The sequence below is a fragment of the Nomascus leucogenys genome, unplaced genomic scaffold (genome assembly GCF_006542625.1).
Source record: "Nomascus leucogenys isolate Asia unplaced genomic scaffold, Asia_NLE_v1 Super-Scaffold_391, whole genome shotgun sequence".
NCBI classification, from domain to species: domain Eukaryota; kingdom Metazoa; phylum Chordata; class Mammalia; order Primates; family Hylobatidae; genus Nomascus; species Nomascus leucogenys.
In genome coordinates, this window is record NW_022097988.1 from 603,136 (window position 1) to 656,307 (window position 53,172).

Genomic DNA, 53,172 nt, shown 5'->3' on the forward strand with positions numbered 1-53,172 from the left:
ATTAACCACCATCCCTGCGGCGCGTGTACAGCAAAGTCCTTTCCACCTCCAGATTCCTTTCCTCCCTCCGCCCCTAGCTCCATCTCCTGCAGGAACACAGGGCTCAGCAATGGGCGCGAGCCCTGGCTCCCCCCAACAGCTTGTCAAAAAGACCTCGCAGAGAGAGGTTCAGAGCTGTAGCTTTCCAGCGAGGCTACCATGCAGACCCAGCTACGAAAAGTAAACCAAACCAGCAGAGAATTCATAGCCAAAACCAGCCCACAAAGGCCCTCTTCTTTTTCAGCGGGGCGGGAGCGGAAGTTCAGGTGGGTCATAGAGTTCTCTAGTTCTGGTTTCCGGACCGCATTCGGAACTAGAGCGCCTTTCTTCCGCCAGGCGTCCCTGAGGTCCTGGCAGTTTCATTTCCGGGTGCGGCTTCTGTCATAAAGCGGAGACCTCCCTTCAAACGTGGCGTCGTGGGTTCTTTGCGCCTCGCCTGGGGTCAGCGAGCAAGGACGGGCGCGGGCGGGGATACTCAAAGCCAACAGCTGGAGTCAGCCCTCGTGTCCTGGGCTCACGGTGGCACGACTGAATCCTCAGAGTCGGCTGGCTTTTGAGCTCTCACGATTGGAGAGGAGGGGGGGTTTCTGGTTCGCAGCTCCAGAGGATCGCTTTCCTTCCCCCATACCTGTCCCCCACAGTCACGCTCTGCCCTGACGTGCAGCATCTGACAAGTTACCCCCTCGCCACATACCACTTCCACCCACGTCCGAGTTAACTTTGTTCTTAACCTTCTTGAGACTCCCCTCCGCCTCCAGGTCTTTTTTTCCCAGTTCATTTTTGCCCATAAGATTAAGTTTCGAGTTTCAGGTATCATGCAGCAAGTTTACCTTTAAGACTGAGCACTCATCTGATACTCTTCCTCCCGAAAAAGTTCATGCTCACGAGAGAGTTTGTGGGAAAAGTGAAAGCCAATACACACAGGAAACTATGGCTGAGCACGGGGCTCACATCACAACTGCTTCTGTGGCCGATGACCAGCCATCCATCTTTGAGGTGGTAGCACAGGACAGTTTAATGACAGCAGTGAGACCCGCTCTTCAGCATGTGGTCAAGGTAAGGTATTAATTCTTGGAAAGGTTTCAGGGACAACTGGGTAAAAAACAAACGAATAATTTGTGCTTATTTGATAGCCTAGCGTTTGAAATAGCCAATTTGCAAATAACTTGTATCCCATGACTTGAGAGTTATTGAGTCTTTGTTATGTGTAGAGACCTGTACTGAATACCCAGCATTTCAGGGTCCAAAAGTGACTTATTTAAGACAAAATGTGTAGACTTTAGAGGAAAAGGGGGAATGTAAATAGGTGTAGAACTTGCGTAATGGAATGAATTTCACTTACTGCTTTATTTTGCTTTAGGTTCTTGCAGAATCAAATCCCACCCACTATGGCTTCTTGTGGAGGTGGTTTGATGAAATCTTTACTCTGCTAGATCTTCTGCTCCAGCAGCATTATCTGTCTAGAACCAGTGCCTCATTTTCTGAAAACTTTTATGGCTTAAAGAGAATTGTAATGGGGGACACTCACAAGTCTCAGAGATTGGCTAGTGCTGGTCTCCCAAAGCAGCAGCTTTGGAAATCAATTATGTTCCTGGTTCTTCTTCCCTATCTGAAAGTGAAGCTGGAGAAGCTGGTTTCTAGCCTGAGAGAAGAAGATGAATATTCTATTCATCCCCCTTCTTCCCGCTGGAAACGATTTTACAGAGCCTTCCTGGCAGCCTACCCATTTGTGAACATGGCCTGGGAAGGATGGTTTCTTGTACAACAACTTCGATACATCCTAGGAAAAGCTCAGCATCACTCACCACTGCTGAGGCTGGCTGGAGTTCGGCTAGGTCGACTAACAGTTCAGGATATACAAGCTCTGGAGCACAAACCAGCTAAGGCCAGCATGATGCAGCAACCAGCCAGGAGGTAAGGCCTTAACATTTCCAAAAGATCTTTAGTTAGTATTCTAAAATCTTATCCCAGTTTTGTGAAATTCACCTCCCTGTTAACTTTGTGGTATTTCATAGTCACAGAAAAGCTATTCCTTGTGTCCATAAAACAAGGACTGTCATCCTGGTAACCTTCACCATACTAGGTATACTTTAGTGCATACTTGCTATGTCCCAGGTCCTGGGCTAGGTGCTTGCTTTACGTACATTATCTCAATCCTCAACACAACCCAATGAAGTAAATGTATTAGCTTACAGTTGAGGAAACGAAACCCAAGCAGTTAAGTACCTTGCCAAGGTCACGTAGGTACATAGCTAGAAGGTGGCAGAGCTGGGATTCAAACCAAATCAATACAATTCTAAAGACTGTGCTCTGTGAGCCACTGCACCCAGCCTAAGACTGTGCTCTTAATCATGATGCTGTGCTCCTTCTAGTTCATATTTGTGTTCTCCTACAAGTTCAAATATATACATTCCTCAATACTGCTAAGTTTTATAAGTGAATTGGTTTTTTTTTTTTTCTGGGTCACTATCTTCCACTAAAAAAAGGGAGGAGGTCTATATAATCAAATTCTCTACTGATTTCTCTTTCAAAACACAAAACCAAACCCTAATCATGTTACTAAAAACAAAGCTTAGCTCCTATGCTCCTAAAATACTGTAAGTTAGAAAGAATCACTTAGAATAGATCCTTAAGGAAATAGTACCAGTCTACCAACCATTCAGTCCCCCAGTGATTCTGATGAAAAATGTAAGAACTGCATTTATGTCAGTCACTTTGTAATTATATCTAAATAAAGTTTGTCCCTTTACCTCCTTGTTCTTTTCTCCCAACAGTGTTAGTGAGAAGATAAAGTCAGCTCTGAAGAAAGCTGTTGGGGGTGTTGCCTTATCCCTGTCTACTGGCCTTTCTGTGGGTGTATTCTTCTTGCAGTTCCTTGACTGGTGGTACTCATCTGAAAATCAAGAAACCATCAAGTCATTGACTGCCCTGCCTACTCCACCACCACCTGTACACCTAGAGTATAACTCTGATTCTCCCCTCTTACCCAAAATGAAGACTGTGTGCCCACTGTGTCGTAAAACCCGGGTGAATGATACTGTTCTTGCCACCTCTGGCTATGTGTTTTGTTACCGCTGTGTGTTTCATTATGTGAGGAGTCACCAAGCTTGTCCCATCACAGGTTATCCAACAGAAGTACAACATCTGATTAAACTCTACTCCCCTGAGAACTGAAAGGGAATCATGTCTTATCCTCCAACAAAAGTATTGCACTGTAATGCCACAGAGCTGGTTTCAGCATGGTATTGAGTTGACACTTCTCAGCCTCAATTCATAACTACATGAACTTTAAATGACTATATGGATTTCTTTAAAAGGATATGCCCAGTTGATCCTAAACTTTTAGCCTGCTCTCTAGAACCCTACTTACAGTTGACCAAGCTGCTTAAAGTAGAAGAATCAGGACTGGCAGGGGATATGAGGGCCAGTGTAGAGATTAAACAAAATAATGAGTATACAAGTTTTTGCCTATCCCTTTCCTTAAAATATAAGAAATATAGAAGGTCTTAGGAAAAACCCAGGTTAGACCGCATAAAAAATAAAGTGAACAGTGAGGTGGTAGCAAGCCTTCTTTTTAGAAAAGAAAGCATTTACCTGCCTGTTTGTAAGGTGGAAATTTCATCAGTTTGCAAATGATAAGAAATGTAGACCTGCTCTTGATAGAAATGCTTAGAAACACTTTGGGGGAAAATAAAAAAGCTCCTTCCATATACTGTGAGACATTTGTTAAGTGACATCTGTCGTTTATCAGCTTTTAAGGATAAAAAAGGATATCTTAAAAGTTGGATATTTAGGATACTTAAGGATATTCCTTTATGAGCTCTCCACATCTTTCTTGAGAAACTGGTTAAAAAAGGAATAGGGGTTGAGTGTTACAGAGGGTAGTCTGAAGATTCCTGTGTAAAAGCAAAGCTAACAAGCAATGAAGAGATGAAGCAAAATACTAATCTAATTGTGTAAAGAAAGGATATTTTAATAAGTTCTTTCTGCTTGCTGCTAAGTTTGCTAAAGTGTCATGAATTATTCTGGTTATTACTAAAGTTTCTATGAAACACTTAAGTAGATTTTAAGAATAAATGTTTCTGGAAAAGAACTATGTTATGATTTTGTAGAAATGTAAAGATTACTTGAGGTGTTTAAAATAAATTTTTCATTCAGACTACCTTTGACTTTTTGAGGTGTTTTTATATTAACATTTTGCCAATTCAGTAGTTGGAACAAAAATCCTCTGCTCCAACAACAGGAATTCAGCCTCATGCAAAATACCTTGCATCAACTTAAGAAACACTTAAGTTGCCTGTGTAGGAGCATTTGTGCCATTGGATTGGCAGACTGGTGAAAACATGGGTTAAAAAAAAATCACTAGAAGAGGAAGGATGAAAATGATTTTTAAGAGCTTCTGCTGACGTAGATGTTTTCCAATATTTAACTCATTTTACCAGTTCAAAGCACATTCTCTGATAGCATAAAGGTGATAAAGCTAAAATTTTAAATAGAATATCCCATGGATTTTAACATTAAGACATTTATGATGTTAGTTGAGACAATAAAAAAATAAAATATTAAAACTTTTATATGCCATAAGAAAAGTATAATGGATTTTAAAATTCTCATTAAACCTCAAAGATTATACCAAAGCAAATATCATGGTTAATTAAACTTTTTTTATTTTTTATTTTTTTACTGAGACAGAGTCTCACTCTGATGCCAAGGCTTGAGTGCAGTGGCGTGATCTCGGCTCACTGCAACCTCCACCTCCTGGGTTCAAACAGTTCTCCCACCTCAGCCTCCCAAGTAGCTGTGATTACAGGCGCGTGCCACCACGCCTGGCTAATTTTTGTATTTTTAGTAGAGGCGGGGTTTTGCCATGTTGGCCAGGCTGGTGTCGAACTTCTGACCTCAAGTGATCTGCCTGCCTTGGCCTCCCAAAGTGCTGGGACTACAGGCGTGAACCATTGTGCCCGGCCAATTAAACGTTTTTAATACAATAATAAGTGAATAATAGAATTGAGCCAGATTCAGGATTGAAATGATGTAGTCCTCCATGAAGAATTCAAAGCAAGAGTTTTCATCTCAACCTAAGAAGGAAAACATGAGAATATCAGTAATTCAAAAGAATATAAAAGAAACATCTTAAACATAATAAAACCAGTGTCCAAACAGGATACAACACACCTGTGTGGAAAAACCACAACCAGAATCAGCTCAGAGAGAAGATTAAGAGATCATACCCTGGTCAAAGCCAACAGTGAAGCAATGGCAATACCAGGTCAGACTACTTCACTCATCATTGCATCGCTGCATTTCATCTCCTCGTATTACCTAAGAGCAAACCCAGTGCCCTAGTTTCACATCCAAGAAAACATAGGCTTACCTATGAAAAACATAAAGCCTTCTATTCAGGTAAGTTTCAACCACGGGTTTCTAATTAATATTTCTTTCTTTCTTTTTTAAGACAGGGTCTTACTCTGTCACCCAGGCTGGAGTGCAATGGCCTGATGATGGCTCACTGCAGTCTCAACCTCCCCAGGCTCAGGTGATCATCCCACCTCAGCCTCCCAAGTAGCTGGGACTACAGTCACAGGCCACCACACCTGGCTAATTTTTGTACTTTTTGTAGAGACAGGGTTTTACCATGTTGTCCAGGCTGTTCTCAAACTCCTGGACTCAAGCAATCCACTTTCTTCAGCCTCCCAAAGTGCGTGGATTACAGGCGTGAGCCACCATGCCTGGCCTGTTTTCAATTAATATATATCTATTTTTATTTTGAGACAAGGTTTCACTCTTGTCAATCAGGCTGGAGTGCAGTGGTGTGATCGTGGCTCACTGTAGCCTCAAACTCCTGGGCTCAGGCGATCCTCCCAGGTAGCTAGGACTACAGGTGCACGTCACCACCCCTGGCTAATTCTTTTTAAATTTTTGTAGAGACAGAGTCTCGGTATGTTTCCCAGGCTGGTCTCAAACTCCTGGCTTCAAGTGATCTTCCTGCCTTGGCCTCCCAAAACCCTGGGATCACAGGCTTGAGCCCATAAGCCTGCCCTTAGCCTAGTTCAAAAGCAAAATCTTTAGAAAATGTATTTTCTTTTTTAAAATTTCTTTCTTTTTTCTGGAGACAGGGTCTTGGCCTGTCACCTAGCCTGGAGTGCAGTGGCACGATCATGGCTCACTGTGGCCTCAAACTGCTGGGCTCAAGCAATCCTCCCACCCCAGCCTTCTGAGTAGCTGACATCTCAGGTGAGCACCACCATGCCCAGGGTCTTGCCATGTTGCCCAGGCTGGTCTCAAACTGCTGGGCTCAAGTGATCCTCCCTCTTTGGCCTTGCAAAGTGCTGGATTACAGGTGTGAGCCACTGTACCTGGCCTAGAAAAGATTTTTTTTTTTTGAAACGGAGTCTCACTGTGTCGCCCAGGCTGGAGTGCAGTGGCGCAATCTCGGCTCACTGCAGCCTCTGTCTCCTGGGCTCAAGCAATTCTCCTGCCTCAGCCTCCCGAATAGCTGGGACTACAGGCATGTGCCACCACACCCAGCTAATATTTGTATTTTTTTTTTGAGACGGAGTCTCGCTCTGTCTCCCAGGCTGGAGTGCAATGGCGCAATCTCGGCTCACTGCAAGCTCCCCCTCCCGGGTTCACACCATTTTCCTGCCTCAGCCTCTCCGAGTAGCTGGGACTACAGGCGCCTGCCACCACGCCCGGCTAATTTTTTGTATTTTTAGTAGAGATGGGGTTTCACCATGTTGGCCAGGCTGGTCTTGAACTCCTGACCTCAAGTGATCTGCCAGCCTTGGCCTCCCAAAGTGCTGGGATTACAGGCGTGAGCCACCACGCCGGGCCTAGAAAAGATTTTCTACTAAATTTCTTTATAAACTCCAGTTCATTTAATATGCAATTTGATTTATAATTCTTCTGCCAACATAGATTAAAATTATATTCATAAAAGTTTTTAAACCAGAATCTTTTATCTGAAGAGTCCAAGAACCCAGAGAGGCTATGATTTGCTGAAGATCCATAGGAAATTAACTGCAGAGCTGGAAAGAGAACTTGAGGTATGATTACCAGATTTATATATTTTTTCAGTAACAACTAAATAAAAGGTTCAATTTCATTTTTCTCTAGGGTCCTACCTTTAGATTTGCTAATGAGGAAGGACATGGAAAATAAAGAAAGCAAGGCAAAGCATGGGTAATTCACAATCTGAAAAATCAATTTGTGAATGAGAAACCTGACCTCCACTCCACTCCACTCTCTCACTCTGTCGCCCAGGCTAGAGTGCAGTAGCACAGTCTCGGCTCACTGCAACCTCTGCCTCCCGGGTTCAAGTGATTCTCCTGCCTCAGCCTCCCGAGTAGCTGAGACTACAGGCACGCACCACCACGCCCAGCTAATTTTTGTATTTTTTAGTAGAGATGGGCTTTCACCATATTGGCCAGGCTGGTCTTGAACTCCTGACCTTGTGATCCGCCCGCCTCAACCTCCCAAAGTGCTGGGATTATGGGCGTGAGCCACCGCGCCTGGCCTCTTTATTTTTTGAGACGGATTCTCACTCTGTCACCCAGGCTGGAGTGCAGTGGCACTACCTCAGCTCACTTTAGCCTCTGCCTCCTGGATTCAAGCAGTCCTCCCACCTCAGCCTCCCAGGTAGCTGGGATTACAGGCATGCACAACCAGGCCTAGCTAATTTTTGCATTTTCAGTAGAAATGGGGTTTTGCCATGTTGGCCAGGCTGGTCTTGAACTCCTGACGTCAAGTATCTGCCCACCTCGGCCTCCAAAAGTGCTGGGATTACAGGCGTGAGCCACCGCACCTGGCCTCTTCAGACTTTCAAAATGATATTGTCAGTATCTAAAATTCTGGGGCCACCATATACTGCCTTCAGCCATCTATAAACATCAATAGACTGATATTCCCTAGTTAAAACCGACAGCTGTTGGTCTGTGTTCACTAATCAGCAACTAAGCTCCATAAAGAGGAAAACTAGGTTGGGCGCAGTGGTTTGCACCTGTAATCCCAGCACTTTGGGAGGCCGAGGCAAGCAGGTCACCTGAGGCCAGGAGTTCCAGACCAGCCTGGCCAACGTGGCAAAACCCCGTCTCTATTAAAAATACAAAAATTAGCTGGGCGTGGTGGTGGGTGCCTGTAATCACAGCTACTTGGGAGACTGAGGCACAAGAATCCCTTGAACCAGGGAGGCAGAGGTTGCAGTGCGCTGAGACTGCGCCACTGCACTCCATCCTGGGCGACAGACTGATCTCTGTCTCAAAAGAGGGAAAGTAACTTATGAAGCGCCTGTTACACAAGGGTTATGCTTGACCTTTTAGCTCATCATCTATGGGTGAAATGGGTACACATTAGAAATAAGAGCTTGGGCACAGTGGCTCATGACTGTAATCCCAGCACTTTGGGAGGCCAAGGCGGGCAGATAACCTGAGGTCAGGAGTTCGAGACCAGCCTGGCCAACATGACGAAACCCCGTCTCTATTAAAAGTACAAAAATTAGCTGGGCGTGGTGGCAGGCTCCTGTAATGCCAGCTACTCAAGAGGCTGAGGCAGGACAATAGCTTGAACCTGGGAGGCGGAGGTTGCAGTGAGCTGAGATTGCACCACTGCACTCCAGCCTGGGCGACAAGAGCAAGATCCTGTCTCAAAAAAAAAAAAAAAAAAAAAAAAAGAAAGAAAACAGAGGCCTCAGCCTCTGTTTAAGCCTTCAAGCATAACCCTTGTGTAACAGGCACTTCATAAGTTACTTTCCCTCTTTTGAGACAGAGATTAGAGCTTAATAATTTAAATAAATCTGCCAAAAATAATGAAACTTGTTAACAAAGCCAAGCTCTGAACCAATGAGTGCTTGGCTCTAAACCCCACGTTCCTTCTGGCAGACAATACTGCTATCTCAATGGGCCTCCTGCCTCCAGTTTCTCTCCCATCCAATGTACTTTGAATCTTACATACATACTAACCCTTATATATGGGTGTGTGATGACTCACAAGCATTCAATTGCTCCCCATAGTCTAGGAAATAAAGTCCTAACGACTTTGTTTAGCAATCAAGATATTTCAAAACAGACCCAAATTTATCCTTAAATACACCATAAATAACTCAAACATGTCTTTTGTTTGTTTGTTTGTTTGAGATAGTCTCGCTCTGTCGCCCAGGCTGCAGTGCAGTGGTGCAATCTCAGCCCACTGCAACCTCAGCCTCCTGGGTTCAAGCAATTCTCCTGCCTCAGCTTCCTAAGTAGGTGGGATTACAGGCATGAGCCACCATGCCCAACTAATTTTTGTATTTTTAGTAGAGACAGGGTTTCACCATGTTGGCCAGGCTGGTCTTAAACTCGTGACCTCAAGTGATCCACCTGCCTTGGCCTCCCAGGTGCTGGGATTATAGGCCTGAGCCACAGTGCCTGGCCCCCAAACATATCTTGCAGTCTAATCAACCCAGATTATTCCTTAATCCTCATATTGGCTCTATTTGACCTTATGCCCTCCATCTAGAAAGTCTTTCCCCCCTGCAGAAATCCTTCCTGTACTTCAAAATCGTATCCCTGCAGTTTGTAACCCTTCAAAATGCCATCTTTTGCATGAAGCCTTTTTTCATCAATCCAACAGGAAATATCTGTCCTCCTTCTGAATTATGAAAGCACATTAATACCTGTTTTGTGGTACCTATTTCACTTTGTATTTTAAGATCCAGACAGCCAGCCTACCATGTAATTCAAGATCTTTACAAGTCGAATCCCTCCCTATCTGCTTCATTGTCAGCTGGGCAAACCTCCCATGTGCTCCAGCCACATGCGGCAGGTACGCTTTCCTAGTTCCTGGAGTCCTTCTCCACCCCTTTCGATGGGGAGAAAACCTATGTATACTTTTTTTTTTAAAGATTTTTAACATTATTTGGATTCTTAGTTTGTGGGAAAAGAGTAAGATAGTCACATCTAGATTGTTATATAGCTCAGGCTTTTTAAGGGGGATATGTAAACATAGAGTATATAACTTTAAAATGCCCAGGTGTGAGGAGATTTGCCTTATCACTCAAAAAAAGGGTCAAGAGTAATCATCCCAAGTTTAGGTTGAAGTGGGTAAGATTACAGCCAGAGATTAAAAGCTCACACATCCATAAGCAAGGTCCCAGTCAGGCATCTGGAAGGGCAAAGGGATGGCTCTGTGCTGGCTGAGTAAAAGGCGCTTTCATGGAGGGATAAATACCCACTCTAAGTATACTTTTTAAACTTTACTCAAGGCCGGGCGCGGTGGCTTTGGCCTGTAATCCCAGCACTTTGGGAGGCCGAGGCGGGTGGATCACGAGGTCAGGAGTTCAAGACCAGCCTGGCCAACATGGTGAAACCCCATCTCTACTAAAAACGCAAAAATTAGCCGGGCGTGGTGGTGTGCGACTGTAATCCCAGCTACTTGGGAGGCTGAGGCAGAGAACTGCTTGAACCCAGAAGGCGAAGGTTGCAGTGAGCCGAGATAGTGCCACTGGACTCCAACCTGGGAGGCAGAGCGAGACTCCCGTCTCAAAAAAACAAAAAACAAAACAAAAATAAACTTTACTCAAATATCACTTTCTGTTAAATGTCCTTAATTCCTTCAATCATCCCCCTCTTCTAACTCTCACAGCGCTTTCTTCCACTACGGCACGCATCACACGCCAACTACTCACCAGTTCACGTTTTCCGCCCTCTCTCCCACTTGCCCAATCACAGAGTTCCTAAAGAACCAGGACTACGTTCTACTGGTCTTTGTAGCCACTGCACTCGGAATGGTGCCTAGTACACAGGAATGAGCGTTTAATTCATTGAATGAGCGACTCTTCCTACTAAACCCTAAGCTCCTAGATTATAAAAGCATCCACACAAGTTATAAATCCGACTTACCTCCAACATTTCACGTAGGTAAAGACCACACCTCAAGCACCTCCAAAGCCCTCATTTCCCCAGCCTCTACCTCACGGCGCTCTGCACAGCCATCTGCGCACAACCAGTGCTTACACACAGGAGGCCCTCAAAATAATACTAATAATCTAGGGTCCAAATCCCATGAACTCCTGGGAAGACTGAGAGTAAGGCCGGAGCCAAGGCTTGAACAAAACACCCAGGAAGGAATCTGCAGCCCGCTTTTCTAAGTCGTAAAACTCCTACGACCTGGACTCTCTCAGGAAGCCTGCTCCGGCCTGAGGAGGATGAAGGTAGCCAAGCCCTCCAGATTTCTGTCCCGGGCCAAACATGCTTCCAGCGTCCCTCTCCTCTGCTTCTCCGCCAGGCTCAGGTCTTACAGCCTAGCGCGGCTCTCGCCGAACAACCAATCCCACGGCGGCCATCGGGTCACGTGGGCGTACCTGAGGCGGGGCTGGTGCGAGGCGAACGTCAGGGGTGGAGCAGAAGGGGTGGCGGACGCATCTCTTCCGTCACCTCTTTGCGTCGCGGTCTCTATCCTGGGAGACCAGTCGCTTTCCAAGTCCTCAGCAATTCTCCCCCGCCCCCTCCATAATTCCCCGCCGTCGGCAGTCGGGGCTACCGTTAGGCAGAGTGGTTTTGCCAGTACCCTGTTTCATAACTGGGAATGAGCATTTGAGACAGGATTATAGTGTGTGTGTGCCCTAGGATTGCGGGAAGAAATGGGTTTTTTTTTGTTTTTTTTGTGTTTTTTTTTTTGTTTTGAGACAGGGTCTCACTCAAGTCGCCCAGGCTGGAGTGCAGTCGCGCGATCTCGGCTCACTGCCACTTCCGCCTCCCAGGCTCAGGCGATTCTCCTGCTTCGGCCTTCTGAGTAGCTTGGATTACAGGCAGGCGTCACCACGCCCGGCTAGATTGATTGATTGATTGATTTTCCTGAGATGGAGTTTCGCTCTGTCGCCCAGGCTGCAGTGTAGTGGCGCTATCTCGGCTCATTGCAACCTCCGCCTCCCAGGTTCAAGCGGTTCTTGTGCCTCAGCCTCCCTAGTAGCTGGGATTACAGGCACCCACCATCATGCCGGGCTAATTTTTGTACTTTTGTAGAGACGGGGTTTCAACGTGTTGGCCAGGCTGGTCTTGAACTCCTGACCTCAGGTGGTCCTACCGCCTCGGCCTCCCACAGTGCTGGGATTACAAGCGTGAGCCACCGTGCCCAGCCTCAACTGTGTTTATATTGGTGGGGGGCAGAGAGCGAAAGCAGGGAAAGCTATTGCAATGGTCCAGGTGAGAGCTAATAGGAGCTTAAATTAGACTGGCAGTGGAAATAGAGGAGTGGCATATGAAAGGCGAATGAGGATTGTGATGAATGTTAGATAGGGATGGGTAGAAGGACAGGAAGAAGTAAAATGCAGAGTCTTCTTCTTTTTTTTTTTTTTTTTTTTGAGACGGAGTCTCGCTCTGTCGCCCAGGCTGGAGTGCAGTGGCGCAATCTCGGCTCACTGCAAGCTCCGCCTCCCGGGTTCACGCCATTCTCCTGCCTCAGCCTCTCCGAGTAGCTGGGACTACAGGCGCCTGCCACCATGCCTGGCTAATTTTTTTTTGTATTTTTAGTAGAGACGGGGTTTCACCGTGGTCTGATCTCCTGACCTCGTGATCCGCCCGCCTCGGCCTCCCAAAGTGCTGGGATTACAAGCGTGAGCCACCGCGCCCAGCCAAATAGAGAGTCTTCTGTACCAGACCCACTCAAGGCCTCTTTGGTTCGTTAAGGATTGGAGAGATTAGACAGTGAAGACAATGTGCCTTTGCGTGTGCTATTTCCTCTACCTGGTTTATCTTTCTCCCATCCATCTCCCTTTCTCTCAACTTGTTGCTTTCTTTTTTTTTTTTTGAAATGAAAGGTCTCACATATTTATTACTGAACTCAGCCAACCAAAGCATTCATAACCGATTCAGAGAGAAAAAATGTTCCCAATAAAACATGTCCAACTCTCCAGATAGTGGTGACATTTTCAGCTTGATATGATAATGTGATTGTGACCTTCAGACATCATAAATACGTGTGCCATCTCATGTGCAATTCCTTATAGACCCAGCTTGGTTCTTCTTCAATGTCTCCTTTTGGAGTTGTACCTGATTTTATTACCAATTTTCATCTGAATCCACTGCGGAATGGGAGGATTTTGCTTTTGTTTCTTGGCCAGGAATTGCTTAATCCTAAAAGTCTTGTGAGAAGACCCGGCAAGAAGCAGAGTCAAGCACACACCACGAAGGCGGAGAAAGGAAGAGAGGGGGAAACCTGTTGCTTTCTTACTTACACGTTCCAGCTCACAAATCATCTCATTTAGGAAATCTTTTCTGATGCTCACTCATAGTTATTGTCACTCCTCAGAACACCTAGAGAACACTGCTCATACATTGCAAACTCTTTAGAGTGGCACTAGAGCGTAGTGGTCATGCATGTGGACTATTTTGGCAAGTAACTTGAATTCTTTGTTCTTCAGTGTCACTGTTTGTAAAAAGGAGGCTAATAATAGCATCTACCTAATAGAACTGTTACAAGATCAATGACAACAATGCCTAATACATAGAGTGCTCAGTCGATGTTATTGTATATGTTGTACTGTTACGCGTTTAGTACATGTTTTCCCTCTTTAGATTGTGAATGATCTCAGCTCACTGCAACCCCCACCTCCTGGGCTCAAGCAATTCTCCTGGCTCAGCCTCCCAAATAGGTGGGATTACAGGCATGCACTACCACACCCGGCTGATTCTTGTATTTTTAGTAGAGATGGGATTTCGCCATGTTGGCCAGGCTGGTCTTGAACTCTTGACCTCAAGTGATCCACCCACTCACCTTGGCCTCCGAAAGGGCTGGGATCACAGTCGTGAGCCACCGAGCCCAGCAGGGACATGTGTCTTATTCTTCCAGCTATTAGTAAGGCTTTCTGGCAGGATGAGAGTAATTGGGCTTTGGATTCAGATAGATCAGTATTCAACTCTCAGCTCTGCCACTTACTAGATGTGTAACTTTGAGCTTTACCTCAATGAACTCAGTTTTTTTCATTTATGTAATGTGAAAATAACACATGTCTTGCAAGTTATTCTGAGGATTATATTTGAGAATGAAAATTGCATATTTGGCTCAAGGAAGGCAGTTACTAAATGAGAGCTTTTATTTTAATGGGTAGCCCCAGATGGTAGCACCATGTTTAGAACATTGTAAGCACTCAACAATTGATTTTCATTATTATTATTTGAGACAGAGTCTCGCTCTGTCACCCAGGCTAGAATGCAGTGGTGTGATCTCGGCTCACTGCAACCTCTGCCTCCCGGGTTCAAGTGATTCTCATGCCTCAGCCTCCCAAGTAGCTGGGATTACAGGCGCATGCCACCATGCCCAGCTGTTTGTATTTGTAGTAGAGATGAGGTTTCGCCATGTTGGTTAGGCTGGTCTTGAACTCCTGACCTCAAGTGACCTGCCTGCCTTGGCCTCCCAAAGTGTTGGGATTACAGGCGTGAGCCACTGCGCTTAGCTGACAATTGATTATTGAATGAAAATGGCATTACATGCCAGGCACCATATGCGGCAAAGAGCACATGTTAATACACATTTACTCTTTATGTGTATCATCTCACTTCATTCTGACAAATACTCTGTGGAGGAGGCTCTGTTATTATCTCCAGTTTACACAGAAGAAATCGGAGGCTTAGGTTAGTTTAACAAAGTTCTCGTAGCTAGAAAGTGGCAGAGCTGAGATTTGAACACGTTAGGAGCCTCAAAATAGCTGATCGAATGAAAGAATGAACGAAAATGAGGAAACTTACACGGAGTCAGGTAGTGGCATAATGGAGCCCTTGGTCACTGTTCTATTTACACTCTTTGGATCATCTCTATGAAAGAATTGAGGGTGAGATGGAGGCACCTGGGGGTAAAGAGACCAACTTTTCCCCTTTAGTTGCTATTTGACAGTTTATGTCTGGTGAACATGCAGGCTTGTGTCTGGTGAACATAAGTACAACTGTGGATAAACAGAAATGCGTAGTGAATAAACACATCTTAAATAAATTCGGGGTTCTTGTTCTTAGCAATCATCAATAGCATGGCCAGATGAATTTTCCTGAGACAGGAAAAAGCATGATCTAAGTTACTGATTTCAAGTTGTTTTGTATCAGGAACATTTGCTCGGGAGCTATCAAAGCCAAGATGTGAAGTCCTCCCTGGCCTGACAACCTAACTATTCATATCCAAGGGACTTGACTAAGGACCTTTGAAGAAGGAAAAGAAGTTCCCATTGCTCATTTTCCATGTTATTCCCTGCTTCTCCTGATTTGATCCCCAGTACTACCCAGCAGCAGCAGCAGAAGAAAACAGCAATCTAGTTCCTAGTTCTCCTGACCAAATGATATTATTCCTCTTGATTGGGAAGAAAATGGGGAGGTACTTAGACTTCTGATTTTGAAGGCTTTCAAGCAATCCAGAATCCCAGACTTGAAAGAGTGAAAGAATACAAGTCTTTGAATTAGACAGACCTAGTTTGGGATCTTCACGCTTCCACTCTCTGGCCGTATAGTCTCAGTTTTTGTGTGATGTGTAGTGCTCCCAGCATGGTCCCTTGCATCTGGTAAGCACATTTTCGGTAAATGGTGGTCATTTTTAGCCTTTGAAATGTAAGTAATATCAGAGGGATTTCAATATGAAAGTGAGGCCGAGAATTAAGGTAGACAGGAGAACTAAAAGTGAGACTGGATTCAGAAGTGACACGAATGAAAAATGAGTTAAAGTCAAAGCTGAGAGCAGGCCTTTGGAGCTTATTATGCTGCTGTGCGAATTATATATCATAGTACCCATTCTGCCTCCCCTCCTGGAAACTCCTTTCAGCCAAACATGTACAAAGAGTGATGCCAGCAGAGCAGAACTTTGTTGGGCAGTGGTGTCAGCTAACAACAACGACAAAAATAGGGATGTCCAGAGACTTATTTAAGAATGTCATTTCATCATAAACGAATTGAAGTAGAGACGCAGAGTAGTTTGCCGGTTTGATTTAGAGGGAGAGAAGTGTATTAGTATTCTGTGGCTGCTGTAACAAATCACCATAAATTTGGTGGCTTGTCTTAAAACAACGTATTCTTTTTTTTTTTTTTTTTTTTTTTTTTGAGACGCAGTCTCGCTCTGTCGCCCAGGCTGGAGTGCAGTAGTGCAATCTCAGCTCACTGCAAGCTCTGCCTCCCGGGTTCACACCATTTTCCTGCCTCAGCCTCCCGAGTAGCTGGGACTACAGGCACCCACCACTATGCCCGGCTAATTTTTTATATTTTTAGTAGAGATGGGGTTTCACCACGTTAGCCAGGACGGTCTCGATCTCCTGACCTCGTGATCCGCCCACCTCGGCCTCCCAAAGTGCTGGGATTACAGGCGTGAGCCACCGCACCTGGCCCAGAAACATATTCTTTTATGAAAACTTATTTTAGGTTCAGGAGTACATGTGCAGGTTTATTATATGGGTAAACTCATGTCACGGGGGTTTGTTGTATAGATAATTTCATTACCCAGGTATTAAACCTGCTACCCAATAGTTATTTCTTCTGCTCCTCTCCCTCCTCCCACCTCAGGTGGGTCCCAGTGTCTGTTGTTACCCTCTTTGTGTCCATGTGTTCTCATCACTGAGCTTCCACTTATAAGTGAGAACATGCAGTATTTGGTTTTCTGTTCCTGTATTAGTTTGCTAAGGATGATGGCCTCCAGCTCCATTCATTTGGTTATTTTTGTTTTTGCGTTTTTTGTTTTTTTTTTTACAGCTAGAAGTTCAACATCAGTTTCACTGAATTGAAGTCAAAGTGTTGGCATGGGCCGGGCATGGTGGCTCACACCTGTAATCCCAGCACTTTGGGAGGCTGAGGCAGGCAGATCACATGAGGTCAGGGGTTCGAGACCATCCTGGCCAACATGGCGAAACCCCGCCTCTATTAAAAATATGTAAATTAGCCAGGCATGGTGGTGTGCACCTGTAATCCCAGCTACACTGGAGGCTGAAGTGGGAGAATTGCTTGAACCTGGGAGGCAGAGGTTGCAGTAAGCCGAGATTGCACCACTGCACTCCAGCCTGAGCAACAGAGCAAGACTATGTCAAAAAAAAAAAAAAAAAAGTGTTGCCATGGACCTGCTGTCTTCAGAAGCTCCAGGGGAGACTCTTCCAGCTTCTGGTAGCTGCTGGCATTCCTTTGCTTATAGCTGCATCACTCCATCTCTGCTTCTGTGATCACATTGCCTCCTCCCCTTTTGTGTGTATCAAAGCTTGACCCAGTTTAGCCATCGTCCTCAAATAAGATAACTAACTGCCTCCCATCTGTTGGTTGTTTTTTCTTTTTTGAGATGGAGTCTCGCTTTGTCTCCCAGGCTGGAGGCTGGAGTGCAGTGGCGCAATCTCGGCTCACTGCAACCTCCGCCTCCCAGATTCAAGTGATTCTCCTACCTCAGCCTCCTGAGTAGCTGGTATTACAGGCCCCTGCCATCGTGCCCAGCTAATTTTTGTATTTTTAGTAGAGACGGGGTTTCACCATGTTGGCCAGGCTGGTCTTGAACTCCTGACCTCGTTATCCACCTGCCTCGGCCTTCCAAAATGCTGGGATTACAGGCATGAGCCACTGCACCTGGCATCTGTTTTTTTTTGAGATGGAGTCTCGCTTTGTCACCCAGGCTGGAATGCAGTGGCACGATCTCGGCTCACTGCAACCTTTGCCTCCCAGGTTCAAGCAATTCTCCTGTCCCAGCCTCCCCAGTAGCTGGGATTACAGGTGCCCACCACCAGCTATTTGTATCTAAGGCTTCACCATGGCCAGCTGTCTTGAATTGACTAGTGATCTCCTTTGCTAGGTACAGGAGACCGGTTGGGTTTTTTTTCTTCTTCATGGTTTGTGCCAGGCTGGATCATGCAACTCGCCTGACCTCCCAGGTGATTCTCCTGTCCAGCCTCCCAGTAGCTGGGATTACAGGTGCCAACCATGCCAAGCTATTTTTGTATTTCTGTAGGGGTTTTCCTTTGCAGGTGTCTTATCCTGACTCAGGTGATCTGCCTGCCTTGGCCTCCCAAAATGCTGGGATTACAGGCAGGAGCCACTGCCCCCAGCATCTGTTGGGTTTTCTTTTCTTTTTCTTTTTTTTTTTTTTTTGAGATGGAGTCTCCCTCTGTTGCCCAGGCTGGAATGCAATGGCATGATCTCGGCTCACTGCAACCTCTGCCTCCCAGGTTCAAGCAATTCTCCTGTCTCAGCCTCCCCAGTAGCTGGGATTACAGGCACACACCACCACACCAGGCTAATTTTTGTATTTTTAGTAGAGACAGGGTTTCACCATATTGGTCAGGCTGGTCTCGAACTCCTGACCTCAGATGATCCACCCACCTAGGCCTCCCAAAGTGCTGGGATTATAGGCATGAGCCACCACACCCAGCCCATCTGTTGGTTTTTACCAATTGTTTTTTAATTATGAAAAACAATTTATACTCATTGTAAACCATTAAAAATACAGATCGGTTAAAGATAATAAACGGAAGAAAAATAAATTAATTGAAAAATTACCTTTAATCCTCCTACCCAGGGATAGCCAGCTCCTAATCTATGAGGATTTTTCTAGGCTGGGTCTTGTGTTTAACAAAGATGAAAAGTAGGAAAAAGAATAAAAGTAAATAGAATAGAACAAACCATTTAGGAGGTAATGAAATAGGTTAATATTGCCCACAATGAATATGTACAGGACAGCCTAATTTAAAATAAAAATAAAGCTTTGCACACAAAATTTTCCAGCGCTGAAGGTACATGTATGATATGTGGAAATGAAGCTCAGTCTCTTAGAAGTGCTAAGTTTAACTTTTTCCATTCACCCCTGCATTTTCTCATTAGGACCTCATTCACTCCCTGAGGTCAGACCCTGGCCTGCTAATCTGCCCTGTCACAGGCTCTTCATGAGTCCTTATCGGCCTTCCTCAGTATGTCAGTGTTATGAAGAAGTGGGAAGTCTGCTCCTCCCAGGCTAATATCAAAGGGCAAAAGGGGCTGTGACAGAAGCAAACATTCAGACCACAGCCAGATGTGAAACTGAAGCAGCAAGAGGAAACACAAGAGCATAGGTAAAAAAAAAAACAAACAAAAAAATTCTTAAAAAAATCTCATTTATCTAATTTTAGGTGCAGTCTACATCTGAGGGCATGAGGGATTAGTAAAATAGTATTTAGGGAAAATTTGTAAAGGAAAATGAGTAAAAAATTCTGGGAAGGCCTGGCGTGGTGGCCCGTCCCTGTAATCCCAGCACTTTGGGAGGCTCAGGTAGGTGGATCACCTGAGGTCAACAGTTCGAGACCAGCCTGGCCAACGTGGTGAAACCCCATCTCTACTAAAAATACAAAAATTTATTGAGAGTGGTGGCTCTTGCCTGTAGTTCCAGCTACTCTGGAGGCTGAGGAGGAGAGTCACTCGAACCTGGGGGATGGAGGTTGCAGTGAGCCGAGAGATCCCGTCACTGCACTCCAGCCTGGGCACAGAGCAAAACTCTGTCTCAAAAAAAGAAAAAAAAAATCTGGGAAATGTGGAAAGGCTATTCATCTGGAGCTAGAATCTCAGTAAATGTTGTATTTACCATAATTGTTATCAGCATTCAAATAACATTGATGAGACTTAGGAGTCACGAGACCATAGGGTCTGCTATTCAAAATCAATTAGATTTGTTTTGTGGGTCCCATCAGTGGAAGTTATGGGGAGACAAATTGCAGCTTAAAGTAAGGAGACCATTTCTAACACAGATGTCAGAAACTAGAAGGGACTAGAGGGACTATTTGATAGGTAGTGAGTTGCTTGTTGCTGGAGGTTTGCATAGCAACTTGTTGGGAGTTGGGAATATTAAAGAGGAGATTTTAGAATCCGATAGATTGTTGGACTGGAGGATCTTTAAAGTCCTTTCCAACACTTCTGTGATTCTATCATATAAATAGAATGTTATGGGAAATTACCCTAAGGAGCCATAAAATACTACATTTACATGTACCTATAGAAGAGGCTCACATTCTAAAAAGAATTCCCCAGGTTGATTCTGGTTTTCCTGAAGGAAGTGAGAAGGCAACCAAGAACAAACTGATGTCAGAGGAGTGCACATGTCTTGCCGGATGCCTGCTTTCTTCCTCTTGGTGAGTACATACAACACCCACAGGGCCCCTGTTTTGCAAAGATCACACAGAAAGATGGGTTCTCTTCTCCTAGAGGAAGAATTTTGGTTGAATTAGCAAATATTTTGTTTTGCAATTAACTAAAGGTAAGCAGATCTTTTCTGAAATATTTGTTTCAGAGCTCAAATTTCAGTTTAGGTGGCTGTTTTCTGGTCTAGGAAGCAAAAGAAGGGTGACAATAGTTTAGTTACCATGCCCCAAAATCTCGTGTTCTTTTCCAAGTCTTAGAGGTTTCCACAGCACAGGGCAGAACTATTAGAAGGGAAGGAAAATGCTGCTGTCACATCACACTACATATGAGGCAATGTACTTTTGAGATTTAGAACATGTGAAGAGTTAAAAGGTTTCTGCATTTGGTATCAACTGACATTCTTTCAGGAGTAAAATAAAGCTTTTCAAAGTGTATGAAATAATACATAAAAATATCGAATTTTATTTATTTACTTTTATTTTTATTTTTTTAGACAGAGTCCCACTCTGCTGCCCAGGCTGGAGTGCAGTGGTGCGATCATGGTTCACTGCAGCCTCAAACTCCTGGGCTCAAGAGATCCTCCCACCTCAGCCTCCTAGGTAGCTGGGACTGCAGGTGTGCACCACCATACACCTGCCTAATGTTTAACATTTTTAAAAATCTTTTGTAGTTATGGAGTCTTGCTCTGTTGTCCACGCTGGTCTCAACTCCTGGCCGAAAGCAATCCTCTCACATCCACCTCCCAAAGTGCTGAGATTAGACATGTGAGCTACCACACCCAGCCTATGTTTGTGTTTATAGCAAGATCTTCTACAGTACATATACTACAAAATGATACTTCCTTAGTTCTCTAGTGCCTTCCTTTCTTCCCTTTTTGAATTATAAATAAGAGCGTCTTCTCACTTCAACTTCTATTTCTGCATATTCTCTAATACCTTCCTGGGCTCCTGTGCCAACTCATGCCCTTTATATCCGGGCTCAGTGTTGGTGTTTCCTGATTTGAAATGCAAAATGGCTGAAAATGTTAGCAATTTAATTTTTCCATTATGACAAATATTAAGCATTCACCTTTATCCATGCCTACTTATTCTGGCAAGGCTAAGGATATTTGGCAAAGTGATTAGAAAACAGCAGTATCAAAGATAATTTCCAGTTGGGTGCGGTGGCTCACATCTGTAATCCCAGCACTTTGGGAGGGAGGCCCAGGCAGGAGGATTGCAACATAGCAAGACTTCATCTCTTAAAAAAAAAGAAAGAAAGAAAAAGAAAAAGAAAAATTAGCCAGGCATGGTGGCACGTGTCTGTAGTCTCAGCTACTAGGGAGACTGAAGTTGGAGAATCACTTGAGCTGGGAGGCTGAGGTTGCAGAGAACTATTATTGTGCCACTGCACTCCAACCTGCACAACACAGCAAGATCCTATTTCAAAAACAAACAAGCAAACAAAACTAAAAAACCCAAAACAAACAACAACAACAACAAATATACATATATAGAGAGATGATTTCCAACATTAAAATGTATCTCCAGTAATTGATAGTTTTGAAGAAAATATTGTAATCTTTGGAATTCTTGTTAATATAGAAACAATATTTCTGTCCTGATTATAGGAACTCCTTTCTTTTATTGTTTGGAGCACAGAGGGGCTGCTGAAATGGAGAATCTCAAGACTGATACTGAAATGCCCTATCCTGAGGTAATAGTAGATGTGGGCAGAGTGATTTTTGGAGAAGAAAACAGGAAGAAGATGACCAACAGTTGTTTGAAAAGATCTGAGAATTCTAGAATTATCCGGGCTATATGTGCACTGTTAAATTCTGGAGGAGGTGTGATCAAAGCAGAGATTGATGATAAAACCTATAGTTATCAATGCCATGGGCTGGGACAGGATTTGGAAACTTCTTTTCAAAAGCTCCTTCCTTCAGGTTCACAGAAATACCTTGACTACATGCAGCAGGGGCACAATCTCCTGATTTTTGTGAAGTCATGGAGCCCAGATGTTTTCAGCCTTCCACTAAGGATTTGCAGCTTGCGCTCCAATTTATATCAGAGAGATGTGACTTCTGCCATCAACTTGAGTGCTAGCAGTGCCCTGGAGCTTCTCAGAGAGAAGGGGTTTAGAGCCCAAAGACGAAGACCAAGGGTGAAGAAGTTGCATCCTCAGCAGGTTCTCAATAGATACATTCAGGAAGAGGAAGATATGAGGATATTGGCTTCAGAATTTTTTAAAAAGGACAAACTCATGTATAAGGAGAAACTCAACTTTACTGAGTCAACACATGTCGAATTTAAAAGGTTCACCACCAAAAAAGTCATACCTCGGATTAAAGAAATGCTTCCTCGTTATGTTTCTGCATTTGCCAACACTCAAGGGGGATATGTCCTCATTGGGGTGGATGATAAGAGCAAAGAAGTGGTTGGATGTAAGTGGGAAAAAGTGAATCCTGACTTATTAAAAAAAGAAATTGAAAACTGCATAGAAAAATTGCCTACATTCCACTTCTGCTGTGAGAAGCCAAAGGTAAATTTCACTACAAAAATCCTGAATGTGTACCAAAAAGATGTCCTGGATGGTTATGTCTGTGTGATTCAAGTGGAGCCCTTCTGTTGCGTGGTGTTTGCAGAGGCCCCAGATTCCTGGATCGTGAAAGACAATTCTGTCACACGGCTGACAGCTGAGCAGTGGGTGGTCATGATGCTGGATACTCAGTCAGGTAAAGGGAAGTGAAGTCATTGTCCCCATTAGCAGGGAGGAACCCCTTTCTCTGCCTTTTGTGGGTATTTGATCATATATGTTAGTTAAAAAATAGAAATTTATTTTGCTTATAAGTGTTCTCCCATTACAGTATTCCTTATCTAACATTTTTAGCTCCAAAGACTCAGAATATAAACTGTTTGAGGTCAAGAAATGTTTGGATTCTATGGCCTAAACAACTTTTTTTTCTTTAGACTCTGTCACCCAGGCTGGAGTGCAGTGGTGTGATCTTGGCTCACTGCAACCTCCATCTCCCAGGTGCAAGTGATTCTCATGCTTCAGCCTCCCAAGTAGCTGGGATTACAGGCACACACCACCATGTCGGCTAATTTTTGTGTTTTTAATAGAGATGGGGTTTCTCCATGTTGCCCAGGCTGGTCTTGAACTTCTAACCTCAAGTGATCAGCTCACCTCAACCTCCCAAAGTGCTGGGATTACAGGTGTGAGCCACCACTCCTGACCAGCCTAAGCAACTTTTAAAGGAAGTTACAGTATGCCATCAGCCATGAGTTAGGAAAGGTCTCCTTTTATTCTCTATAAACCTGTTGAAAAAATTATGCAGGCTGATCATCCCAGTCAAAATTGGAATAGCCTCATTTTAGAGATGATATTCTAGAGAAACACCATTTAAGAGTAACTCTGAGGCCGGGCGCAGTCCTAGCACTTTGGGAGGCCAAGGTGGGCAGATTGCCTGAGCCCAGGAGTTTGAGACAAGCCTGGCCAACATAGCGAAGCCCTATCTCTCCCCTAAATATAAAAATTAGGCAGGCGTGTTGGTGTATACCTGTAGTCCCAGCTACATGGGAGGCTGAGGTGGGAGGATTGCATGAGCCTGGGAGGTGGAGGTTGCAGCCAGCCGAGATCACCCCACTGCACTCCAGCCTAAGCAACAGAGCGAGACCCTGTCTCAAAAAAAATAAAAATAAAAAATAAAAAAAATAAATAAATGACTCCACTAATCCACTAATTCTTTCAAGCAAAACATTGTTGACAAATTTGAGTTGTTTCAGTAGCATTAGGAGCTAATTACCTTAAGCCACTGGGCTTAGGGCACCACCAAGTGGGGGAAAATGATGCAAAAGGAGATGCTAGAGCAAGGGGGTGCTGGGGGAGCAGGACCCCTGGTGTTCTCACTTACCTTTCAGTTTTGCTTGGAATCAGCCTTGGTGATTCCTAATCAATCCATAAAGGACTATAGGCTGAACTACGCCTATCTGCTTGCCTTCACGGCCAGTATGTTCCAAATTTCATCAAGACTTGAGTGATTAGAGAATTTTATTGGGTCATTCTTTCTCTTAATTTGTTTGAGTTCACTTCTCTCCTCCTCTCGCCTAAAGATCCTGCCACTTTTGATTCCATCTAACCTTAGATGGGGACATAAACAACTGTAACAACATTTTTTTTTTTGAGACAGGGTCTTGCTTTGTCGCCTAGGCTGGAGTGCAGTGGCACGATCTCAGCTCACTGCAGCCTCCGCCTCCCAGGTTCAAGCAATTCTCCCACCTCAGCCTCCTGAGTAGCTGGGATTACAGGCACACCACCATGCCCAGCTAATTTTTTTTTTTTTTTTTTTGAGACAGAGTTTCGTTCTGTCACCCAGGCTGGAGTGCAGTGGCGCGATCTCGGCTCACTGCAAGCTCTGTCTCCTGGGTTCACGCCATTCCCCTGCCTCAGCCTCCCGAATAGCTGGGACTACAGGCACCCGCCACCATGCCCGGCTAATTTTTTGTGTTTTTAGTAGAGACGGGGTTTCACCGTGTTAGCCAGGATGGTCTTGATCTCCTGACCTCATGATCCACCTGCCTCGGCCTCCCAAAGTGCTGGGATTACAGGCATGAGCCACCGTGCCCAGCCTAATTTTTGTATTTTTAGTAGGGACGGGATTTCACCATGTTGGTCAGGCTGGTCTTGAACTTCTGACCTCAGGTGATCCACCCACCTCAGCCTCCCAAAGTGCTGGGATTACAGGCGTGAGCCATCACATCTGGCCAACACCATTTTTAAAATACTGTGCTTTAATCCTTGCTGATCCCCACTAGATGCCTTTTCTTCTTAGAGATAACCTGGAGTCAGAATATTATCATGGAAAGGAAGCTTAGGGATTATTACTTCACTCCTGCGTGACAGGTGAAATGACTTGCTCAAGCCGAGTCACACGGTGACTTAGAATATGTGTGATATGTCCCCTGCAGGAAACCCCAGACTTCCTTTCCTGACATATGGGAGCTGTCTGAGGCATAGTAAGTACGACTGCTCAGGCACCCATGCACGTCACAGGTCTCCAGTAAGAAGAGTCAAAAAAAAGAGGCTTTTTTTTTTTTTTACTTTTTATGTTTTGTCTGAAACAACTTTCCATGTAATTGTCTAGCTCCTTCCAGTTTGGGCACAGACTACAACTCTGGCCTGATTTCATCAGCTTCATCTGCACGAAAAAGTCCCGGATATCCCATAAAAGTCCACGAATTTAAGGAGGCTCTGCAACGACATTTGTTTCCAGGTATTCCCTCTTGATTTCAACTTAGGGGACTATTTCTTTTCTAAAATTGAGTTGGGAGGTATTAGTAGCAATGAGTTCAAGTGTTTCTCCTTATGGAAGGTCAAATGAAGGACTTAGCAGACATAATGATCCTGAAATTTTACATATATATATTACATATATATAATACGTATGACTGGAAACAAGGGTCACATATATACTTATTTAATAATAATTATTAAATATTTATTATTATTAATTTATTATATAATTGTTATATATAATTATATGTAATATATAATTATATATAATATTTATATATCTATATATCTGACCCTTGTTTCCAGTCATCTGATTCCCACTATTACTATTTCTGTGTGCCTTCCAACTTCTCATAACATATGGCTTTTGTTTTCCAAATTTGAGAGTGCAGGGAATTTCTCAGGTCTCAGCCATCAAAAAACTGCCCCTAGCTTTCCAGTGCAGAAGGAGCCATTGGGTTATCTGAACTTCTTCTAAAGCAGGGTTTCTCAACCTTAGCACTATTGTCATTTGAGTCAGATAACTCTTTGCTGGGGGAGGGACAGCCCTGTGAATTGTAGAATACTTAGCAGCATTCCTATCTGGTACCTGCTACATACCAGTAGCTCCCCTCCAATTGTGACAATAAAAAATTCTCAGGCGGGGCATGGTGGCTCATGCCTGTAATCCTAGCACTTTGGGAGGCCGAGGCGGGTGACCTCACCTGAGGTCAGGAGTTTGAGACCAGCCTAGCCAACATGGTGAAACCCTGTCTCTACTAAAAATACAAAAATTAGCCAGGTGTGGTGGCATGTGACTGTAATCTCAGCTACTCCAGAGGCTGAGGCAGAAGAATCGCTGGAACCAGGGAGGCAGACGCTGCAGTGAGCCAAGATCACACCACTGCACTCCAGTCTGGGTGACAGCGGGACTCTGTCTCAAAATAAAAGAAAAAATTCTCCAGACATTGCCAAATGTCCTTGGGGATTGGGGAGAGTCTGGGAGTAAAACTGCTCCTGATTAAGAATCACAATTCTAAAGGAAAGCTCTTATTTCCCCAAATGCACCAGGTATCATTTTTTTCTGCAACGTTGCAGAAATACTTACCACATGCTTTTGTAAGTTTTTGTAACATCTATTCCTTGAATTTTCAGTGACACAGGAAGAGGTACAATTTAAACCAGAATCCCTCTGTAAGAAGCTGTTCTCAGATCATAAAGAACTGGAGGGTTTAATGAAGACCCTGACACATCCTTGTTCTCAGGGGATTGTGATATTTTCTAGAAGCTGGGCTGGTGACATTGGCTTCAGGAAAGAACAGAATGTCCTGTGTGATGCTCTCCTAATAGCAGTTAACAGCCCCGTGGTACTCTATGCAATCTTAATAGACCCCGATTGGCCTGGAGGACTTGAATATGCCCGAAACACAGCTCATCAGTTAAAGCAGAAACTGCAAACTGTTGGTGGTTACACAGGGAAAGTGTGCATCATTCCAAGGCTGATACACCTGACCAGCACACAGAGTAGACCTGGTGAGATCCCCCTGCGTTACCCCAGGTCCTACAGGCTTGCCGATGAGGAGGAAATGGAAGACTTGCTGCAGGCTCTGGTGGTGGTCTCCCTGTCCTCCAGATCTCTTCTGAGTGACCAGCTGGGCTGTGAATTTTTCAACTTGCTCATAATGGAACAGAGCCAGTTGCTTTCTGAGAGTCTTCAGAAGACGCGTGAATTATTCATCTACTGCTTTCCAGGAGTCAGGAAGACAGCCCTAGCCATAAAGATCATGGAGAAAATTAAAGACTTGTTTCACTGCAAACCAAAAGAGATCCTCTATGTTTGTGAAAGCGACTCCCTAAAGGATTTTGTGACGTAAGAGTTTTACCAACTACACACCCACAAAAATATGTACATATATATATATAGATATATATTCTTTTTGCAGTTGCAAGATTTAATAGAGTGAAAACAGAGCTCCCATACAAAGGGAGGGGACCCAAAGAGGGTAGCCGTTGCTGGCTCGAATGCCTGGGTTTATATCCCAATCATTGTCCCTCCTGCTGTGCTCTCAGGCAATAGATGATTGGCTATTTCTTTACCTCCTGTTTTTGCCTATTTAGCATTTTAGTGAGCTCTCTTTAGTATCTGATTGGTCGGGTCTGAGCTAAGTTGCAAGCCCCGTGTTTAAAGGTGGAAGCGGTCACCTTCCCAGCTAGGCTTAGGGATTCTTAGCCTAGGAAATCCAGCTAGTCCTGTCTCTCAGTCCCCCCTCTCAACAGGAAAACCCAAGTGCTGTTGGGGAAGTTGGCCGACCACCGCTCTAACTGCTTCCTGCTGAACTGGGGCGTAGTGGGGGTTGTGCAGTTGAGATTTCCTCGGGACGGGTGCCTTTGATGTCATTAACATCAGAGCATGGGCTAGCAGGCCGGTCCAGGGGTGCGTGGTAGATTTTACTCATGGGCTGCATCTGGGGCTCCATTTGAAGAACCATTTGTAGCTTTACAGCTTCGATTCTGGAAAAGACAAACTTAACAAGGAGGTTAAAGATACAAGGTCCAAAGAGGAGTAACAATATTATAGCTGCTAGAGATCCTAAGAAGGGGAGAATCCAGGGCATCCATTGGCTGAGGAGGCCCCAGGGTCTAGTGTTGTGAAGCTCCTCTGCTCTATGTTGTATTCGATCTCGAATTTCCTTAACTTCTTTGGTGACAATTCTAGATTGATTAACATAATAACAGCATTCTTCCCCTAAAAATAAACAGGTTCCCCCTCTTTCGGCAGCCAGCAAGTCTAAAGCTCTTCAATTTTGGACTACTGCTGCTAGGGAGTTAAGTTGATCTTGCAAGGTGACCAGGGTATCAGCGGCCCATTCCATGTCACCATTTAGTTCTTGAGAAAGTTTGTAGTAGAACTGAATAGAGGTTGTGATACCGCCAGTGCCAGTACCTAGTCCGCCTAGCACTCCTGCTCCGGTAACAAGAGGAGGAATGGGTACTCTTTTGTTGTGGGGCTTAGGTACGACATGACTGTATAAGTCTTGTTCAGTGTAAATGGTCATAGGGGGCACTAACAATGAGAGGAAGCACATAGATTCTGGAGAGCCATTCAAACAACGATAGTCTGAGGTACCACAGACAAAAAATATTCCTGAGGGTAGGCAGACTATTCATGTGGGAGGAGTTACCCACCGATGTATTGGGAGTTGGTTGCACACACACAAAAATATATTTAGTCAGTCTTTTCAAGAGTGCCGCAAAAGTAATTTGTGTTTTTAGTTTAAGTTTTTGCAGTGCCTTAGTTGCATAAGTGCAAGAGCCCAGACTATATACACATTTCCAAATAATCATGGAATCGAGCTGTAAACAGGTAATTTATAATGTTCAACCTTAAACAGCTATTATAAATAACCCACATGTGCATAACTTAAATTTATAGAACCAGGAACTTTTTTTTTTCACAATCCATGGCCTTATATTTAAGAGAAGTAGAAATGAACCCATTATGCTTTAAGTATACTTTCTATTTGATACGTAATGTTGTAAAGTCATAGGGTATTTCTACTAATTAGACAGTGTACCTAGTGAAACTTGAATTTAAATACAGTTGGATTTTGTTCATAAAATATTTTCATTTTTGACTTGTTCTGCATCAGTAATTTTAGAAAATATGCAAATGCACTTCTGATTTAAATCTCTAACTTTTAATTTAGTAAAATGAATTGATCATTATAGAATTCAGCAAATGGGGGCAAAATCATTATGATTTTCGGTTTGGTTTTGTTATTCAATAAATCTTTTTGAGCACTGTTGATGTGGTATCTACTGTGCTACATTTAGTGATAGAGGAGAAAACATATTGAAGACCTTGACATAAAAAAAACAATGTGAGTGTTGTATAATAATAAAGACATGCTCATTTTAATTAATTAATTTATTTATTTATTTTTGAGACAGAGTCTTGCTGTGTCACCCAGGCTGGAATGCAGTGGCACGATCTCAGCTCACTGCAACCTCTGTCTCATGGGTTCAAGTGATTCTCCTGCCTCAGCCTCCCGAGTAGCTGGGATTACAAGTGTGCATCACCACGCCTAACTAATTTTTATATTTTTAGTAGAGACGGGGTTTTACCATGTTGGCCAGGCTGGTCTTGAACTCCTGACCTCAAGTGATCCGCCCACCTCCTTCTTGCAAAGTGCTGGGATTACAGGCGTGAGCCACTGCACCTGGCCTCATGCTCATTTTAACCGGCGAGAGGTTGGTTGGTAAATATTCCCCAGTGAAGGAGACCATTGGGCACACTGTTAAGAAGTCAGCAGGAGAAGTGAATCAAATGGGGGGGCTTTCTAGGCAAAGGGCACAGCAAGTTCAAAGACATGGAGACACTAGAGAACCAGAATGGTAGGTCTGACTAGAGCCATGCAGACCGTGGGTATAGAGCAGGTGGTAATGTTGAAAAGGAGGCAGATGCCAGATTATGAGGGATCGTGTAGACTGTGCTGAGGACTACGTTCTTTATTAAGATTTATAGCTAAGTTTGAAAATACTCCAGTCAAAAGGCTAACTCAACAAATATCTACTAAACCCTTAATGTGAGAGGGATACAAAGATGGCTAAGAATCAGTGCTTTTATTTGTCCACACGGTCCAAACCAGAAGAGAAGAACATAGTTATGATTCAAGGCATAGGCAGTAAAGGCCCTAGGAACTGCCTATGTAAAATCATGGAATCTGTAGGGATGAGTGATGTTACTTGGATCCAAATTAAAGGAGGCAAAAAACAACCAAATTTGTTAAGAAAAAATACATATATGCTAAAGCATACTATAAAGGAAAATTGAGCTAAGTAAATGAGGTAGCTCTAAAGAGGCATAGCCCCGTAGATTTGGTACCCTACTTGATGTGTCATGGAACTCAGCATCCTCTTGATGTTTCTCTTACCAAAATCTAAAGAAGCTTTAGAGGAATTTGAACTAGTCCACGCTTTTTTTGCACTTAAAAATTATGATGTGCATCGAGGTAACTGTGTTCCAGCTCTAAAGAGGATAGAAAGTAAAGAAATGGTAGTAAGAAGTGTAAGTTAACTTTGAGATTTCCTTTAGATGTAATGAACTTGTCCTCAGGATTGCCAAACAGTAGGAATGGATTACTAATAGAAATAATACAATCTGTTACCTGGGTTCATTTCAGAAGTTTCACATGCAGGTTTAACTGGATAACCCCAAAGAACAAGGTGTAAAATTATGCATTCTGTCTGTCAGGTAACTTGTAATTAGAACAGTTTTATGGTATTCACACTACTGAATCAATGACTCAGCCTGCAGATGAGAACCAGCCTCTGATTCCATTCCAGAGAGTAATGACTGCTGGTGTTCTTTTTGTTGATATGCCTCAAGCCCTGTTTTTTCCATCCTTACAGCCAACAAACCACCTGCCAAGCTGTGACCCGGAAAACTTTCATGCAAGGGGACTTTCTAAAGATTAAACACATAGTGATGGATGAGACTGAGAATTTCTGCAGCAAATATGGCAATTGGTACATGAAGGCTAAGAACATCACCCATCCAAAGGCGAAGGGGGCTGGAAGTGAAAACCTTCACCGTGGGATTCTCTGGTTTTTTCTTGACCCTTTTCAAATCCATCATGCAGATGTCAATGGCCTTCCCCCTCCATCTGCTCAGTTTCCTCGAAAAACAATCACCAGTGGGATCCACTGTGCTCTGGAAATAGCGAAGGTTATGAAAGAAGAAATGAAGAGGATCAAAGAAAATCCTCCCTCCAACATGTCTCCAGACACATTAGCGTTGTTCAGGGAGACTGCCTATGAGGAAGCAATGTGTGCCCAGGCTCTGCCTGGGGTGTGTGAGACAAAGACTAATCTGACAACAGAACAAATAGCTAACTATGTGGCAAGAAAATGTCACAGGCTGTTCCAGTGTGGCTATCTGCCCAAAGATATAGCAATTCTGTGCAGGAGAGGGGAGGACAGAGAACGCTATAAGCTTGCACTGCTAAAAGCAATGGAATTAATTGAGACCCACAGACCATCAGAGGTTGTGTTTAGCCCAGCCACTGGTGTTTGGGGAAGCCACATTGTTTTAGACAGCATTCAGCAATTTTCCGGCCTGGAGAGGACTATCGTGTTTGGGCTTAGTCCAGAACGTGACCAGTCAGAGGAATTTCATAAGCTCTGCTTTGCTTCAAGAGCCATTAAACACCTCTACCTGCTTTATGAAAAGAGGGCAGCCTTCTGAAAATTATTACAAATAATAGAGGAAGACAGGAAGAGCAGAGTCCTTTCTCTTAGACAGGTGGCAGTGACTCCTTTTTAATATTACAAGTGAGGAAATCAAGGCACATCAGTATGGCCTGGAGCCACAGAAATGTCTCTTGGAGCTGAGCCTTCCATTCTATTTCAATGCCACTGGCCTTTTCACAATCTCCTTCACCTCCTACCTGTACAATTACAATAGACTTCATTAGTCCCCTGTCTCCAGCTTTCCCCCTCAATCCAGCTGTCATCCATCAAAGAGAGTTCTCCTCAAACAGAGAACTGATTTTATGTAATACCTTGCTAACATTTCTTCAGTGAGTCCCCACAGCCTTCAAACCTAACCAATTTTCAAGGCTTTCATTTATATGCCCTGACTTGCTCTCCCAACCACATCCTTTATTGTATCTCCATCTCCCAGTGTTTCTCATGCACCCCAGCCCGCCTGGCATATTTTTTGGGTGGTGGTATGGTGCCCTCCAGGCTGGTTACTTTGACTGGATAGGTCTCAAAAGTAGCCGATTGACTGGCACCTCATACTGGCTATGGGTCTCAAGCTTTCCAGGTCCAGAACTTGAATGCCTTTTTGTACCAAGTCTAGATCAGTCTCTTGGGGATGCTTTATGCTAATCAAGCTCACAAAGGACCAAAGCATAAATGAAAATGTTACTCGGCCGGGCGTGGTGGCTCACGCCTGTAATCCCAGCACTTTGGAAGACCGAGGCAGGTGGATCATGAGGTCAGGAGATCGAGACCATCCTGGCTAACACGGTGAAACCCCATCTCTGCTAAAAATACAAAAAATTAGCCAGGCACGGTGGCAGGCGCCTGTAGTCCCAGCTACTTGGGAGGCTGAGGCAGGAGAATGGCGTGAACCTGGGAGGCGGAGCTTGCAGTGAGCCGAGACCGCACCCCTGCAGCCTGGGCGACAGAGCAAAACTCCGTCTCAAAAAAAAAAAAAAAAAAAAAAAAAGGAAAAGAAAATGTTACTCTGTTAATTTATAGTGAGGACCATAGTCATAAGTGGGTCAAATGCTTTTGCTAATCAGTGCCCTCAACAGTAATATAGGAAGCCAAATTATATGAACATTATATGAACATAGCTTTACAGTAAGGGAAGCTGGTAATTTGATGCAAATGTTAAGTCTTCAGGCTATATTAGACTATTGCAGTATCTATTAGGTTGGTGCAAACGTGCAAAAATCGCAATTACTTTTGCACCAACTTAATATAAAATAAGATTGCAGTCATTTCTAAAATAAAGATATTTCTATCACAAGGACTAGACAAATTAGTTTGCAGGTTTACAAGCTAAAGCAAATTTAGAATGCTAAGGATGACTAGTTTTTCATTATTCTCTGCCCTCAGATGAATTTTTTTTTTCTCTGTCTTGGTTTCTAAAGTTTCCAGGTTCACCACCAACCTTCTCCTTACTGCCCTCAACATATACAAATTTTGCCTACATTTATCCTCTACGTATGTTAATACATTCATGTAGGCTAGAAACGCCTTGTACTCTGCCGCTGGCCTGGAAAGTAGTCTTCCTATAAGGGGCCTTGGCACATCTCTGATCTCTTCCATTATGACTTGGTGCTAATTTTTAAATCCAACTCTCAGAGTTTACAGGGATCCTGGGTGGCAACTTTACCACCGACACCACCCACACACATCCCTGACTCCTGGTCTGTGCCTGTGCCATTTTCTCAGTCTTTAAACCCTTTTCTGTCCCCTCCACCTTTGAAATCCTTACTTGTCAATCACATCCTTGTTCAAATGCCTACTACCTCAATTAAACTTTTACTATCTCCCTAAGTGAAACTTTCCAATGTATGTGATACATATTAGAAATGAAATCAAAGTTCCCCTTTTCTAGTCAGCTCCCCAAATGGCTGAGCCAATTCTGTGCTCTTCAAATTACTCTTGCTTTTGCAAGAATTTTTAAATTGCTTTGGAAGTATTCCTATTTCCAAACTGTTTTAACTTCTAGAAAAGTTTAGGATAACCTGACTGACTCTGGGGAGGCTTGAATCCAGGAGAACATGTGGAAATTTTGGTTATAATTTTAGATAAAGCCCTTCAGCCTTCCAAGAGGTGCAAGAGCAGGCAGGGTTTTGAGAAGCTCTCTTAGCTGCCTTTCTGAATTGCTTAGGCCCATTAGAAGGGCTAGTCTGTACCTAGGCATGGATTGAAAAGAAAAACCTCTCCCTTGCTTCCCCTGCTCTAATTACCTGGTCTTTCTTCCTTTTTACCTTTCCTTGGGGGCTTTAGGGTAGTTTTGGGTAGGAGGAAATGAAGTTCAGCAATCGGTTTTGCAAAAGATGCCAGTGGATTGACATTCTGATGTAGGGAGATGGATGAATTCTATAAAAATAATTTAAAGAGTCAAAGTCAACAGGGTATGAAGGAGTGTGAGTGGGACAAGGAATTGCTATATTTTAGTCATAAGCCTTAGTACCATTTGACTTTTTAAAATATAGGCATGCATCATATAATTTTTAATAAAAGAATTGATTTGTAAAGAATTGTTTTAAATATTGAATTTGAGAGTCTTTGTCAGTTCTTAGTCTAGTGAAACAACTCAATCAGGATGAAAGTAGAATAACTAACTCAGTGATTCTCAACCCTGGATGCTCATTATAATTTCCTGGGGGACTTAAAAAAAAATCAGTGATCAGGCCAGACACCAGACTAATTAACCTCAGCATGTCTGAACACAGGCTCGGGCATCGGTATTTATTAAATGTTGTCCAGGCAGGGTGCAGTGGCTCGTGCCTGTAATACGAGAACTTTGAGAGGCTGAGGTCTGGGGGAATCACTTGAGGCCAGGAGCTGGAGACCAGCCTGGGAAACATAACAAGACCCCATCTCTACAAAAAAATTTTTTTAAAAAAACTTAGCTGGGCATGGTGTTGCATGCTTTTAGTCCTAGCTACTCCAGAAGCCAAGGTGGGAGGATCACTTGAGCCCAGGAGTTTGAGGCTACAGTGACCTATGATTACTCCACTGCACTCCAGCCTGGGTTACAGAGCAAGACTCTATCTCCTAAAAAAAAAAAATCCAAGTGATTCTAATATGTCACAAGGGTTGAGAACCATTTAACCCTTCTCCTAGTCTGTTCTTTCTGTCCTCAAAAAATGTGTGCACATTTCTCTTCCTATTAAGACTGTGAGCTCCTTGAGAGTAAGAGGATGAGTCACTTACACATCTTTATTTCCCCTAGAGCAACTAGTACAGTGCCTCACACAGGGCAGGTGCTCAGTAAATACGTGCTGAATTGTACTTGTAGCTTTTAGAAAACTAGAATCTACAATGATTCTATTCAGTAGTATGAATTTGTAATGTTAGAGATTTCAAAGAAGTCAGTGTGGAGAATAATCTTTAACACTGTAATAATGAAGAATAAGGGAACAATAAAGGCAACTCAATTGTTTTCAGGCAACAGGTCAAATTAAGGATCTATGATGATAGTTCACTAGATTCAAATGTAAGATTAGGAACTGGTGGGGACTAAGAATAATGGACTAACTTGGTTGTATTTAGAATTCTTAATATTTTCTACTAAATCTTAATATGATGGATAAAGCAATTAACTAAATGAAATAACTAAGATAAAAGAGAAGCTTTAGAAGCTGTGAGATGCTTCTAAAACTTACTTTTAAAAAGAAGGGTAATATAATATTTTCATGGAAGCTTCGGAAATGGAGAAAGGCAAAATTAAAAGTTCTTAAATCAGGCTGGGCGCAGTGGCTCACGCTGGTAATCCTAGCACTTTGGGAGGCTGAGGCAAGTGGATCACCTGAGGTCAGGAGTTCGAGACCAGCCTGACCAACATGGAGAAACCCTGTCTCCACTAAAAATACAAAATTAGCCGGGTGTGGTGGCGCATGCCTGTAATCCCAGCTACTTGGGAGGCTGAGGCAGGAGAATTGCTTGAACCTAGGAGGTGGAGGGTGCAGTGAGCTGAGATCGCGCCACTGCACTTCAGCCTGGGCAACAAGAATGAAACTCTGTCTCAAAAAAAAAAAAAAAAAAAAGTTCCTAAATCATCTTGTTATCTGGGTGTAACTTTTTTCATTTTTGCTTATTTTTTTTCCATTCTTTGTTGATATGGAAAAATATTTTCACACAGTTATGATCAAGTTGTGCCTTCAACTTTATATCCTATATGGGTGCTTTTTCCGTTTAATTGTTTTGTGAGATATTGCTATAGACTACATTATTGTTCCCAATATTTCATACCTCTCTATATCTATATACCCTTTGTAGTTACTAACATTAGAGATAGAGATATTTTCCACCCCTATAATGTGGCCTTGGTCATGTGACTTGGAATGTTAGTAGTTGTGATGTGCACAGAGGCTGTACATGGACTTTCAGCATTGGGTTTACTCTCTCGGGTTTCTGCTATTTCCATACAAAGAATGTACCCTGGGTGGCCCACCAGCCACTGAGCTATGTGAATCCAACTTGAACTCAACTCATGGCCTGGAGCCAAGTTCCACCAGTCCTAACTAGCTCAGCCAAAATCCAGCTGATCTGAAAGTGCATGAATGAGAAATAAAAGCTTATTATTTAGTGACTGAGATTTCCAGGTTGTTGGTTTTGTAGCTGTAGCCGACTAATGCAGGCATTTCCTCATGTTGTAGCACAGTCTTCAATGTAATCGTTTTTAATGGGTGCACCGCATCCTAGCCAGATCATATGAAATTTCAATGATCATTCCCCTGTTATTTGTGTCACTAGCAATCTTACACCAATTAAGTTAAGCCAGGCACATACTCAGGCATACAACCTTTTCTTTTTCTTGTATATTTATAAATCCCTGGAGATGGGCTTACTGGATGAAAAGGTGACCTGGATGAAAGAATCACCTTATTCAGATTAGTTCTGATGGGAAGTGAATAGAAAACCCCAGTCACTGCATCTGATAATGTATAAATTTTGTTGCATTAACTAAGAGAACAAAATGCTGACATCAGGTTCTGATGACAAAAAAGAGGCAATGATATCTTGGAAACAGGTGACTCTAAAAGGGCTGCAAGGGAGCACAGAGAGTGAAACTAAGGCTCACCACCCTAACCTGGGGCTGCAGAGAAGAACTTAACTTGGAGACCTATGGGTAGAAACATGAATTATATAACCTCGACACTGTATTAAAAAAAAAATCTGTGGTCACTTAAAACTGACATAAGGTACAAAGAGAAAAGAAAAGATGCCTCTGACCATGAACAGGACCTTTTAATTTTTTTAATTAAAAAAATTTTTTTGAGACAGGGTCGCATTTTTGTTGCTCACATTGGGGTGTAGTAGCGCAATCACAGCTCACTGCAGCCTCGACTTCCCAGGATCAGGCGATCCTCCCACCTCAGCTTCTGAGCAGCTGGGACTACAGGTGTGCGTCACCAAGCCCGGCTAATTTTGGTACTTTTTGTAGAGACAGGATTTTGCCATCTTGCCCATGCTGGTCTCAAACTCCTGAGCTCAAGCTATCCACCTGCCTCAGCCTCCCAAAGTGCTGGGATTACAGGCGTGAGCCACTGCACCCAGCCTAAACAGGACTTTTTAAAAAGAGAAACTCTGGCATGGGAAACCCATTTGAGAAAGAGGAGAAAGTGTAGAGGTCAACCAGATCTTCTGTGAAGCTGAATTGCCTCCGTTTCCCCAAGGTTTTGGGCAGGATGAACATAAAATTATTTTCAAGAAGCTTCAATCTGAAATAAATACAAAGTTTATAATAACTGCATGCTACTACTTATTGAAATCTTACTACAACCAGCTACGATTTGCTAAGTGCTTTGCATACATTCTCACGACAACTCTATGAAGTATCTACACATTATCTCCACTTTGTAAATGATACAACTGAAGCACAGAGAATTTCACTTTCTCAAAGTCACATATCAAGTAAGTGGCCAAGCTTGTTAAATGTAACATTTAAATAGAATCCTTTTTCTCATAATCCCAACTCTGAGAAGTTATAAATACTCTGAAAATACTCTCCAGTGTATGCTGGAATATTCAGAGTGAACAAGAATACTTATGTTTGCCATCAGGGTCTTCTGTCAAGCTCTTGTCTCTGGAAAGCATTAGCCTTTATTGTAAGCAGACAGCTGACTAGCCTATTCTGTTTCCTACAGTTAACATCTGCAGTCATCACAGAGCCTCTTGACCATTCTGGAAAAGTCTGAATTTCTTGATCTGCAAAGCTCAGGATCAGACTCTGGTCATATTCCTGACCCATCCAAGGTCAGGCCCTCCTGACATGAACTGCCAGATCCCCTAAGGCTGCTTCATCTTACCTTCTCCCATTGCAACCTTGCAGGCATTTCCTAGTGATGGAGAATTATGATGTCCCCACCTTCCTTCCCTTAAAATCCCTGACAAATACAGGTACAACGTCAGAGCAGATATTGCTGATTATCAAAGGAAATGGGCATTTGGAAAGTTCCAGGGACGGTGTTTTCTCTCTGAATCTACCTCATTCACAAGGGGAAGGAGGGGCCTTAGCTGCCCCATTCAATATCTTCAGTTAACAGAAGGCAAACATGATTTTGAAAGAAATGGGATCAGTTTTCACTTTTGTTTCTTCTTTCATTCTCGATCTAAAATGGGTGTGAATATGAGAAATTAAGACGTAGCCACTATGTATTTCCTCTTGTTATTGTTTACTACTTCAGAGTTCTCTTGGTCCAATTGCAGATAAAGTCCCTTATCCCTGCTTTAATCAGGGAACGCTGTCTTTGCCCAGTTGTACAGCTTGAAAGAGGCATGTGGTAGAGGGGGAGACAATGAAGGAAGCAGGTGATTCCTTCCTAGCCAGCCAAATATGACAAACCCCACCAGTCAACAGCTGATACATCAAAATACCTTTACAGTCCCATTGATGTCTCCTCTGATATATGCAGTTACAACAAACATATATTAAGTGCTTAGTATGTACTAGACATGGTGCAAATTGTTTTAAAAATATATCTTTTAACCCCCAACCAGTCTTTGAATTATGTATAGCAGTAAGGTAGGATAAGGCAGTGTTAAGAGCTTGAGTCCAGGGGTCAGATCAACTCTGGCCTTGAATTCCAACTCTATTCCTTAATTGACTGGATGACCTTGAGCAAGTTACTTTACCTCTTCAAGATTCACTTTTCTCATCTATAAAATAGAGGTAAAATTCATACCTGTGTCTTCAGGTAAAGATGAAGATTGAAAGTTAATACTACATTTAGGCTGACCACTGTGGCTCACAGCTGTAATCCCAGCATTTTGAGAAGCCGAGGCAGTTGGATCACTTCAGCCCAAGAGTTTGAGACCAGCCTGGGTAACATGGTGAAACCCCATCTCCATAAAACAAACCCCCAAAATTAGTCAGGCATGGTGGTGCATGCCAGTAGTCCCAGCTACTTTGGAGGCTGAGGTAGGAGGATCACTTGAACCCAGGAGGTCGAAGCTACAGAAAGCTGTGATGGGGCCACTACACTGCAGCTTGGGGAACAGGGCATGATACTGTCTAAAAAAATAAAAATAATAAATAAATATGATATTGGCCGGGCACAGTGGCTCACGCCTGAAATTCCAGCACTTTGGGAGGCCGAGGTGGGCAGATCACTTGAGGTTGGGGGTTCAAGACCAGCCTGGCCAAGATGGTGAAACTCTGTATCTACTAAAAATACAAAACAATTAGCTGGGTGTGGTGGCACACACCTGTAATCCCAGCTACTTGGGAGGCTGAGGCAGAAGAATCACTTGAGCCCGAGAGGCAGAGGTTGCCGTGAGCCAAGATCGCGCCACTGCACTCCAGCCTGGACAATAGAGTGAGAGTCCGTCGCAAAAAATAAACAAACAAACAAATAAATAAATGAGACATTTAAATAAAGCATAGTATGTGGAAAGCTCTCAATAAATTTTAGATCTTACTAGTCCCAATTTACAGCTGAGGAGGTTATGACTTAAAAGATAAATACTTAGGGCCAGTTTCGATGGCTCATGCCTGCGATCCCAGCACCTTAGGAGGCCAAAGCTGGAGGATTGCTTGAAGCCAGGAGTTTGAGATCAGCCTGGGCAATATAGAGAGACCCTGTCTCTATAAATTTTTTTTCTAAATTAGCAGAGCGTGGTGGCACACACCTGTAGTCCAGCTACTTGGGAGACTGAGGTGGAAAGATTGCCTAGGCGCAGGAGTTCAAGGTTGCAGTGAGCCATGATCATACCACTACACTCCAGCCTGGACAACACCACAAGACTCTAGCTCTAAAAATAAATAAATAAGTAAATAAACAAATAAACAATAAATACCTTACCCAAGATCACAGAACTAGTAAGTTCTGAATCTGAGATCTGAACCCATGTCTGTCTGACTCCAAAGTCCACGTTAGCTTCTATGTTCTTCTGTTTGTCCATCAAAGTTAAAGGCGTAAGTCTCCTTCCGTGTTGACAGTAATTCATTTGATTTTATGCTGAGGCTTGGATCAAATACACTTAGAATACTGATGGTATTCTTAGCCTCTACAATTTTTCTACAAAATCAATATGATTTCCTAAATGACTTACATAATAAGAAATGTTCAGAGGATAGCATTTTGTATACCAAGAAACATAAAAGATATACCTGTCATTACAAGTTCTATATAATTACATTATAGAAAGATTAGAAAATAGAGAACCACAAAAGAAAATTCAATCCCTTTATTACCGCCGAATCATGCAGTTGCTTTCACTTTTGCTTGTTCATTTCCTGGTCTAGTCCACCGGCAGATATATTTTAGCAGAGTTGTAATCATGGCATACATTCCATTGTATATCCTGTTTGGGCTGATTGTTCTGGTGGCCCCTTTCTTCTCTGCAGTCTCCCATATAGTATGTGAGGCATTTCCCACATTGCAGCCTAGGGAGAGGTGGCTCTTGGTGCCTTTGAACAAGGAACCAAGATTATCAGTGCAGTAATGCCCCTTACGTTCGGACTGGTTTCATGAGCAGCCAGAACTCATGCCTGTAGAGAATAAGAGGATGATGGGCAGGTAAAGGAGGAAAAAGCTCTTCACCTAATTCCATAAAATATGGGGTAGGGTGGGGTGGGTGGGGGCAGACATTTTAGGGAACTGCAACAGAGCAACACAATTAGGACAGAAGCAGCCTTCTTTCGTCGCTTCCCCACGGGTCACTGTGGGAAGATGGCATGTGTGTGTGCCCTGCTTGTGCAGTTGCCAGGCACAGAACCCAGGAGGTCTGGAAAGCAAACCTGTGTTTGGCCAAAGGTACTGAAGCATGGCAGAATCTGTTGCTCCCAAATATGCCATTTTGGCATAAGGATTATTTGGAGCTAAAGGCACTTGAAAATAGCAGATGCATATGAGGATGCAAAGGCATAAAAATAATAGACTCTGAGGACTCGGGGGAAGAGTGGGAGCAGGGTGAGGGATAAAAGGCTACATGCTGGGTGCAGTGTACACTGCTCGGGTGATGGGTGCACCAAAATCTCAGAAATTACCAATGAAGAATTTATCCATGTAACCAAACACCACCTGTTCACCCCAAACTGTTGAAATAATAATAATAATAATAATAATAAAATAGCAGATGCAAAAAGGGAATCTTAATCTTTTTTTCTTCCTGAAAACAGGAGATAAAAGTCTCACGTGAAAGATGCCCTCCCTCAAACACCACCTGTTCACCCCAAACTGTTGAAATGATAATAATAATAAAAATAAAATAGCAGATGCAAAAAGGGAATCTTAATCTTTTTTTCTTCCTGAAAACAGGAGATAAAAGTCTCACGTGAAAGATGCCCTCCCTGTACCAGGAGAAGAAAAAACATTCTTTGACAGGGGTCATACCCAGCATAATTCTGTACAAACAGACCTTGCTAAAATAACCCTTATCTTACTTTGCCTTCACACATACTTTAATGTAATTACTTTTCTACAGTTGCACTCTTTGCTCATCCTACTATATAAGCATTTAGGTTTCGGCACTTCTTTAGGTCTTGAATTTTCTATAGGGGCTCCTATATGTAAAAATCTGTATGTTTTTCTCTTATTAATCTGTCATAGGTCAATTTAATTCTCAGGCCTAGCCAAAATCCCTAAGAGAACAGAGGTAAAATTTTGCCTCCCCTATGGTTTCTGGTAATGAAAATGGGACCCTAGAAGGTTGGGATGTGCCACTGACTTCAGAGCTTAAGGGTAGGATCCCGGAAGAGCTGACAGAACCTGCAGAAGGTAAGAATTCTTACCAATGTCAGCCCCCCGACGTATCTATCTGCAGTGCCCTATAGAGAGGAGAATGTAAATTTTCCTTGTCTCTTCCTTTCCAAATTCAGATTGGCAGGAGAAAAACATTTGTAAGAATGAGTTCTTTGAATTGTAACTTTTATAAATTTGGTCTGGGTATGATCCACAGCCTCCCAGGAATAATAAAAAGTCCTTGTCTCTGTCGTTTGTGTTGTTTGTCTTAAGGAAGAAAATCATGAGATTCGTTTCTTCTTTCTTTTTATGTCCCGAGAGCTTGGCTTTAAAAGTCTCTCTGGTCTTCGCCGCCAGGGGGCGCAAGTGTTGCTGATTTGCGTCAGGCCACCAGCCTGGAACCCAAGATCTAAGATAAGCAGCATTTTCGTCCGACTGTGCCAGCTCTCACAGAAGTTTGTCTTAATAAAAGGTCCCAGTCCATAAGAGGCGTTTGTCATCTGAACCTTCATTTTCTTTTCTTTCTTTCTTTTTTCTTTTTCTTTCTTTTTTTTTTTTTTTTTTGAGTACAGGGTTTCACTCTTGTCGCCCATGTTGCAGTGCAGTGGCATGATCTTGGTCACTGTAACCTCCGCCTCCCGGGCTCAAGTGATTCTCCCGCCTCAGTCTCGCGAGTATCTGAAATTTCAGACATGCACCACCAGGCCCGGCTAATTTTTGTATTTTTTGTAGAGACGGAGTTTCACCATATTAGCCAGGCTGGTCTCGAACTCCTGACCTCAAGTGATCTGCCCGCCGCAGCCTCCCAAAATACTGGGATTACAGGTGTGAGCCACCGCGCCCAGCAAAAGGGCTGCATGGTTTGCATCCTCCTTGGGGATGCCTCTTACGTTCATGGTTAAGTGATAAAAGGCTTATAGGTTTTAAGCCATAAAAACTTACTGGTTTTGAGTCATAATTAAGATAGGTATACCTTTGAAGATTTGAAATTTTATATCTAAAAGGATTTTTTTTTAAAAGAAAGCTGTCAAGCTGTCATCCTAAACAAATGTCTATGGAAAGATGAGATCGAAAGAAAATATTAATAGGCAAAGATGAGAATCAACTTTTATCAAAATTATTAAATTTTGTGTTTATGTATACCTAGTCATGGCTAAGATTTTAAATGAAAATTAGAAGATCTGTTTGTGTCTGTCTCTATGTTTATGCCTATATGTGTGTGTTGTGTATATGTGATATATCTCTACCTCCTGATGATATTGCACTGCTACTTGATAGTCTAATTCAGAATGTCTGGGGAAGGACCTTAGCATCTGAATTTTTAAAAAGCATGCCAAAAGATTTGGACAAGCAGCCAAGATTGGGAACTAACTATCTGATTAATGAATGACATCTCTAAGTCAATTCCCTCTAGTGCACAGCACCTTTTCTTATAGCTAAAAATTATTGCTAAATCCACATTGTAATAATTTTTTCAATGTATAAGGATAGACACCCAAAAGAAATGGAACAAGAAACCAACAAGAGCTCAAGGGAAGTGTCACTCCTATGGGCCGTTGAGGGAGACAGCAGGTCAAAAAGTAGCAGGAACTTGATCAGAACAATAGCAACAGTATTAGCAGCTAAATTAATAACAGGGAATCCAGCAGGAATTCCATCTCGGCTCCAATTGCAACAACTATTAAGATTATGGAGGCTACTATAAAAATTAAATGAGAAAGTCAGTGAGATGCACTGTTTAATTTCCTTTCTGGCTCTTTCACTGTTTCTTTTTGTTTTGTTTTTTTCCTTTTTCGTTGCCAACAAAAAATATTTCTTGGGTAACTCAGGCCTACTGGACAAAGTAACAATTCTCTCCTCCCTTTCCATCTTCTTCCTCTCCAGTTCTCCTTCTGAGAAAGTAATCCTTAATAACAGTTTGGTGAGTATCCAAAAAACTTTTTTGTAGTATTGTTCTCCAAAGTGTTTGAAGCATTTCTTCTGATAAAGTTTCTTTAGTCTTTAGCCAGAACTAGTCTTTGGCCCACTTAGTCTATTGATAAGCAGGAAACAGCACTTTTTTCCCCCTTGTGGCTAGAATGGCAGGCCTAAAATGAGTAGGAGCATTCTGAGAAACGGAAAGTTTAAAAAGGCAGCAACCTTCTAGTTTCATTTTCACAAATACCAAAGCAGCGTTTTTTATGGGCTTGTTTTTTTGCAGGGCGGTTGGATTTGAAAGCCTTTTCTAGCCTTTGAGGATTACCACTGTCCTCAGCCAAACTGCTGGGACTCCTGAGTAGATCAGAGCTTCTGGAACTTTCTCATCCTTTCAGCATCTCAACCCTGTGGAATCTTTTAATCCCCAAGGTAAGTACAGATCGTCCAGAGAGATCTAAGCCATGCCTATTCAATGGAATGGAGAGTCTCTCAAAGAGACCTCATAACTCTAAGATGAAAATCCCCTCTGTGGCTATAGACTCTTCCAGATATACCCACTTCAGGCAAGAGAGGATGAAGTAGACACTTTAGGTCTACACTTTTAATAAATAAATGAAATAGACAATGAGAGGAGCTGGTCCTTAGACTGGACTCACCTTGTAGCTGAGGCCAGGGATGTAGGACTCCAGCCCAGAGGAACCTGGCTGGGCTGAGAGAGAGAGATGTAGAGGGTTCTCATAGTTCTGGGGAACAAACCTTCAGATGAGACAAGGGAGGAGCCTGGGAGGAAGGGATGCCTGTGAAGATTCTCTTTTTTTTTTGAGACAGGGTCTCACTCTTTCGCCCAGGCTGACACGCAGTGGTACGATCACAACTCACTGCAGCTTCGACCTTCCAGGACTCAAAGGATCCTCCTGCTTCAGCCTTTGAAAGTGCGGGGACTACAGGTACTGAGCGTGAGGGTGCCTGGCTAATTTTTTTCTTTTCTGTAGAGATGAAGTCTTGCTAGATTGACCAGGCTGGTTTCAAACTCCTGACCTCAAGCAATCATCCCGCCTTGGCCTCCCAATGTGCTGGGATTACAGGCATTAGCCACCGTACCCAGCCGCGCCTGTGAAGATTCTTTAGCAGTTAGCTGATTGCTTCATCACTGTGAAAAGGGGTTTCTTTTTTTTCTTTTTTTTTTTGAGGCAGTATCTCACTCTGTCACCCAGGCTGGAGTGCGGTGATGCAATCGTGGCTCACAGCAGTCTCGACCTCCCCAGGCTCAAGTGATCCTCCCATCTCAGACTCTCGAGGAGCTGGGACTATAGACCATGCACCAACACACCCAGCTAATTTTTTTGTATTTTGTAGAAACTGGGTTTCCTTGCTCAGACTGGTCTCAAACTCCTGGGCTCAAGCAATCTGTCCACCTTAGCCTCTCGAAGTGCTGGGATTACAGGCATGAGCCACTGAGCCCAACTGTGTTTTTTTGTTTTTCACAATATATAAACTGTTTTGTTTTCAGAGAAACTTAAGCTATATTGACTGGGAAACTGTGATCTAGTTGGATTTAGATATAATTTTTGCAAGTGTCACTGCATTAGGTTATTTTGTTTACCAACATTAATTAAAACAGATACTTGTGAAGGCCCTAGATGTTCTGTCTAGCTGTGTTTTTACATAAGACTTTTGCTTGCCTGTGTTTAACAGAAATAGACCCATGTTTTTCTTGTTATCAAATGTGTTTTATAAAATAAATGCTATCACAAATGCCAGGGAGATTATTCCAGAATGGTTATTCTTACCAGGGTAATGAAAACTCTCTTGTCTTCCAAGAGGCCTAATAATTTGGGAGACCAGTTTGCACAATGATTAAGAGTCTAGATTTTGGGCCGGATGTGGTCACTCATGCCTGTAATCCCAGCATTTTGGGAGGCCGAGGCGGGCGTTTGTCATAAATAGGTCTTATTATTTTGAGGTACCTAGTTTATTGAGAGTTTTTAGCATGGAGGGGTGTTGAATTTTGTCGAAGGCCTTTTCTGCATCTATTGAGATAATCATGTGGTTTTTGTCATCGGTTCTGTTTATGTGATGGATTACGTTTATTGATTTGCGTATGTTCAACCAGCCTTGCATCCCAGGGATGAAGCTGACTTGATCGTGGTGGATAAGCTTTTTGATGTGCTGCTGGATTCGGTTTGCAAGTATTTTATTGAGGATTTTTGCATTGATGTTCATCAGGGATATTGGCTTTAAATTTTCTTTTTTTTGTTGTATCTCTACCAGGTTTTGGTATCAGGATGATGCTGGCCTCATAAAATGAGTTAGGGAGGATTCCCTCTTTTTCTATTGTTTAGAATAATTTCAGAAGGAACGGTACCAGTTCCTCTTCGTACCTCTGGTAGAATTCGGCTGTGAGTTTGTCTGGTCCTGGAGTTTTTTTGGTTGGTAGGGTATTAATTACTGCCTCAATTTCAGAACCTGTTATTGGTCTATTCGGGGATTCGACTTCTTCCTGGTTTAGACTTGGGAGGGCGTATGTATCTAGGAATTTATCCATTTCTTCTAGATTTTCTAGTTTATTTGCATAGAGGTGTTTATAGTATTCTCTGATGGTAGTTTGTATTTCTGTGGGATTGGTGGTGATATCCCGTTTATGATTTTTTTTATTGCATCTATTTGATTCTTCTCTCTTTTCTTCTTTATTAGTCTGGGTAGTGGTCCATCTATCTTGTTGATCTTTTCAAAAAACCAGCACCTGGATTCATTGATTTTTTGAAGGGTTTTTTGTGTCTCTATGTCCTTCATTTCTGCTCTGATCTTAGTTATTTCTTGTCTTCTGCTAGCTGTTGAATTTGTTTGCTGTCGCTTCTCTAGTTCTTTTAATTGTGATGTTAGGGTGTTGATTTTAGATCTTTCCTGCTTTCTCTTGTGGGCATTTAGTGATATAAATTTCCCTCTACACACTGCTTTAAATGTGTCCCAGAGATTCTGGTATGTTGTGTCTTTGTTCTCATTGGTTTCAAAGAACATCTTTATTTCTGCCTTCATTTCGTTATGTACCCAGTAGTCATTCAGGAGCAGGTTGTTCAGTTTCCACGTAGTTATGTGGTTTTGAGTGAGTTTCTTAATCCTGAGTTCTAATTTGATTGCACTGTGGTCTGAGAGGATTTTTGTTATGATTTCTGTTATTTTGCATTTGCTGAGGAGTGTTTTACTTCTAATTATGTGGCCAATTTTAGAATAAGTGCCATGAGGTGCTGAGAAGAATGTATATTCTGTTGCTTTGCAGTGGAGAGTTCTGTAGACATCTATTAGATCCGCTTGGTTCAGAGCTGAGTTGAAGTCCTGAATATCCTTGTTAATTTTCTGTCTCGTTGATCTGTCTAATATTGACTGTAGAGTGTTAAAGTCTCCCACTATTACTGTGTGGGAGTCCAAGTCTCTTTGTGGGTCTCTAAGAATTTGCTTTATGAATCTGGGTGCTCCTGTATTGGGTACATATATATTTAGGGTAGTTAGCTCTTTTTGTTGCATTGATCCCTTTACCATTATGTAATGCCCTTCTTTCTCTTTTTTTATTTTTGTTGGTTTAAAGTCTGTTTTATCAGAGACTAAGATTGAAACCCCTGCTTTTTTTTGCTTTCCGTTTGCTTGGTGAATATTCCTCCGTCCCTTTATTTTGAGCCTATGTGTGTCTTTGCACATGAGATGGGTCTCCTGCATACAGCACACTGATGGGTCTTGACTCTTTTATCCAATTTGCCAGTCTGTGTCTTTTAATTGGGGCATTTACCCCATTTACATTTAAGGTTAATATTGTTATGTGTGAATTTGATCCTGTTACTATGATGGTAGCTGGTTATTTTGCCCATAGTTGATGCAGTTTCTTCATAGCATCGACGGTCTTGACAATTTGGTATGTTTTTGCAGTGGCTGGTACTGGTTTTCCTTTCCATGTTTGGTGCTTCCTTCAGGAGCTCTTGTAAGGCAGGCGTGGTGGTGACAAAATCTCTCAGCATGTTCTTGTCTGTAAAGGATTTTATTTCTCCTTCACTTATGAAACTAGTTTGGCTGGATATGAAATTCTGGGTTGAAGATTCTTTTCTTTAAGAATGTTGAATATTGGCCCCCACTCTCTTCTGGCTTGTAGGGTTTCTGCAGAGAGACCTGCTGTTAGTTTAATGGGCTTCCGTTTGTGGGTAACCCGACCTCTCTGGCTGCCCTTCACATTTTTTTCCCTCATTTCAACCTTGGTGAATCTGACGATTATGTGTCTTAGGGTTGCTCTTCTCGAGGAATATCTTTGTGGTGTTCTCTGTATTTCCTGAATTTGAATGTTGGCCTGTCTTGTTAGGTTGGGGAAGTTCTCTTGGTTAATATCCTGAAGAGTGTTTTCCAACTTGGTTCCATTCTCCTCATCACTTTCAGGTACACCAATCAAATGTAGATATGGTCTTTTCACATAGTCCCATATTTCTTGGAGGCTTTGTTCATTCCTTTTTATTCTTTTTTCTCTAATCTTGTCTTCTTGCTTTATTTCATTAAGTTGATCTTCAATCTCTGATATCCTTTCTTCTGCTTTATCAATTTGGCTATTGATACTTGTGTATGCTTCACAAAGTTCTCATGCTGTGTTTTTCAGCTCCATCAGGTCATTTATGCTCTTCTCTAAACTGGCTATTCTAGTTAGCAATTTGTCTAACCTTTTTTCAAGGTTCTTAGCTTCCTTGTGTTGGGTTAGAACATGCTCCTTTAGCTCGGAGGAGTTTGTTATTACCCATCTTCTGAAGCCTACATCTGTCAATTTGTCAAACTCATTCTCCGTCCAGTTTTGTTCCCTTGCTGGCAAGGAGTTGTGATCCTTTGGAGGAGAAGAGTTGTTCTTGTTTTTGCACTTTTCAGCCTTTTTGTGCTGGTTTCTCCCCATCTTCATGGGTTTATCTATCTTTTGTCTTTGATGTTGGTGACCTTCAGATGGGGTCTCTGAGTAGATGTGCTATTCCTTTCTGTTTGTTAGTTTTCCTTGTAACAGTCAGGACTCTCTGCTGCAGGTCTGCTGGAGTTTGCTGGAGGTCCACTCCAGACCCCATTTGCCTGGGTATCACCAGTGGGGGCTGCAGAACAGCAAAGATTGCTGCCTGTTCTTTCCTTTGGAAGTTTCGTGCCAGAGGGGCAGCCACCAGATGCCAGCCAGAGCTCTCTTGTATGAGGTGTTTTTTGGCCCCTACTAGGAGGTGTCTCCCAGTCAGGATACACGTGGGCCAGGGACCCACTTGAGGAGGCCATCTGACCCTTAGCAAGCTTGAACGCTGTGCAAGGAGATCTGCTGCTCTCTTCAGAGCTGTCAGGCAGGTACACTTAAGTCTGCTGACACTGTGCCTGCAGCCGCCCCTTCCCCCAGGTGCTCTGTCCCAGGGAGATGGGGGTTTTATTTATCTCCCCCAACTTCTTAACATCTCTAAAATCTAGATGTGTGTCATAACAGATGCCATCTCCTACTCACTAACATCCATGTTGCAGGCATAATCAAGTTGTGTGAACGCCTGATATGAATGAGAAAGCACAAGCAACAATGAACAATAAACAATTACCAATAAAGTTTGGGTAAATTCAATTTCCAATTACCACTTACAAATCTTGATTCTGGTTTGTATTCTGCCACTGCCACAACAGGGCAAAAACATTCTTGTTTTTCTCCCTTTGGACCCCATGATCTTTGAAATAATTTTTTTTTTTTTTTTTAAGACAAGGTCTGACTCTATCGCCTAGGCTGGAGTGCAGTGGCACAATCTCAGCTCACTGCAACCTCTGCCTCCTGGGCTCAAGCAGTCCTCCCACCTCAGCTTCCTGAGGAGCTGGGACTACAGGCATGCACCATTATGCCTAGATCATTTTTATATTTTTTGTAGAAACAGGATTTCACCATTATGCCCAGGCTGGTCTCGCACTCCTGGGCTCAAGTGATCACCCATCTCGGCCTCCCAAAGTGCTAGGATTACAGGAGTGAGCCACCGCATCCAGCCTAAAATAAGTTTATAACTCTGTAGCATAAGTATATTCTCATGTCATGTAATTGTTCCTTGTTTGCCTGTGACAAAGAGAAGACTTTTGTAATGGGGGGAGCCTCAGATTGATCTTAATGTGATGCAACAATTCTGCTTCAGGAGAGATAGCTTCAAGGGTCTCCCAGTCGAGGACTGCAGAAAATTAACTGCCAATAAAAGCTTTTACGTGACTCCCTCTTCTCCGCAAATATCGTGCTGATGAGTACCTTCTTCCTGGGAAGGCTCCTGCTACCCCGATTAGTGGGGACTGTTCAGGGACATTTTGAGAGTCATATACTTTGAGAGTGGGATGCAATGAGCCAGACACTTTATGTTACTTCATTTATTCCTCTCCATAAGAAATGTTCTATTCTTAGTTTTGTTTTACAAATGAGAGAGCAAAGTCTCAGAGAGGTTAGGGAATTTCCCAAGGTCAAAGGCCTAATAAACACATGGGTTTAGATGAGATTTACCAGATATTTCAAAGCTTCTTTTCCTTTATAATTGTAATATAATGTTTATAGAAGAATATTTGAAATATCTGTAATTAATAATCAAATATATTAATCAATTAATTATAACTAATTGTCATAATCAGTATGATTCTTCTCCTTCCCCTAATTTCTCATTCTTTTCACATCTAGTGCTACCAGGACATTTGCGATGTACTCTGGAATCCCTCTGGAAGGAGCTGTCCTCACAGCATGAAGGATTAGAGGAGTTAATAAATAAGCAACCCAACCTTTCTCCTGGGGAATTGTGGTCCTCTCTAGAAGCTAGGCTGTGGACCTGAATTTGCAGGAGAAGCCAGGAGTCATCTGTGATGCTCTGCTGATAGCATAGAACAGCCCTGGCAGGGCCAGGACTACTGCACTTGCACTGCCCTTACTTTGAAGCAGAACCTGTTGAACGTAGGGGGCTACACTGGGAAGCTGTGTGTCAGGGCCAAGGTCCTCTGCCTGAGTCCTGAGAGCAGTGCAGAGGCCTTGGAGGCTGCAGTGTCTCCGACGGATTACCCTGTGTCCTATAGCCTTGCAGGCACCCAACGCATTGGAAGCCCTGCTGCAGTCCCTCGTGATTGTCTTGCTCGGCTTCAGGTCTGTCTTGAGTGACCTGCTCAGCTGTGAGGTTTTAAATCTGCTCACGGCCCAGCAGTATGAGACATTCTCCAGAAGCTTCCACAAGAACAGAGAATTGTTTGTCCACAGCTTACCTGGCTCAGGGAAGACCATCATGGCCATGAAGATCATGGAGAAGATCAGGAATGTGTTTCACGTGAGGCACACAGAATTCTCTATGTTTGTGAAAGTCAGTCTCTGAGGAATTTCATCAGGTAAGCAGTTGGACCTTATGTCTCTAAGTATTATTTAATTTGGGTTTAATTTACTCTGCTAAGTAACCTTGTTCCTTGAAAATTAAGTGGTAAAATTATCTGTGACAACAAACTGTGTTTAGGAGAGCACGATGGGGTAATTTTTTCTACCTTTTTTTTTTATTATACTTTAAGTTCTAGGGCACATGTGCACAACGTGCAGGTTAGTTACATATGTATACATGTGCCATGTTGGTGTGCTGCACCCATTAACTCGTCATTTAACATTAGGTATATCTCCTAATGCTATCCCTCCCCGCTCCCCCCACCCCACAACAGGCCCCGGTGTGTGATGTTCCCCTTCCTGTGTCCATTTTCTACCTTTTTTAGCTAAAGAAAACCGACTCAGGTCATTTTTCATTTTCCTGAGACAGAGTCTTGCTCTGTCACCCAGGCTGGAGTACAGTGGCACCTTCATGACTCACTGCAGCCTCAACCTCCTGGGCTCAAGCAATCCTCCCACCTCAGCCTCCTGAGTAGCTAGGACCCAGTTGCCTGCCATCATGCCTGGATAATTTAAAAATATTTTTGTAAAAACAGCTATGTAGCTCAGGCTGGAGTGATCATAGTTCACCATATCCCTGAACTCCTGGGCTGAAGTGATCCTCCTGCCTCAGCCTCCCCAATTGCTGGGATTGTAGGCATGAGCCACTGTGCCAGGCTCAATTGGGTTTTGATGGTGCCTGCCTATCTCTGCAATCTGGCTTTAGCTAGCTGGGACTTACTTCATTAAAGATCTGAAAATCCACCCAGCCATGGTAAAATAAAACAAAATGCTTTTAAAATTTAAGTTAACTTTTTATTTTAGAATATTCATAGACTTACAGAAAAGTTGCAAAGATAGTACAGAAAGTTCGCTCTTTCATTACTACAACCCTTCACTCAGTTCCCTCTTTCATTACGACATTACTGTGGTTCACTCCTCACAACCATAGTACATTGCTGTGAACTAAACTCCACAATTTATCTGGATTTCCCAGTTTTCTCCTACTGTGCTTTGTCTGTTCCAGGATCCCATCCAGGACACCATATGACATTTAGTAGTTATGTCTCCTTAGCTTCCTTGGATCTGTGATAATTTTTCAGACTTTATTTTTGAAGACCTGGATAGTTTTGAGAAGCACTGTTCAGGCACTTTGTAGAATGTCCCTTTTGGGTTTGTCTGATGTTTTTCTCACAGTTGGGCTGGAGTTATAGGTTGTCAACTTAAAAATCACGCAATTTATAAGTTTAGAAAGGAGATTTTATTTATTATAAAGTGTTACAACCTGCAGGCTGGCCATCCTGATTGGGGGGAAGCTTAGACAGAAAGGCAGCACTTTGAGAGAAGGGAGGATGGAACAGGGATTTGTGCTGAACGGCTTGGGCAGTATATATATTCAGCAGGTTATAGGAGGAGCTATGAATACTCCTGAGAGGGGGTTGTGCATATGCATGGAGAGTAAACATGCTTATTGTGTGTATTGTCCCATGTTCACTTTTTAGTAGAGACAACTTTTTTTTTTTTTTTGAGACCGAGTTTTGCTTCGTCATCCAGGCTGGAGTACAGTGGTGTGATCTTGTCTCACTGCAACTGCTGCCTCCTGGGTTCAAGCAAATTCTCCTGCCTCAACTTCCCGAGTAGCTGGGACTACAGGCGTGCGTCACCACACCTGTCTAATTTTTGTGTTTTCAGTAGAGACAGGGTTTCACCATGTTGGCCAGGCTGGTCTTGAACTCCTGACCTCAGGTGATCCACCCGTCTTGGCCTCCCAAAGTGTTGGGATTACAGGCATGAGCCATCGTGCCCAGCCAGTAGAGACTTAAATTTTATAATTATTACAGTTAGGCCCTATATGTTTTAACTTTTATATCTATTACAATTAGACCCTATACATCAAAAGTCTTTTCAGGACAAGAAGGCACTCAAGTGCTCAGACTCAAAACCAGCCAGAACCAGTCCATGGTTGGTGGTCTTGTTATCGGGAGAAAGTTACTAAAATCAGTCTCTTGTCCAGTCAAGTCTGTAGTTAGGGCTGGTGAAGCAGGGGGTCAGTTGGTTCATGTCT

At 43.0% G+C, this 53,172-nt stretch overlaps 2 protein-coding genes, 1 long non-coding RNA gene, 1 other non-coding gene and 1 pseudogene across 4 annotated transcripts; 2 read left to right on the forward strand and 3 right to left on the reverse strand.

Annotated features, from left to right (window-relative positions):
• The first annotated feature begins 441 nt into the window (after positions 1-441).
• On the forward strand, positions 442-4,201 carry PEX12 (peroxisomal biogenesis factor 12). Its single transcript, XM_030809172.1, has 4 exons — positions 442-480; positions 914-1,095; positions 1,400-1,953; positions 2,814-4,201. The coding sequence occupies exons 2-4, from the start codon at positions 970-972 to the stop codon at positions 3,211-3,213; spliced, it is 1,080 nt and encodes a 359-aa protein (XP_030665032.1). The 5' UTR covers positions 442-480; positions 914-969; the 3' UTR covers positions 3,214-4,201.
• A 482-nt stretch (positions 4,202-4,683) lies between these two features.
• Positions 4,684-11,302, reverse strand: LOC105739131. Its single transcript, XR_001115003.1, has 2 exons — positions 10,914-11,302; positions 4,684-5,117 (listed from the first exon to the last, which is right to left on the reverse strand). It is a non-coding gene; the product is annotated as an uncharacterized LOC105739131 (long non-coding RNA).
• On the reverse strand, positions 5,241-5,335 carry LOC115834420. The gene has a single exon (XR_004029294.1). It is a non-coding gene; the product is annotated as a Z30 small nucleolar RNA (small nucleolar RNA).
• A 1,710-nt stretch (positions 11,303-13,012) lies between the features above and the next one.
• Positions 13,013-14,776, reverse strand: LOC115834419 (annotated as a pseudogene).
• Positions 14,777-21,744: 6,968 nt separating this feature from the next.
• SLFN14 (schlafen family member 14) lies at positions 21,745-31,725 on the forward strand. Its single transcript, XM_003281363.3, has 4 exons — positions 21,745-22,827; positions 25,237-25,365; positions 26,520-27,234; positions 30,777-31,725. The coding sequence occupies exons 1-4, from the start codon at positions 21,768-21,770 to the stop codon at positions 31,609-31,611; spliced, it is 2,739 nt and encodes a 912-aa protein (XP_003281411.2). The 5' UTR covers positions 21,745-21,767; the 3' UTR covers positions 31,612-31,725.
• The last annotated feature ends 21,447 nt before the right edge of the window (positions 31,726-53,172 follow it).

What these genes read in the sequence shown, in the direction of transcription:
- PEX12 (XM_030809172.1), top strand. Translation starts at nt 970, where the DNA reads ATGGCTGAGCACGGGGCTCACATCACAACTGCTTCTGTGGCCGATGAC. An exon ending in CTCTTCAGCATGTGGTCAAG is followed by an intron (nt 1,096 to 1,399) that starts GTAAGGTATTAA and finishes ATTTTGCTTTAG; the next exon opens with GTTCTTGCAGAATCAAATCC. An exon ending in ATGCAGCAACCAGCCAGGAG is followed by an intron (nt 1,954 to 2,813) that starts GTAAGGCCTTAA and finishes TTCTCCCAACAG; the next exon opens with TGTTAGTGAGAAGATAAAGT.
- SLFN14 (XM_003281363.3), top strand. Translation starts at nt 21,768, where the DNA reads ATGGAGAATCTCAAGACTGATACTGAAATGCCCTATCCTGAGGTAATA. An exon ending in GATGCTGGATACTCAGTCAG is followed by an intron (nt 22,828 to 25,236) that starts GTAAAGGGAAGT and finishes GTAATTGTCTAG; the next exon opens with CTCCTTCCAGTTTGGGCACA. An exon ending in TCCCTAAAGGATTTTGTGAC is followed by an intron (nt 27,235 to 30,776) that starts GTAAGAGTTTTA and finishes CCATCCTTACAG; the next exon opens with CCAACAAACCACCTGCCAAG.